Source organism: Haemaphysalis longicornis, unplaced genomic scaffold (assembly GCF_048455015.1).
Source record: "Haemaphysalis longicornis isolate Haplotype H1 unplaced genomic scaffold, Haemaphysalis longicornis Haplotype H1 scaffold_8, whole genome shotgun sequence".
In the NCBI taxonomy this organism is placed as follows: Eukaryota; Metazoa; Arthropoda; class Arachnida; order Ixodida; family Ixodidae; genus Haemaphysalis; species Haemaphysalis longicornis.
This window is the reverse complement of record NW_027526445.1, coordinates 54,366,074-54,438,162: the sequence shown is the minus strand read 5'-3', so window position 1 is coordinate 54,438,162 and position 72,089 is coordinate 54,366,074. Positions and strand designations below refer to the sequence as shown.

Genomic DNA, 72,089 nt, shown 5'->3' with positions numbered 1-72,089 from the left:
TCGCCTACGCGGCCCACGAGATGTAAACCCATGTTTACATTATGGCGTTCGACAGCGTGATGTTTAACGCAACTACTTCGACGGGCACTACCAAACCGAGACGTCGGCGCAGTTGGGGTTATCGTAATTATGCTATGTCCTCAAGACCACAATGCCATTATGACAAGCGTTACTGGCAACAAGTGATAGTATGAAATTTTTCGAACGAGTTTCTTGTTCTGCCACATTTCAAATTCCAGCCGTAGATATTTTTACATTGCGGAAGTCCCGATAATTTTTATCGTGAATCCGGGAACACATCCTCGTTTTCTAAGTGAGCCCTGTATAACTGAAGGGCTAACACTAACCACTCATTTCCACTATGGTTATTTATTGGCTGGCATGAAATCCAATGGTACCTTGGTAACTGTTGGACGTCACAATAGGAGGGGAGGTAAAATGAGACTTAAATCAGCAAATATCTTGCAGAAAAACAGACATTTAATTTTAAATCCGTTGCCTAGCTGTAAATTAGGCGTTTTTTTCCTCATTGCTTTTCTTATGCGAACGATCGATAGAGAAAGATGTTTTTTAAATTACTTGTAACCCTTTAAACACATTTTAAAATGCCAATTAACCCCATTGATTTCTTGCTAATGTTTGATATATATATTAGCTTCGATATTTTCACTTGTGGCCTTAAAATAGGCGGCATGTACTGCATGGCAGTTTTCGCAAAAGTACTGGCTTTGCCGCAAATGGAATGCAGGTTTTCTGAAAACGGGGGACTGCACCCTTTTTTCAAAACAACTTTGTCATTTGTGTTTTTGTGCCTATTAATTCGTGCGTAGCTAAACTTCTCGTTTTGTTCGCAGTGAAGTCCAGTCAGTCAGCGCCCGCCCTTGTCTGCTCCTTATTCTTTTGCCCTGCCCTCGCGCTGTTTTAGGTTCGAAGCCCCTTAGGGGCTGGGGCTGTTGGCGTATCCTGTCGTCGTCGTAATCGTCGTAGAGTTCACTATTCACCCCGATATCGAACACAGTCGGCACCTGGCGACAGCGGGACGAACCACTCCTAGTGTGGATGGCGCTCTCACATGGTCTGCTTGTTCACGTTACGCCCGGCGAAAGACGCGTGCTGCACCCGATAAAACAAGCAATATGTGTGCTTGTTTTGCAGTAAGCAATGACGCAGTTACCTCTACTTCCGCATTTCCTCTAGAGACGAAATAATCAGCGGCCGTTGCGAGTCAATGCGCAGGCTTAGTTCCACGAAACATCTTCGCCATGGTCACCGCTTGAGCGAGAAACATGTTTTAAACATTGCTTCGACAAATTGCACTTCTCGTGTTGATGAATGCAGTCGTCTGCCGTTTCGGGAACGTCAAAGTGTGTTTTTTGAACTTGGCGTGGTGGTTATTTATATATAAGAGTTTAATACACGCAACGGGTAACAAGAGACATGACCATGGTGCATCCCCTTGCATTTGCCACTTGCGCTGTGTCCTTCTAGAAAGGATAAAAAAAACAATAAACAATTTCAACGCACGCCACCCGTGCGCTAAGGCCAGACGTTAGAGCACTGCACGGGCCCGGGCCTGCCCAAAAGCCCGGGCCCGACCCGGCCCGCGGGCCGGGCCGGGCCGCCCGAAGTCGATTATCGGCGGGCCCGGGCCGGGCTTGGGCTCGACGCCACGGGCCCGGGCAAGGCTCGGGCATGAATTCATAGGCCCGGCCGTTAATAGTTCCGGCGTGAAGTGTAGAAAAGAGCATAAAATTGAATATTCTGAGTATACTTTAAAGTGCTTTTTGATGTTAGTTGTACACATTGTTTTAAAAACGTGTTTTGCTAGGTCTGATAGTCACTATACTGTAACTTTAATGAAATTTCATCTACTGCATCAAGATTTTATATTTTGGTGTATAAGATATCAAAGATACGGTTACAAGAAATGCCCTAGCGGGAAAGGAATTAATTAAGCCACCCTGGAGCTGTGCACCTATGTCTATGTACGTGTATTTTAGATGTCGAACCAATCTAAATGCGGCGGCCGTGTCTGGAAATCAAACTCGCGTGCTAGAGAAGCGCCACCGCTTAACAACCACTCCAGGAAAAATATATCAACGCACGCACATATTCGTGGATTCAAATGGAGAGCAAAAATTTTTATTAATACCAACTTGTGACCGAAACAACCACACGAAGTTGCCAAGAGTCTGGTCATCAAAGGTGATGGTGTCTCTCGTGTAAAAATACGAGCTATTATTACGCCCATGTGGCGTGAACTGCAGACCGTGTGAGCTGGGACCTGTGTCCTACAAATGAGGGCGTGCTTCTACAGACTAGATGCTCCGTCTCATTTTCCGATACGAAGACACTCGACCAAATATAATAAACAAATTTTCTTCGACGTCTGAGACCAGGCCTGGTCACACACATGCGGGACCTCCCTGGGCTCAAAAAAAAAAAGACCGTGCCCGGGCTGGGCGTGGGCTTGAGACGACGGGCCCGTGCCGGGCCTGGGATTGAGACGACGGGCCCGGGCCGGGCCCGGGCTAGGATCACTTATGAATGCCCGTGCCCGGGCCGGGCCCGGTCTCGGGCTTCGCAAAGCGGGCTTTGGTCGGGCTCGGGCCTTAAAATCAGGCCCGTGCAGTGCTCTACCAGACGTTACCGGGGACGTTTTTACGTCCGCAAGCGCCTGTGCGATTGAATTCTTCCCTTACCTGCTCGAAAATAAGTACATTATTGGACAGACGTTGGTTATACTGTGTTGGTAATTTTACATATTATTTAAGATAGGTTTCTGTGGACGCGCAACGGTATTTTGGGCGTGGGGGGATTTCTGGGTAAAATTAAGCAGTTGTGAGTTAAGCAGTTGTGAGTCAAAATTAAGCAGTTGTTATATATCCCATTTTCAAATCCCGACATGAATCATCTTGGCAAGAAATGGGTTGCGCTCAGCATAACTAACTGCTGATATGTTCACGTCTTAACTTCTTAAGGTGGACCTAAGTTTAAAGAAGCAGGATAAATTGCGCAATATAATGAAAGTTGTTGCCCACATGTGTGGAGTGTGCGTGCCATCACTCGCTGGATTTTTTTTTATTTTTCCTACAATGCTCGCTTTCAATACAATTTAAAAAAGGCGAACCACAATTCCTGGACAGTCTCGGCTAAAACGGGGGGTAAATCAGTTCTGAAACTGCTTTTCCACCCCAAAGGAACACGGCGCCTAGCGCACTTTCAATGCAAGTAATACTGATAACCAACGTTTGGCTTTCCTTATTACATGCGTTCTCTTCTTGCTTCCCCACCTTCCCCCCCACACCCCCCCCAAAAAAAAACTAAATGCACGGAAAACTTTTATGCGTGTCTTTTTTAACCAATACTCAAGAATTCATTGATTGTAGGGTTTAACGCTTCGATGCAACGCAGGCGATGAGGCGCGCCGTAGTAGAGGGCTCCGGAATAATTTTGACCCAGGGGATCTTTAACGTGCGCTGAAATCTCGTACGCACGGGTGTTTTTGCTTTCGCCTTCTTAAGAAAAGCGGCCGCTGCGAATCCTCAAGAATTAAATGCCAAGACAAAAGCGAGGAGCACTTTACGAAACAAAGTAGTTACCGGGAACCCGTTGCGCTGTTTCGTAACGAGAAATAAAAAGGAACGTTTTACTACATCTGCAACAGGGCAAATTCATTTGCTATCCTCATAGTTCATAAGCAATATTACGCGAGAATTCGAACATATCTCGCTGTTCTAGGCACCTGTTAGATTTTAAAGGAACACGAATGGTCAACAGTGCAGACGCGTAACAGAAAATCTGGGCACACTGTGACGTCCCAGAAGCTTGGTTTACACGCTGTCAACTTGCTTGTCACTTTGCAAGTCTTAGATAAACATGAGATTTTCATTCGCAAGGTCACTTCCGACGAAAGCATTAAATAAGTGATCCGACGCTGTTATTCATCAAAGCTATTTTTTAGAGTCACTCAAATTTTATTTAAATAGAGTTGCGCACAGAAGACCTAGGTGTTAGAACGGTTGCATTTTATCTCTGCGCTGGTTAAAATTCGGTAATTTTAAGTTGCCTTTTAGCTCTCAGAAAAACTGTCGGGGCAGTTAAGTGGCGTTACCATTTCAGGGCATCACACAAATGCAAGAATGCGTCATGCTACCTGCGAAAGAGCTAGGAACTGCTGTTTTAAACTGAATTCAAGAGATAGAGGCTGCCTGATCTGTTTCTATTTATGATTTTATTGAAGGCTCAAAGCCACAGTCTGCAAAGACCGAGCTTGCTACGAGCCACGGCGTACAGGTTCATTGTAATTATTGCAGCCGTTGTGATATTCCCGATGGGTTGCCGCATTTTTGGCGTTATATTAAAATATTATTGCCTCTTCCATGCTATAAATTGAACGCAGAGGAACTGAACTACAGCCTACCACTCTTGTCTGCGCCTTTAGTGCGCACGTACGGCGCGAAGAAGGCACGAAGCGTGCCCACAGTGTGCATTCTCCCGGGCCGCTCAGCGGAGCATCCAAACTTTAAACGCGACGCTGCCGCCACCTACATGTCGATCTCGCGCGAATAGCACCATGAACTTCCCAGCTGAAAATGGGACTTGACCCTGCAAAGTTGGTGAGTGAAGAGGGTGCGCCGAGAGTGCGCTGCGCGCGCAGGATGACGGACAAGTCAGTTGTGGCAACGGTGCACGGTGGCTGTAAGCTGATTTCCGGCGATGCACAGAAGGTGAGTGTAGGGGGACAACGGCCCTTTATTTATTTGTTTATTTATTTTTTAATAAAGAATGCATTAAATAGTTATTATTATTCAATTTGTGGAATGACGGAAGGCAGGACGTCCGTCAAGAGCTTGGTATATGCGTCGTGCTTATTGAGCCGTAATGTAGGTATGAATTCGTGTATGTATGTATACATGTATTTATTTGTGAATGTATACGTATTTAACACTATGACGCCCATTTAGAACAACGACCAGCGTTTTTATCCGTTGTCACTTACATCTTCTGGAATTACAGAAAATATAGCAAGGCACATGTGCTGCTGTCTTATAAAACCGAGTTTTTTTTCTCCTGAATATATATAGCCCCGGAGCTCACCGTTTACCCAGCACAGGGCACTATTCACCAGGCTAGCGTTTTGTTGATTTATTCACGCATTTTGAACAACACGAGTCGGTGTGCCCATATTGCAGCACCAGGAGTCTGATACGCGAAGGAAACAGGCTCTAATGATGGAGGAGCTGATGGAAAAGAAATGATTTCTGCGAATCTATAAAGGAGGCCGACAAGAGAGGAAAATAAAATTTCACCACATATATAAGAGTCGTGTGTTGCTCGTTGAGGCTAGGGCTGGATTCTTAAGAACTAGGACCTATATGAGTAAATTTCCCCAAAGACCACGAATGTGCGTGCTGTGGCAAGGATAAAGAAGCAATCAACCACGTACTAATGGAATGACAAACTATCCAGCCAGCCCTGATTGTGGAGAAAGCCGTGCTTCCTTAGCCACTGGGTTTCATGGCTGATGTAAGCGGTACCTGAATAAACATGGATCTTACTAAACCGTTATCAGAGGGCTCCTAGGAAAAAAGCAACGACGTTTTCAGTCAGGGGTCACCACACCTAGAGGTAACGGTGGAGGGAAACTATAGGGAAATAACAGTAGTTGTGAAATATATGACCAACTTCAAGGAGACGCCCCGTGTCGTCACCCCGATTCAAAGGGGAGGCCGTAGTCATTACCACAATAATCATAAACATCACCAACATGTTCACGGCTACGAACATCAAGCTAAGCCAGTCGTCCATGCAAGCTGGCAATGCGGTGCTTCTTTAAGCACTGAGCCGTCCGCGTCATCAAACTGTAGCTTGTGTGAAGAATGCGGATTAGCCACTAAACCTAGAAATACGGCGGATAAATTAGGGTAAGGGAGACCTCACGAACTTGTAATTTGTATTTAAAGGAGCACTGTTGTACCTGACTCTTTGGTGTGGTGATCTGTGTGATCTATAGCGCCACGCCGAATTTAAAGCAACGTTTTACGTTTTGTCAGATAAGGAGCAGCACGTCTTCTTGCTTTATTTCTGCGCCTTATTTTTGTGGAATTTAATCATCCTCATTGCCGAACGGGCCTCCGTTGGTGATCACAATGAAAAGCATTGTTCCTCGCTGTGAGGCACCCGAAGAATGCCACTTCGCTTCATGTTAACTATGCGGACATGTATAATATGTTCAGTAATTTCTTTAATGTAATTATACAGTAAAACACAAACCACACCGTGTCGCGTCGCTTGAATGTACGGCAGGGTGCCTGCGTAGTGCGTTTACTTGCCCGCTCGCACGCTCCGTATTTCGGATGATTGCAGTTTTTATTGTTCAATTGCGAGTGTGAATTGTGTTGTGTAGACTTCGACCGACTGAGGAATGTGCGTTTGGCCCGAACGTTTATGCTACCACGTCGAAAATAAGGAAGTATCGTTACTTTTTTAGGCATTGGCATGCTTCGTACGGATAAGCACCGCTGTACCCGGTTGCTTCGGTCTTGCGCGATCTGGAAAGCACCAAGTGTTTACAACTGGCTATAACTTGTCGAACATCTCGAAAGGCGTGTGCCTCTCGGGCATCCCAAGCCAATCACAAGTAACGTATTCTCCGGCTTTTCTTTTCATAAATAATATTAAAAAAGACGTTTCAGAAGTGCTTCACTCTAGCAGGCCTATTTTATTGTCGTGTATTTACGGTATTTTTTGCGGCCACTGCACATGCTCTTTTTGTTGCACGCAAAACGAAAAAAACCGTAGACTGTGAAAATAGCAGGGATTTTACAAAATCCGACATCAACTTGAGTGGGTAACATAGTCTCGTTTCACATTCGGCGGGTGAAAGTTCCAAACTGAAATAGGGGTAATTTAAAGCATTTTTTCGGTAAATTTTCATCTAAATAAAGTGTCATGTGCATATTACCCAGAGTATGGCTATATGTCATCTGGGAATATTCTACCTTTATCCAAAAAAACACTCTTATTTCAATGCCGTCTCATTAAAATTGAGAGTTTAAGAGTTGCACCGCTGTTTTCTGGGAACAACGTTTCTTACGGCAACCTAGCTCGACACTCGAGGCTCGGCGCTAGGATAGCTCCACTGAACACCACCACGGACTTGGCGTAGACGCTGCAAACAGCAAGGAACACACCAGAAACAGAAATCACTTACATCGATGTTTATTGCCCTGCAATAAGGACGTCGGGCTCGTCGCTCTGCAACGCCAAGCCCACCTTGGTCAGGACGAAGAAACAGGTGCGAGGGCGCTAAAGGAAGGCCAAAAATGAGCAGCACGTACCTACTGCTGCTCCAGACGATGACTGGTATCCAAAAAGAGCCTTCCTTTGTCTTCTTCCCACACCCTCTGTCCATGACTCCCGGGAAAAACCGGTCCCTTCAGGGAATCTGCAGCGCCATCGCCGTCATCCTCCCGCGGAGGGGAAACGCAAGGTCACACAGAGAGAGACACCTTACCCCTCTCGCCTCATCGGCGAGCTTAAAGAGATACGGAAAATGGCAGACCTCCGTAATTCCTACAGTTTACAGACCTTTGTGCACAGACCTCCTGCACGCCCGCCTCTACACAGAATTTCAGCGCAGTATCTTGTAAATTTTAAGATAGCAGATAAATAAAGCAGATAGCTTGTAAATTTCAAAAGAACTTTTAGCCATAAAAAGTTTGTTTTTGGGCTATCATTACCCTCATTTTTACCCTTTCTTAGCGGGGATTTGATAAGTATTGTCACTGTCCAACAATTTAACCATGATTTAACGAAACTTCTGCTTTACGAGAAAAAAGAAGCGGCATTTAAAATATTGAATCTTGATATTCCTGCACCTTGTTCTAGTTAGATAATCCAGGTTGCCTCCAGCTTAATGTTGTATTAGTTGATTGATTGATTGTGGGGTTTAACGCGCCGACGCAACGCAGGCGATGAGGCGCGCCGTAGTGGAGGGCTCCGGATTCATTTAGACCACCTGGGGATCTTTAACGGGCGCCGAAATCTCGTACACACGGGCGTTTTTGCTTTTCGCCTCCATCAGAAAAAATGTTGTATTAGTGAGTTTCATATTATTTCATAAAGAGGGCAAGACAACTTCGTGATTCATTTTATTCATCATGTGTGATGGAGCACATGATTAAAAACATGCCTGGGTCTTGCACGCTAACTGTGAATAACTTCAATCTTGCAGGACATTGACCAGTACAATTTGCATGTAGTATGAAGGAACGGTGGGACAACTTCCAAAGCCGTAGGCACATATGAAATGTGATCCCATTGAGCGCCTTTTGGTAAAAATTTGAAACAGCATTTATATTTTGCAGGGTTAAATAGCCAGAAAAATACGAACCACGATCAATTTCAGTATTATGAATTTGCTAAATTGAAAGATTGGTTTAAAAAGTGTTTGAACCCTAGCAGTGTTGAATCCTCTTGATAACTTTAAAGACAGGCAACGTTCCCAAATTAATTCTAGCCGTAACAATAAGAAGTCAAGTTTCCGAACTTACACCATCTTAGAGAGCATTTTATAAAGTGGTATTTATTTAGCCATATCGTTGCATCCGGATGCTGTGGTTTTTAAAAACGTTAACGGGACCCTGTCTGGCCTTCTGCTAAGGTGGCGGTGTCTAGGCATTTGTTTCCGAGTTTGACCTATCTTTGACTATATTTGAAAGCTTTTTGAGCATGTAAAACTGTTTGAGATATATAAAATGGAATATTGGTGATTTGATGTTTTTTAGGGATGTTCCAAGATAGAGAGGGATACCAAAACCGCAAATATAAGGCAACCGCATTTTTATAAACGTCAGGTGGACATAATGGGCAGGGTAATCAGAGAACATAACATAACAAAACTTTATTTCAGAAGGTGGACGCGTCGGTCAGCATGGGGAAGAAAGGATGGTGGGGGGGGGGGGATAGTTTAAATGTTACATTCTGTGGTCGACGCCTGAAGAGCGCGCGAACTCCCACAGAGAAAGCAGCGTCTGCCTTGCAGTGGCGGGTTGCAGCGGGGTTGTCCATTCCACAAGCCGCTGGACGCCGGGCGGAAGATACTGTAAACGGAGCGTTTGAAGGCCGGGACAGTCCCACAACATGTGGTGGACAGTGGGCGTGGCTCCTGTGGAGCAAGAGGTACAGGCAACTGTGGCCACAGATGGCGCAACCTCGACGGCACGGTGGTGACGTTTTGGCACATACGCACGCCACTTGGCCAACACATCATCGGTTAGCGCGGCACCAGCCCGTGCCTTGTGCAGAAGTACTTGTGCGCCACGGGGCAATCCAACGGGCAGGGGGGCGGGGTCTGGTGGAACCAAGTTCCGCAACGACTGTTTGGACGCGTGCCGTGCTGCCGCTTTTGCTTCTGAGGGGTCGGGGTCGTGTTGTGCAAATGGGACGGGCAACGCCGGGTTGGAGCGGAGTTCAAAGTGCTCGCTCGCGCACGCGTAAGCGGTCTCGCTGCCGATTCCGCCTGCGTGTCCCGGGACGCAGTCTACCCGAACGACTATATTGCGTGTGTCTCGCAGTCTGCGACAAATGGTCTTGATGAGGTCGCAGGTGGTTCCGACGTATGGGGTTTTGCCAAGTCGATCGAGGGCTTGGGGGCTGTCCGTAAATATTGTGAAGTGGTGGTTGTCACCGGCGCCGTAAGTTGCCTCAATGTGCTCCGCAGCGAGAAGAACTGCCGCAAGACGGGTCTGACATGGGCTTGGAGGGTGAAGAAATTGAATTGTGCGGGAAATGCGCATTTGGCCGTCAATACAGGAAAGTGAAGCGCGAGATGTTGTTTCATTTAGGACTGCTGTTGTAAAGATGGCGCCGGCTCGGATCAGATAATATTCAGATAATCAGATAATATTTAGCTTTCTTCGAAAAGGGGTGGAGGAGTTTAAAGGGACACTGAAGTGAATTTGTGAAGCGCCCGTTTTTGCTTGCACTGCGTAGACTGGCTCAAATTAGCACACTTTTCATCGTTTATCCGGTTGACAAATCGGTAAATATTTTACAAAGCGCGAAAGAAGAAAAACTGCCATGCGCGGTTTGCGGCGGTCGCACCAACTAAGCTGTGACGTTGGGAGAAGGGGGCACCGTGATTGGACGATGCCCAATATTAGCAATCAAAGAAGTTTCGGTTTCGGTTTCGGTTCTGTAAAACACAACCGGTTGCGTTGTCGGATGGGCATTCTCAATAACTCAGTAATCATCGTACCACGCTTCTTCCAGGTGGTCAGCTGTAAAAATGCATAAAGATAAGCCTCGCAGGACGGCTTAGAATCGTAGCATTCACTAGCCGAGACCTACGCAGTGCATGGACGCCCTCCGCGTACCCGCAGACCCCAAATGTCATGCGCTTTTCCCCTATATTTGGAGCTTGCCTCACTCATGCCTGTATCGTAAAAAGCGTGTTCGCACCAGGCCAAGGGTCTGTTGATTCTGGCCTGTGCCCACTGCCCGCAAGCAGTCGGTGCTTATGGCAACAGCACGCCAACGAGAACTCGCTAGCGCGCCAGTGCCAGCCTGCGCGTGTTCTGTGAACATGTTCGTGGAGCAATGAACGTTTCGGCCCAAAAAAAGGTGAAATCAGTATATAAAACATCGGCGGAAAACGAAACGGCCGGGATTCGAACTTGTGACTTGAAAAACACTTGCGCTGACATACCTAGCGCTCCAAGAAAGCCGGCCACGGGCGAGCGCCGCTGACCTTGGAAATATAAGGCATATAATGTATAACCAGTTTACACTTTTATTTAGTTCCAAGCAGCATTGCAAGCAGCTTAGGTGACTATTTGTTGTTTTGCGCTCGTGCAGTAAGCATCCCACAAGTTTCCACAATATCTCACGTCTAGCAATTGCATTTCTTAGACGGAAAAGCGTTCGCAGATGCGTAGTCGTGCTGCTGGCCGCTGTGCTTGTTCGTCCAGCGCAAAAAAGTGCTTCCCGCAACCTATTTTTACGCTGTACGGTAAAAATATCAGTTGATTTTATTTCCTTAGTACCTATATCGACTTCGCTGACTCTTCTCTCACCTTCAAGAGGCCTTATATTTTCGTACCGGCGTACCAGTCAGCGAAGCGTCGCATGTGCGGTTGTGCAGCGCTTGTGTGAAGCGACCTTGACTTGGAGCTAGATACAGTGAACAAACTAACCAAGTAAAGAAAGGCACATTCTTCCATTCACAAACGTGTCCTGGCTTCGTTTCAACTGAGCGAACGAATTGCGAGGACCCGTCGGCGACCGGCGGACGAAACGCTGTCCCGACTGACTCTGTTTAAAGGCCGGGGAGCCGTGGAGTAGCGCAGCCAATTGCGTGCCCGGCTCCTCCCGACGTCACACGAAAATTCCACAGAAAATGGGCGAGCGTAAAGGGAGGAGGACAGCATTTTCGAATTAATTTTTCTACTAAATAAAATCGCGTAAACGCGCCCAGAGAGGTCGAAACATTCCCTGGGGACTCCGGACTACAATTTGCGCTAGTAATCCGGCAATGTTTACATATCCCTTCAGTGTCCCTTTAAGGATAGCGGGAACTGGATGGCGCGGCCACAAGGCGGTCATGTAGCGAACAGGTTTGTAATAATTGTGGTGCTATAAGCACAAATACGGGTATCATGGTCGGTGTGGTAATTGTTGTGAGGTACAAAAAACAACATTTTGAAGACAATCTCAACATATTTGAAGGAAATGTGTACTTCTCGGTGCTTGGCGAGCGGCTGCAGCTCTCTTTGTTCTCTGCACTTTCTCCCCTCTTTTTTGACAGCTCGGATTGAGTTCGCATATGTCGAACCAGTGCCCACATAAATAGAAAAGCTTGCGAGGTAAGGGAAAATATGTTGAAAGCAGACCAACCTGCGAGCACATGGCTACCATGAGGGTGTACAGATTAAAAACCATAACGGTGCTTAGTCCACTACAGAGTAGTACTTGAGTGTGCACCCTTTCCAACCACTCTGAAGTAAAAGGAATGGGAAAATGGGGGGTTGATGATTGTATACCCCCGCACCTTTACCAAAGATGTCACGTTATAATTAAGATATAATGTCGGAAGAGGTGTATTTAGAAAGCAGACACCGTAGTCACTGGCACAAAGGCAGGTTGATGGCACGCGGCTTGTCCAGTTGGAACTCAGACTTCGTCTAGCTTCTCTTCATTCTATTGGAGATCAACCAGCGTCTTTGCACCTGTGTACATAAACCGATAGGGAGAGATTGGCCACATGGATATGCGGTTATGCTTAGTGTAAGGTTTTCGGGAAGCTGGGCAAAGTCTGGGACAATATGTTACTAATCATTCATTATCAGTTCGGATCTCATCACTGTTTTGTTGCACAGTGCAATCATTTCATATATTGGTACTGCTTGGCAAGTAATCACTCGTCCGATCGGTTTCTTCGGAACCCTCATGGGCTTTCAAAGAATTGCATTGTTTTATCCACATTTGCATTTGAGCGGCTACGGTATATTCAGCCTAATCCTCCTGTTTACCTGCTTTCATGCACTCGCAATGCCAGTGCGACCATTACCCGCTTCGCCTACTGCAAAAAAAAGATGTTTCTGAGGCTGTGGCGATCCGTATCCCTTTTTTCAGCTAGATATGAGCAGGTAAGCAGCATTCGTTTTCTCTATATTCCTCAGAATAATGAAGCTGATAAAGCCATTGAAAGGCAAGAGGTTAAACTACACTTTTAACCTCGGTAACACCTTTTTGTTCATAACTGCAGCTTTACACAGCACAGAACTGAAGAATAATGTTGGACACATAATGCTGTTTTCTTCCGAAACAATTGCTCCTCATTGTTCTACGGCAATAAGTTTTTGACAATCTGGAAATACTGTCGGGTATTACTAGTGTGAACCAGGGTGGTAGCTGTAGAACCTATCGTTTAAAACTTGATTGCACGCACCGTGGGCTGCCCACTAATTGGAGGTTTTGGGAAGCAAAACTGAAAAAAAGCGTCATGGCGAAACGTAGCTAAGAGAAGGGAGATGGGGAACGTAGTACCAGTAGCTACGAGCAGCTATGGAATGCCCGTGGGAGGCGGCGCTTATTGCAATTTTCTTGACACAAAATAAGTACCACCAATGTTTTGAGGTGGCTAACATGGTTATATCCAGTAAAAAGCGGACATACACACGAAGGCTTGTTTTCAATGAGAAGAATGACACTTGGTTCCTCAAGAACAAGATGCAATACGATCCGACAGGGTGAGAAAGCATTGTCTCTGCTAGTTCAAAAATAGTGGCTTGATAGACACTGTTGTTTGTTCTTAAGAGATGAAAAAGCAGGTTTCAGTAGTGTATGCTTCTGCTGTCGTTTCTTGTATGTCGAGGAAAAAAACTTAACACCTAAAGGAGCAACCCACAAGCTGCGATAAAAATGTCATACAAAAAAATAGCCTTGAAAATGTCCACTCGGAAATTTTAGCCTCGTTGGACATTCAGAATCAGGATACAAAATCGAATTAAAAGCCTACGTTAACTTGCAACGTTAGATGATGCCTGAACGTTCAGCGCGAAATAAGTATCCATTCTACCTTCGAACCCTGATGTTTATTACAGGAGACTCGCAGTACGACAAACACGGTTACGACGATTATGATTGTTAAGGCAAACATTTTTGCTCTTTTGTAATGTACCCAATTACAAAGGCCTGAGCTTCACGCAAATTTTCTATAATACGAACGAATTTCTACTACCACTTTACCTTAGTATTAGCGTAAGTTTGTTTTTGTATACACAACACGCCTGGAACATGTTCTTTGTACACTTAATATTTATATACGAGTTTTATTTTTTGAAAGCGGAATGAAACTTTTGTGGCAGTTAATACCTTTTGCTTCATGGAACAAACATGAAGCAGCTTGCTGTTTAGGATAGGGGAAGCTTGGTTTGCTCAACAAAAGGCGCATACTGGGCAATCTTTCCGGAAATTTTTTTATCTAGAGCATGCCTGAGCGTTTTCAATTTTAGAGTTGAAAACTCGCAATATTGTTTACACCAACTCAGAAGCAACATAGCTACGTCAACCAACTTTTGGACAAGTTTACAAGGTCTAACTGGTGATGGGGATATCTTGCGGAAAAAAAAACAAAAGGAAACAAACTTTGAGAACTAGATTGCAAATGATCAAGGCAAGGACTGAATAAAAGAGATTATCTAAATAAAAATTATCATCTTTATTCTTTTTTTTGCTACAGGTAAAACATAAATAGGATTGGTATCTGCAGGTGAGCATTTGATGCAACTTTAGATAATGTATAGTCTTTGGGTGGAGGAAAGTTTTGATAACTCTACCAGCATCGTAAGCATGCAGCAAGATTCTACTTTTGTAATCTACATTCCGTTTCAACAAAACAGAGGTTTTGCTACATTTCAAGTTATTGAAAAAAAGGACTTAAGAAAATGATCAATACAAATGGAGCAATAACAACATGCAAGCTCTTCCAAATCGGGTAGTTACGCAGGTACATTTGGGCTATCAAGAGCATGAAGTGGATGGTAAATGTTAAAGGCGTCTGGAAGACGTTCTGGAAAAATTGTTTCATGTATATCTAGCACTGCCGATTCTTGACACTTAAACTGAGGATGGCCGTATTCTTCTACGATATAGGCAAAGAGGTAAACAAATTAGTTATGGTTTTACCGAGGCTGTCCTCCTGAAGTTGTAAAGTGATGGATCGTATAAAACTCCAAACAATACTGAGTCTGTTGATTCGAGTTCTGCTACAATGGTTACCAGAAAACTCTAGCAATCGCATCGTCGCTCCGTGGATGGAAAACAGTTCATCGCAACCAAAAAAGAATGCATATTTTTAAAATATCTATTGTACAGCCTTACAAAAAAAAAGACAAAGGAGTAGCTTTTAACAATTCAAGGTTACTAACATGACTGCACTCCTCGTACGCTGACACCAACCAGTATCGCATGGTTACTTGAGATGCAGCTTACGACGACTATCTCAATGAATTCGATCAATTTGGAAAGCAACAAATGTAAAAACGTTTCTGGTTAATGTAATTTAAAAGTACAAAATAGGACACAGAAAACTGCCTTTTTCTCTTCACGACCACGGTCAGGTTCGAACAATAATAAACAATAAAGCTCTGGAAATGTGAATTCATGTTTATGTTACTCAAAACGCAAACAAATACACACAGCAAGAATAGAAAAACTGACAAAAAGTGAGAGCGTGCTAAGCCTCGAATAAACTGTCAAAAAGTTTAAATGGAATAAAAAGCCTTATTATGGGTCTTTCACATTCACAAAATTATTTGTACCGGTGGTAATACACGCACAGCATGACGGGATGGAAGCGATCGACGATGTCACATGCCGGGGTCTACGCTGGCAAGGCGCGCTCCGTGCTGTTGCTCGTTTCTTGAACGTCCTTCCTTATACGTGCCGCCTCCGGAGACCACCCGACGAGACGCCAGCGGACGTTTGAGAAGACGGCCTAGCGGTTTCTGTTTTGGGCGACCGCTGAGACAGGCCACAGGTCCAGGTACCCGACCGGCATACGTCTCGGTCGCAGTCCAACAGTGCCTATGTCCTCTTTTCATTCAGTGTTCTTTTCGGGTTCGCTTCTGCCGCCGGCCGCTGTTGCTGGCAGATCCCGATTCGCCGGTGGCAGGCGTAAGCTCGTGCTGTGGTTTCGAGAGCTCGGTGCCGTATCTGGTGTCAATGAACTCAGCGGAGCATTTCGAGCGTGTCACATGCTTCCTAGTTTCTTTCCTTCCTCTTCTTCAAACGGCGTTTGTTTTTTTTCCTTGCGATTTCTTCGGATGACACTCGTTAGGGTTAGGCCACATTGAGAACTTTACACCTGCTGGTTTAGTGCGTGCACATGCAGAGTGAACAAAAATTTACGTGGGATATGTCAACATTACAACAAAGAAAACCTCTGTTTCGATTTTGCTGTCGCATTTTTATTTTTTCATATCTGTTCTATGGGCTTCAAAGATTTGGCTAGTGGTCTCTGAAATCAGTGAAATCATTGTTGTTAGTGTAACTGTATATTTACCAACTTGTCTTGCGGTGTTAATACGTTGTTGATTAATAAAGGAAATCTGCAATTGTTATTTCGAGGTATTTCCCATTAGAAGTTCATCGCGTGTGCTCTCGTAGAACACTAAGGTAAGCAGTACTTTCTTGTAGTGTCTATCACACTTCGCCAGTAACCATCAAACAAACAATCCGTTGCTTCCACACTTTGTATCCGATGCGCTCCGAAGAAACGAATACTGTTTCTACGGACGGAGCATGATTTTTTAATACATTTTATTGCAAAAACCAAAACCTCGTTGCTCTTTATTCATTTATACATCGACCGTGATTGGTCTTGGCGGTGAAGCTCAGAAACCACAAACGGAGACTTCCTGGGTCCTGCAGTATGTGGGCTGTTCTCTACAGAAGTTTACTGGACAAATTTATCGTCTCAACTACTGGCGTGCGGAAAATAATTGTTTCAGTTATAATCCAGTAGGCACAACTCCACCTGCTAAAGACTGATTAGGCACTTGCTGTCATTGTGATGTTTTCGTATCGTCTTAGGGCTGTGCCATATTGATTTTTCTTTTCCTCACGTTTGCGGAAAGGAAATCATGTGTGCAGCTGGATTTAACCTGTTCCAATTGAACAAATACCCTTCCTGGTTTGTTTTAATTCGGTTAGTGTTTATGAATGTGTGCAAAATTGGCCACGGATTTACAATACTGGTCAGTGTCTTTAAACAAAAACTTGCAACACACATTTCAGAGAGCGGTAGATATTTTTGTGCACAGTTGGCCAAACCAACCTGCTAGATTAAGTTGGCCGTCCATTGCAACGCGAACAACTCGTAAGATTCAGTAATATGTAAACACACACACACACACACACATATATATATATATATATATATATATATATATATATATATATATATATATATATATATATATATATTGTGAGCGTTTATTGGTGCCTTGACTCAAGAAGAAGACTCATGGAATGAATTAATTGCCATTCGCTAGTGGGACCAATCTCTCACCTGTACATACCCATTATCATCATCATTTGTAGATTATCATCATCGTCTGGGCTTGTTCTGCCGAGTCACTGAGTTCCCTGCGGGCTGAGTAAAGAGACGTGCCTTGGAATTACCGTTCCCTTGTTCCAGCCTGCTTTCCTCTTACAAGTGGTGGAGGTTGCGTTCGACCCCGACCTCTACCCGAACCGGCCGCACCCCTGGAGCTTCGTTCAGGACGCCTTGTGCTACCCCAACCCGGCCGATGGAGCGAGAAGGAGCGCAGAATGCCGCCGCTCCTGCCCCGGCATGGATGGTGACCTGCCTCCAGCGCGAACCTCCTTTCTTCGCTGGCCTCCGCGGTGACGACGTCGAGGAGTGGCTTGAGCAGTACAACCGCGTCAGCCAATTTAATGGGTGGAACGACACTTTTAAGCTACAGACCGTCAGGTTCTACTTGACGAAGGTTGCCGAGACGTGGTACCAAAACAACCACGGTGGCATATCTGATTGGGCCGACTTCACTGAGAAGCTGCGTCGGATTTTCGGCACGCCATCTGCTCGCTCCGATGGAGCAAAGCGTGCGCTTGAAGCCCGCTGGCAGCGCTCTGATGAGACGTACGTATCGTACATTGAGGACGTGCTTGCCCTTTGCCATCGGGTCAGCCCAGACATGTCGGAGGCTGACAAGGTTCGCCATATCCTCAAGGGCATCACAGAGTCCGCATTCAATGCACTTGCACTGCAAAACCCATCCACCGTGAACGACATACGGACCACATGCCAGCGTCTTGATGAGCTTCAAGCAATGCGCCTCCAGCCAGCTCATGGACAAGCTCCTCTTCCTGTAGAACCAGACTTGCGTGTTTTAATACGCAGCATAATCCGAGAGGAACTCCAGCTACAAGCTTCGCCCTGTGCTCATGGAGACCGCTGCTCCCAGCCTGCGACTAACTTGCGGGAGATTATCAAGGATGAATTGGCGTCGATAACGGGAAATCCACGCCATAGGCCCCCAGGTATTTTCGACGTGCCGTCTTACGCGGAAGCAGCTTCCCGAACGCCGGTCTCGAGCATGGAAATTTCTGTGCCTCCGTCCGTGCTCGGTAGAGTCGCAGCCGTCTCCTCACCGCCTCCGGCTCAGACTGGCTACACAAACTGGCGGCCGCGTCTGGATCTTCGGCCTAATGACCACCCAGTGTGCTTCTACTGTGGTATTCGAGGCCATATCTCACGCTTCTGTCGACGGCGCCAGCGAGATGAGCAGCGAGGGTACGCTCCGTACGAACGCGACGTTCGCTACAACTACGGTCCTAGGGGACGTGCGTATCCACCTCGACAGCGCTCTCCGTCTCCTCAGGATTCGGGTGATCCTTCCCGCGGTTACCGTGATCAGACGAGATGCCGTTCGCCTACGCCTCCGCGCCGTTTTGTGTCACCTCTCCGCCCCGTTCTACGTGACCCTGGCAGCCAGTCGGTAAACTAGGTGCTGCAGTTTATGGAGGGGAAACTGCATCGGTCGAACTACTCACAACTCCTCCAGAGCGCCCATCAAATATTTTGCCAGTAGTAGTGGAAGGTGTGTCTGTGCAAGCTTTAGTAGACACCGGGGCCAGTCTTTCTGTGATGCATTTGGATTTGTGTTCACGTTTACGAAAAGTGCGAACCCCATACACTGGCCCGGCACTATACAGCGCGAATGGACATCTTATACAGCCTATTAGAACTTGTACAGCACGTGTTTTCATCGGAAATGATCGACACCATATTGAATTTGCGGTTCTACCAGAGTGTGCTCACGAACTAATTTTCGGTTGGGATTTTCTTTCGTCAGCTTCAGCCATTATCTCCTGTTCTCAACCAGCAATTCACATTACGAGCACCGAACCTTCTGCTCCTAGTCCGCGACATCAGTTCTTGACTTTGCATGCTGACCACGTTCTGGCGCCCGGTAGTGAAGAGGTCCTGATGGTTTTCTCAAGCAGCATTTCTGACGGGGATGTGGTGGCCTCGCCGTCAACCCGCTTGCTTCCTCGAGGAATTGCCATGTCGGCGTGCCTTCTCCGCTTTTCACGGGGACTTGCAGCTTCGGCCGTCATCAACACCACGGGTGAGCCCATTCTATTACCAAAGGGCATGACCATCGCTTCAGTGGTCGATGTCGCGCCCGCTTCTGTCGTCTCTAGCTCCCTAACGTCTTCAGGCATGTGCGGTCTCACTACTTCGGATGGTTTGTCAGCTCTTACAGCTACCATTAGCCCAGACCTGACAACCACACAGAAAGAAAAGTTGCTTCAGGTACTGAAGAAGCACATTGCATCTTTTGATGTGAATTCATCCACGCTAAAACGAACGTCTGTGGCCGCACACCGGATTGAGGTCGATGGCTCGGCGGTTGTGCGACGTCGCCCCTACCGTGTTTCTACGCATGAGCGGAATATCATAGAAGACCACGTGGCTGACATGCTCAAGCGTGATGTTATACGTCCATCATCGAGCCCGTGGTCATCGCCAGTCGTGCTAGTAGAGAAAAAGGACGGCTCAGTTAGCTTTTGTGTTGATTACCGTGCCCTCAATAAGATAACACGGAAAGACGTATATCCGATGCCACGCATCGATGACGCTCTCGACCGGCTTCAAGGAGCGGAGTACTTCTCCAGCCTTGATTTACGCTCCGGTTATTGGCAAATCCCCATGCACGAAGATGACAAAGAAAAGACGGCCTTCGCCACTCCTGATGGGCTTTACGAATTCAATGTTATGCCTTTCGGGCTATGTAATGCGCCCGCGACATTTGAACGCATGATTGATACCGTGCTCCGCGGCCTCAAATGGAAAACTTGCCTCTGCTACCTCGACGACATTGTTGTTTTTTCAACCACGTTTGAGCAACATCTCCAACGTCTCGACGAGGTACTGGCGTGTCTCTCAAATGCCGGACTCCAGATTAATACAAAAAAGTGCACATTCGCCAGTAAATCGATAAAGGTGTTAGGGCACATCGTGAGCAAAACCGGCATACAACCAGACCCTGCGAAGATTTCTGCAGTTCTGAATTTTCTGCGCCCGCTACAGCAAAAACACTTTCGCAGCTTCCTCGGACTAGCATCGTACTTCCGCCGCTTCATACGAAATTTTGCAACAGTTGCTTCTCCTCTCAATAACCTCTTGCGTTCTGGCACAGCTTTTGTTTGGAGTGAAGATTGCGAACGGGCTTTTCAAGCTCTGAAAAACGCACTCACGTCGAGCCCTGTGCTCTGCCACTTCGATGACGCTGCACCAACGGTTCTACACACGGACGCCAGTGGTCAAGGCATCGGTGCAGTCCTGTTGCAACTCGATTCGTGCAAGAGGGAGAGAGTGGTCGCCTATGCTAGCCGCACACTGACGTCGGCAGAACAAAACTACACAATCACGGAGCAGGAATGCCTTGCTGTTGTGTGGGCCATCCAGAAGTTCCGCCCTTACTTGTACGGTCGACATTTCAATGTCGTCACTGACCATCACGCATTATGTTGGTTGTCGACATTGAAGAACCTCTCCGGCCGCCTAGGCCGTTAGGTTCTCCGTCTACAGCAGTATCATTTTACCATCACGTATAAGTCCGGCAAAAAGCATTTAGATGCAGATGCCCTCTCACGCTGTCCCTTATCGCAATCGGCCGTCTGCTTCTCGCCGGCAAGCAGGCCTGCTTTACCCATGGCGCCCATTGCTTACTCCACGGTTGATGACATCAGTCTCCCGGCCAAACAGCGCGACGATACTTTTTGTCGCAGAATAATCGATCGGATAGACGGTTCCGCGCGACCTCCCAACAGCCGGTTACGTCGCCAACTCCAGAAGTTTCGGCTTGAAAACGGGGTTCTGCACCGTTACAGCCACCACCCTACAGGGGCCAGGTGGGTCCCTGTCCTACCTCGGGAGCTACGCGCAACTGTGTTAGAGGCATTTCACGATGATCCGACAGCAGGACATCTCGGGTTTGACAAAACCTGCGATCGCATTCGTTGTCGCTTCTTTTGGCCTGGGATGTCGACATGCGTGGCAAAGTACATTTCTTCATGCACCAAATGCCAGCACCGAAAACGCACTACGACTCCGCCATCCGGGTTGCTACAACCGGCACCTTGTCCTTCGGCGCCCTTCGAAGCTGTGGGCATTGACCTGTACGGCCCGCTTCCCAGCACACCAAACGGCTATCGCTGGATAGTGACTGCTGTCGACCATCTAACCAGGTACGCCGAGACGGCTCCTCTACGATCTGGCTGCGCCCAAGAAATCGCTGACTTTCTGCTGCAGAATATCATCTTGCGCCACGGTGCACCCCGCGTCCTTTTAAGCGACCGCGGCAAGGCCTTCTTGTCCCGAATTGTGGCTGAAGTGCTTCAAGCGCCAGATACGATTCATAAAACAACCAGCAGCTATCATCCTCAGACGAACGGCCTCACTGAACGCTTTCACCGGACTCTCTCTGATATGCTCTTTATGTATATCAAACCAGACCACATCAACTGGGACCAAATTCTTCCGTTTGTAACCTTTGCCTCCAACACAGCAATTCAGCGCACCACTAGCTACTCACCATTTTTCTTGGTTTTTGGCCGTTCCCCTTCCTTCTTTATTCATACCGCTTTCTTATCTGCACCGGTCTCTCCCGTTACCCCGTTTTCTGACCAGTTCATCTCCCGGGTTAACCACTGTCGACACCTAGCCCGCATCCACACTGAAGCAACGCAGCAGGAACGAAAAGCTCATTACGATGCCCAGCACCGCAACATCGAGTTTCATCCCGGTGAAAAGGTGCTTTTGTGGACCCCGATACGATCGCCGGGCCTGTGCGAGAAGTTTCTGAGCCGCTATATTGGTCCATACACCGTCATTGAACAAACTTCACCTGTCAACTATAGAGTGTCTCCTGCAGTTGCCTCCAACGACCGTCGCAGACGTGGAAGTGAAGTCGTCCATGTTTCTCGTATGAAGCGTTTTACCCAGCGTGCGCCTTAGCTACAAGCGTCCAGGCGGCCGCTTCCCAGCGAGGGGGGGAAAGTGTGAGCGTTTATTGGTGCCTTGACTCATGAAGAAGACTCATGGAATGAATTAATTGCCATTCGCTAGTAGGACCAATCTCTCACCTGTACATACCCATTATCATAATCATTTGTAGATTATCATCATCGTCTGGGCTTGTTCTGCCGAGTCACTGAGTTCCCTGCGGGCTGAGTAAAGAGACGTGCCTTGGAATTACCGTTCCCTTGTTCCAGCCTGCTTTCCTCTTACAATATATATATATATATATATATATATATATATATATATATATATATATATATATATATATATAGGAGAAGGGAGAAGGGGACCTTCTTTTCAACCCCCGGGGCGTGACGCGGACGTCTACAGCCTGTCATAAGCGGGTAACTGGTGGGAAACCCTCTTATGCTACCTTGGCATCAAGGCTGCCAGAACCGAGGCCCTCGCTAAGCTTCTCCCCGTGTAGTCTGAGTGGCGCTGGTTACCACCCTCAAGCGTCAGATACAGTTGTAGTATATATAAATACCCCAGAATGTGAAGCGCAACACAGTCGGCCAGATAGCCGAATTGGTAAGGCATTCGAGATCTAATCGAAAGGCGTGGGTTCGGTCCCCACTCTGGGCGCGTGTTTTAAGTGCGAATGCACTTTATAAGCGACCCCAAACCATCCACCGCCGCCTGCGGCGGCGTCCGCAGTGCTCCTCTATATTTAAAAAAGAAACAGCATCCGGCGCCAGGTTTCGATCCGAGGACTTTGCGGCCGCAGCGCGACGCTCTACCGACCAAGCCACGGACACGACGCTGATATCAGTGTTAGTGACGCGCCTTATATCTTTAATGCATTCAAACTACGTCGTCAGCGGCGTGCGTTGGCGACTCAGCGGCGTTATAGCGGCTTGATAAATGCGTGGTGTACACGTGATACTACAAACCCGATGGAAGAGATGGAAGAGAAGGTGACGAGGCGGTGGGCTGCGGGGGCGGAGCGCAAGCGCCGAAAGCGGGCCGACAACCGTGCATTCGCACTTTCACATTCTCCCCCTCGGGGAAATGCGGGGGAATTTTTTTCTTTCTTTCTTTCTCACGTAATTAATAATAATAAATAATAATGTAAGGTCAATAACGGTAAAAGATATTCTAACCATTCCCCTATGCCTTCTTTGGCGTTGTAGACTGCCGGCATTTCTTCCTGTATTTTCTAACGAGCCCCTCATTTACAAACCCTATTATCATGCGAAAGCTTAGCGAGGGCCTCGGTTCTGGCAGCCTTGATGCCAAGGTAGCATAAGAGGGTTTCCCGCCAGTTACCCGCTTATGACAGGCTGTAGACGTCCGCGTCACGCCCCGGGGGTTGAAAAGAAGGTCCCCTTCTCCCCGTGTAGTCTGATTGGCGCTTTCTACCACCCTCAAGCGTCAGATACAGTTGTAGTATATATAAATACCCCAGAAAGTGAAGCGGAACACAGTCGCCCAGATAGCCGAATTGGTAAGGCATTCGAGATCTAATCGAAAGGCGTGGGTTCGGTCCCCACTCTGGGCGCGTGTTTTTCTTTCTTTCTTTCTCACGTAATTAATAATAATAAATAATAATGTAAGGTCACTAACGGTAAAAAATATTCTAACCATTCCCCTATGCCTTCTTTGGCGTTGTAGACTGCCGGCATTTCTTCCTGTATTTTCTAACGAGCCCCTCATTTACAAACCCTATTATCATGCGAAAGCTTAGCGAGGGCCTCGGTTCTGGCAGCCTTGATGCCAAGGTAGCATAAGAGGGTTTCCCGCCAGTTACCCGCTTATGACAGGCTGTAGACGTCCGCGTCACGCCCCGGCGGTTGAAAAGAAGGTCCCCTACTCCCCGTGTAGTCTGAGTGGCGCTGGCTACCACCCTCAAGCGTCAGATACAGTTGTAGTATATATAAATACCCCAGAAAGTGAAGCGGAAAACAGTCGCCCAGATAGCCGAATTGGTAATGCATTCGAGATCTAATCGAAAGGCGTGGGTTCGGTCCCCACTCTGGGCGCGTGTTTTTCTTTCTTTCTTTCTCACGTAATTAATAATAATAAATAATAATGTAAGGTCACTAACGGTAAAAAATATTCTAACCATTCCCCTATGCCTTCCTTGTCCTTGTCGTTGTATATATATATATATATATATATATATATATATATATATATATATATATATATATATATATATATATATATATATACCTACCACATCCTCCCCTTTGCTTTCCAAGGTTTTCTTGACTGCCAAATCTTATTTGGGTTATTTTCAACGAGCCCCTCATTTCCTATTCTGATTCGCTACATGCATAGCGAGGGTCTCTGTTCTAGCAGTCTTGGTGCCATAAGAAGCTTAAGAGGGTTCAACGCTGGTCGACCACTATCGACATGTCGTAGACACTCGAGTCACGGCCCGGGGGTTAAAAAGAAGGTCCCCTCCACCCCAAATAGTCCGAGTTGCGCCGGCTACCACCCCCAAGCACAGGAAGCAAAATACCTAAACATAAATACCCCAGAAAGTGGAGGAGAAAATCGCCCCGCCGGTAGCATAGTGGTTATCGCACCAGACCGGTATTCTGGAGGTCGTGGGTTCGGATCCCACCTGGCGGGCATTTTTTCTCCACTTTCTTTCTTTCTTTCTAAATTCTTGATATGTTTCAATGACCTACCACATCCTCCCCTTTGCTTTCCAAGGTTTTCTTGGCTGCCAAAGCTTATTTCTGTGTTATTTTCAACGAGCCCCTCATTTCCTATGCTAATTCGCTATATATATATATATATATATAAATATATATATATATATATACCTATATATATATATATATATATTTATATAAATATATATATATATATATATATATATATATATATATATATATATATATATATATATATATATATATATATATATATATATATATATATATATACATACCTGTGGAACGACGTGGCTTTGATGATGGTCACCAGTTATAAATAATACTTTGGAGAAGGTAGCGGCCTCAGACCTCTGCCAACGTTTCGACAAGGGGACTTGTCTTTTTCAAGGGTTCGGATCCCACCCTACCGAAATCAAACAAAGCATCAAGTTAATTTGTTCAAATGTATCAGGGTAAAGCCAACGGCGCAGACGATTTTATTCATGAAAGAATTTATTCATGAGAGTAAAATCATTAGGGCACAGTCCTAAGCCTGGTACGACAACATCGAATGACTGCAAGTGTGCAATCACTCTTCAGCAGGCGGAGCTGTACCTGTCGGAGAATCACTGAAACAATTAGGTTCTCGAGCCCAGTTGATGAGACGACAAATTTGCACAGTAAACCTCTCTAGAGAACGGCCCACATAGTGCAGGACCCAGCAAGACTCGGATGGTAGTTTCTCAGCTTCACCACCAAGACGTGTAGTGGTAAGTATATAAATGCCTGAAGAGACACGAGGGGTTTTGGGTTTGCAAATAAATATATTAAATATTCATGATCCGTCGGTAGAAACTGTATTGTTTTCTTCGGAGCGCATCGGATACAAAGTAGGGAAGCACATGATTATTTGTTTGATCGTTTCTAGGACAACAAATAAACACGTTACTGGTGAAGTGTGCGCGAAACAGCAGAAAGGGTCTCCTTACCTTAAGGTTCCACGAGAGCACATGTGATGAACTGCTGATCGCAAATACCTAGAAATAACAATTGCACGTTTTCTTTAAATATCAACAACATGTAACACGGCAAGACAAGTTGGTAAATTTACAGTTACCCTAAGACCAATATTTGCACTGACTTTACAGACCCGGAGCCAAATCTTCAAGGGCCATAGAACTGATGTGAAAGAATAAAAAATGCGACGTCAAATCTACAGAGGTATCCCTTGCGGTATTGTCGTCACTTGCTTTCAAAGCGTTTGTTCACTATGGATGTGCGCGCGTTATAAAGCAGGTTTAAAGTTCTCAGTTTGGCCAAAACCTATGGTGGAGAAGTAGCAAGCACAAAAACAAAAGCCGTTTAAAGAAGATGAACAAAAGAAACTACAAAGCAGACGGCACACGCGAAATGCTCCGCCAAGTTCATTGACACCAGCTACGGCGCCGAGCACTCGAAACCTCTGCAGGAGCTTGCGCCGACCGCTGTCCAATCGGGAGCTGCCAGCAACAGCGGCCGGCGGCAAAGCGGACCCTGAAAAGAACACCGAGTGAAAAGTTGAGACAGGCCGTGTTGGAATGTGACCGAGACGTATGCCGGTCGGGCACCTGGACCCGTGGCCAGTCTCAGCGGTCACCCACTACGGAAACCGCTTGGCCGTCTTCTGAATTGTCTGCTGCCGTTTGTTCGAGCTGCGTCCCAAAGCGGCACGTCCAAGGAGCGACTTTCAAGACACCAACAGGAGCACGTAGAGCGCCTTCTCCACGTGGACCCCGACGTGGGACCCGGTCGATCGCTTCCATCACGCCATGACTGTCAGCGTATGATAACTGGTACAAATGACTTGTGAATGTGAAAGCCCCATACTGATGCTTTTTAATCCATTTAAACTTTCTTTCTGACAGTTTATTCGAGGCTTATCACACTTTTAGCGCCTTTCAGTATTTCTCAGCTGCCTGTGTGTATTTGTTTAGGTTTTGGTTACAATCAAAATGAAGTCTCGTTTCCAGAGTTATATTATTAATTATTGTCCGAACGGGACCATGGTCGTGAAGAGAAAAAGGTGCTTTTCTCGAGCCCCATTTTCTACGTTTTTAATTACGCAAATCGGAAAAGGTTTTCACCATTTGTTGCTTTCCAAATTTAGCCACTTCATTGAGATCGTCGTTTTGATTCGCATCTCAAGTAACCATGCGATATTCATGGTTGACGGCGCAACTAGGTGTGTAGTCATGTTAGGAACCCTGAATTGTTAAACGCTATTCGCTTGTCTTTTTTTTTGTAGGGCTGTACGTTGGATATGTCAAAATATCCATACCTTTTTGGTTGCCATCAACTGTTTTCCATCCAACGATTGCTAGAGTTGTCTGATAACCATTGTAGCAGAACTCCAATCAACACGCTGAATGTGCTTTGGGGTTTTAACACGCCTTCACTTCAAACTTCAGGAGGAAAGCCTCAGTGAAACCATCGCTACAATTTTTACCTCTTTGCCCATATCGTAGAAGAATACGGCAATCCTGAGTTTATATATCAACAATCGACAGTGCAAGAAATATATGACACAGCTTTTTCCAGAATATCCTCCCGACTCCTTTAACCTTTACTATCAACTTCACGCTCTTGATAGCACAAATGTACCTGCTAACTCCCCGAATTGGAAGAGCTTCGGTGTTGTTATTGCGCCAGTTGTATTCATCATTTTCTTAAGCCTCCTCTTTCAATAACTGCTAAGGTAGCAATATCTGTGTTCTTACTCGAAACCAATTTAGATTACAAAATTAAAATCTTGCTTCGTGCTTGCGATGCTGGTAAAGTTAGCAAAACTTCCCGGCACCCAAAGACAATACATTTGCTTAAGGAGAATGAAATGCTCACTTGCCAGTATCGTTCTCATTCTTTTTTTACCTGCAACTAGAAAGAGAATAAAGATAATAATTTTTATCTCGATAGTCTCCTTTATTCAGTTCTTCCCTTGATCATTTGCAATCTAGATATCAAAGTTTGTTTCCTTTTTTTTTTTGCAGATCTGCCCCATTGTCTCACACATTTTTTACACTTGCAAAAGTTAGTTGACGTGGCTGAAATGCTTCGGAGTCGGTATAAACATTGCGAATTTTCCGCTCTAAAATAGAAAATGCTCAGGCATGCTCTAGATAAAAAATATGTCCACAGAGGTTGACCGGTGCGCGGATATTGTTGAGCAAACCAAGCTGCCCCTATCCTAAACAGCAACCTGCTTTATGTTAGTTCCATCAAGCAAAAGGCGATTAACAGCCGCAAAAGTTTGATTCAGCTTTCACAAAAGAAAAACGGTATATAAAAATAATTGTACAATAGGCATATTGTGTATATAAAACAAACTTACGCTAATAAGAAGTAAAGGGATAATGTAACTTCATTCATATTATCAGAAATTCCCCTACTGCTGGGGACGTTTTTAATTGGGCTTGTTAATAGAGACAAATACTGTTTGTCTTCACAATGTAATTTTTCTTAACCGAGTTTGTTTGACATGGAGGCTCCTTTAATAAAAATGATTGTTAGACAGCAGAATGGCCACATATTTTGCGCTGAATGTTAGGGCATCATCTAACTGTGTAAGTTGACATAGACCCTTCTTCCCTTGATCATTTGCAATCTAGATATCAAAGTTTGTTTCCTTTTTTTTTGCAGATCTGCCCCATTGTCTCACACATTTTTTACTCTTGCAAAAGTTAGTTGACGTGGCTGAAATGCTTCGGAGGCGGTATAAACATTGCGAATTTTCCGCTCTAAAATAGAAAATGCTCAGGCATGCTCTAGATAAAAAATATGTCCACAGAGGTTGACCGGTGCGCGAATATTGTTGAGCAAACCAAGCTGCCCATATCCTAAACAGCAACCTGCTTTATGTTAGTTCCATCAAGCAAAAGGCGATTAACAGCCGCAAAAGTTTGATTCAGCTTTCACAAAAGAAAAACGGTATATAAAAATAATTGTACAATAGGCATATTGTGTCTATAAAACAAACTTACGCTAATAAGAAGTAAAGGGATAATGTAACTTCATTCATATTATCAGAAATTAATTTAATTCCATTGTGAATCCTGATTCTGAATGTGCAACAACGCTAAAATTTCCGAGTAGACCTTTTCGAGGCTTTTTCTTTGTAAGATATATTAATCACAGTTTGTGGGTTGCTGCCTTCTCACTCACACTTCTCACTCAAACCTTGCCTTTGTCAGTATGTCTTCTTTTTTCTGGATATAACTTTGCTATCCTCATCAAAATATTGGTGGTACAGTGGAACCCCGCTAACGACGGATAACTCCGGTTTGGGAAACTCCCCATAGAAACAATGCATTAACAACCCCGATGATATGACGCTCGGGTGCACGCGGTCCGCTCATACGAGGCACCCTGGCGTGGATATACCGGCGTATTTCCCATATTTACACCACTTTGCCGCATCGTCCCGACCTTTATTCTTAGCCTCGTTTGACGCTGCTTGATGTGCAAAGGTCCGCATGCAGGCGAGAACACTTGCTGGACAGACGCAAGCAGGCAGGACTGGTACTCGTGAGCGGGAGTTAACCTTCTCCTGGCAACGCGGCAGCAGTACGCCAACGCGCCAACCGCGAGAGTTCATAGTTCAGAGTTCAAGTGGCTGGCTGACCGTGAATTTGAATATTCCGTCGAGCCGCCGACAAAAGCGCAAACTGTACAATGCAACCCCATGGCGATCACTGAACACCCACCTTCCTCGCCCGTTCGTGCCAAGCTTTCTTCGCCCGCTCAATCCCACTCTCCCCTTTTTTTTCTGTTCTCTGCTTATAAGTGTCTTTCAAAGCGGCGTTGCCACTACGCTTCTTTCTTTGAGAGGGTGCATACATTCACTTGCGTCCGCCGCAAGGGTGGAGACATGTATACGTTGGCACCACCATTATGGGTCACCCGCTGGCCGCCACAGCAAGTCACTGTAGCAAGAACACGCTATAATTTTTGCCGCAACGTGGTTTAGTGGCGAAGTTCGAATCATCTTATCTATTTCACGCTTCTGGACCTTGTGGGAAACGAACACGCCTATGTAAGCACTTCGCACAACATCGACGGCACGGGACGTTCAAAGGGTCTCTCCACCCTATACGGCAATTTCGTTTTTGTTTTTATCTCCGCCTTGTACTATCGTTCGGTTCGCTTATCCTTCGCATTTTCACACTCACTTGTGCCCTCTCAATATGCTGGACCACGTCGCCCTTGTCTAGCGCGCGCAAGGCGCGGGGCTGGCGCGCTAGCTCGGAAACCGTGATTGTGAGGGGGCACAACATAGGTGTTTCTTTTTTTTAGTTGTTTTTTCAGACAAAGCTTCGCAAATTCCACGAGAACCAACAAAATATAGTAGTTTAAGTAGGTCCTTAGCTCACCTGTCGCGTGAGAGTAGTTTAAATAAGTTCTTAGGTCACATGTCACGTGGGATTGTCTAGTAAGCCGGTATTTACCCGCATCCCGTTCGTACAACCTCCCGTCATACGGCGCTTTCGCGCGGTCCTTCAACGTCGTATTATCGGGGTTCCAGTGTAGTTATTTCGTGTCAAGAAAATTGCAATACGCGCCGCCTCCCACGGGCATTCGAAAGCTGCTGGGAGCAGCTACTGGTACTAGCAGCCGCACTTCCATTCTCTCACCTACGCCACGCCATGTCGCTTTTTTTCAGTTTTGCTTCCCAAAAACTCAATTTAGTGGGCTGTCCGCGGTGCGTGCAGTCAAGTTTTAAACGATGGGTTTCGCAGTTAGCGCCCTTACTAGAACTAGTATTAGAACACAGTTTTTCCACATTATGAAAAATTTAGTGCCGTGGAAGAATAGGAGCAACTGTAGAACAAAAGGAGGAAGTAGTAATGTGTGTGGAAAATTCATCTTCATTACTGTGCCTGCGTAAAGCTACACTTACAAATTAAAAATATTCTGCCGAGATTTAAAGTGTAGTGTGCCTTCTGGCTTTCTATGGATTCATCAGCTTCATTATTCTGAAGGAATGTAGAGGAAACGAATGCTGCTTACCTGCCCATCTCCAGCTGCGAATGTTTTGACAGCTGGCTGTGGAAGGAAGGGAGATGAATCGTCATAGCCTCAGACACATCTTTTTTTTCAGCAGGCGAAGCTGGTATTCGTCGCGCTGGTATTGCGACTGCAAACAAGGAGGTAAAGATGATGATTAGGTTATTATAAGTATACCGTACCCACCCAAAAGAAAATATAGGAAAACAATGCAATGGTTTAAAAGGCAATGAAGGTTTCGAAGATAACCGATCGGCTGAGTGATTAGTTGCCTTTACCAAGCAGTACCAATACAGGAAATGATTGCGCTGTGCAACAAAACGCACGAGTGATAAGCTCCGAACTGGTAATGAATGATTAGCTTATCATACTGTAACACAATTTGAACAGCTTCCCTAGAAACACACGAAGCATAGCCGCATATTCATGTGCCCAATCTCTCCCCATCTAGGTATGTGCTCCGGTGGAAAGACGCCGGTCGATGACCAACGGGAAGAAGGGAATGCAGACGAAGTCTGAGTTCCCGCTGAAAAGGCTGCATGCCATCAACCTGCTTTGCGCCAGTGACTACGGTGTCTGCCTCCTAAATACATTCCTTCCGTCATTATATCTCTCCGTTCTTACGAGACATCTTTGGCAAAGCTGCGTGGGTATAAATTCCTGATTGCAGTGCAATAAACGTCGGTGTTGGCGATATCTGCTTCTTGTGCGTTCCTTGCTATTTGCTGCCACTACGCCAAGTTGGCGGTTCGTTGCGGCGTTCAATGGATCTAGCCTTGCTGCGAGCCTCGTGTGTCGAGCTAGGTCGCCGTAGGATCATTGGTCCCCTTAAACGTAGGTGCAACTCTTGCGCTTTGAAATTCTAGGAAGACAGCATCGGAATTAGGGTGTTTTTCGGATAAAGGTAGCATACTTCCTGGTAATATGTTGCCACTCTCTCGATAATATACACTTGCCATTTTATTTAGATGAAAATATGACAAAAAATTATTTAAATTACACCTATCTGAGTTTGGGTGTTCCACCGGTCGAATGCGAAAGTAGACTATGGGCACAGTCAAGTTGTCGCTCAGCTTTATTTAAACAATGTCTGGTTTTGTAAAATAACTGCTATTTTCATAGTCTGCTGTGTTTTTATTTTCATGTGCAACAGCAACAGCATGTGCAGCGGCCGCACAAAATTACCCTAAAAACGAAGCAACATAAAACAGGCATGCTCAAGTGAAGCACTTATGCAACGTCATTTTTCACATTAGTAATGAAAAGAAAGGCGTGCTCTTGGGGTATACGTTACTTGTGATTGGCTAGTGATGCCCGAGAGGCAGAAGCCTTTCGCATGGAGCATCAGAAGTCAAGTTATACACATTTGTAAACGCCTGGTGCTTTCCAGCTCGAACAAGACTGAAGCACTAGGATCAGCATTGCTTATCCGTTCGAAGCCCTCCAATGCCTAAAAAAGCAAGGATATTCGCGATTTGTTGACGTGGTCACATAAACGTTTGGGCCAAACAAACATTCCTTAGGCGGCCAAAACGTGCACAACACCATTCACACTCGCAATTGTACCTGAATCATCCGCAATGTGGAGCATGCGAGCGGGCAAGTAAACGCCCTACGCACGCACCCTGCGTCCAAGCCGTCCATTGTGGTCACCTGCGGAGGATCGTTAGGCTATGAGGATGATTAAATTTCACAAAACATACGGCGCAGGAATAAAACAAGAAGACGTGCTGCTACTTATTCGACGAAACGGGAAATGTGGCTTGTGAAATCTGTGCGGCGCTACAGATTACACACTACGTCAGCGCTAAGTGGGGGATACGACAACAGGGCTCCTTAAGTACAAAGGACAAGTTCATGAGGTCTCCCTTACCTTAGTTTCTCAGCCGTATTTCTCCGTTTAGTGGCTAATACGCATTCTTCATGCAACCTAAAGTTTAACGACGCGGACGGCGGAGCGCTTACAGATGCACCGCATAGCCAGCTTGCAAGGCGGACTGGCTTAGCTTCATGCTACGCCGTGAACCCGTTGGCGATGATGATGATAATAATACTGATTGGTACGGCCTCCCTTTAAGGCGATGATGATGATAATAATACTGATTGGTACGGCCTCCCTTTAAATCGGGGTGACGCCACGGGGCGTCTTTTGCAAGTTGGTCATATATTTCACATCTTGCTGTTATTTCCCCATAGTTTTCCTCCGCCGTAATTTCTAGGTGTGATGACCCTTGACCGAAAACTTTGTTGCTTCTTTCCCAGGAGCGCTCTGATACCTCTTTAGTAAGACCCATTCCTATTCAGCTATCGCTTTAATCAGCGGTAAAACCTATTGGCTGAGGAAGCGCGATTTTCCCTATAATTATGGCTGGCTGGATAGTTTATCATTCCTGTATTACGCTGTTGATTGTTTCTTTATCCTTGCCACAGCCCACACATTCCTAGTCCTTGGGGTGATTTGCTCATATACGTCCTCTTTCTTAAGACACCAGCCCTTGCCTCAACAGCAACACGGCTCTTATATTTGTGGTAAAAGTTTTATTTTCCTATCTCTTCTATGACGCCTTTATAGATTTCCAAAAATAGTTTCCTTTCCATCGGCTCCGCCCTCATTAGAGTCTGTTTCCTTCGCGTATCAGCCCCCTCTAGGCTGCAAACTGAGCACACAGTCGCGTGCTGTTCAAAATGCGTGAAAAAAATCAATCAAACTTTCGCCTGTTAATTTGTGCCTATGTTATGGGTAAACAGTGAGATCTGGTGCTGTTTATATTCAGCAGGAGAAAAGTGGTTTTTATGAGCCAGCAGTACATGTGCCACGCGCTATTTTCTGTAGTTGCAGAATATGTGTTTACCAATGGATAGAAACGACGGTGGTTGTCCTAAATGAGGCTTCCTAGTGTTGAAAACGTATACATTCATAAATACATACACGCATACAGACATTCATGAATACGTAAATACATCACTGCTCAATACCCACTACGCAGATGCCCTGCTCTTGACTGAAGTCCTCCGCTCTGCGTTACCAGAAATATTTTAATAAATATATAAATAAATAAAAAATCAAAACAAACAAATAAAAAATAAAGTGCCTGTGTCCCACCTACACCGATCTTCTGAGCACCTCAAGAGCTCACCTTACCGCCACCGTGCGCCCTTGCTACAACTGACTTTGTCCGTCATCCTGCGCGCAGAGCATTCTTTCGTCGAACCTTCTTCACTGCCCATGTTTGCAGCGTCAAGTTTCATTTTCCAGCTGCGACGTTCATGGCGCTATAGCCAAATCTAGCTACACACGAATTAAGAAGCACAAAAAAGCAATGTTGCTTTTAAAAAAGGGTGCAGCCTTCAGCTTCTGCAAAAAAAAACCATTCCTTCTGCTGCAAAGCCGGCCTTTGTGGGAAAAGTTCCAAGCGATACATGCCGCCTATTTTAAGAGCAGAAGCAAAAATATCGACGCTAAATTAAATTATTTGCAACAAAGCCAATTGGGGTTTTAATATTTGAAAATGTGTTTAAACTGTTGTAAAAAATTTAAAACAAATTCTTTTTACATCAACATTTCTTATAAAACAAGAATGCGTAGTATCTGCTTTATTTACAGTTCGGTTACAGTTTTAAAAAAGGAAAGCCGAGGTTTTTTATAAATTACTTTCTGCTTTAACGTTACGTATAGCTCTTTTCTTCTACATTATTTAAATGTCGGACTGTGTTCGTGGATAGTTAGTTAACTTTCGTGGCGTCAAGAACACACAGAAAATGGTGAAAGGGAGGGTATGAGTTATGCATGGCAAGTTCAGAAAACCGAGATGTATACTCTGATTCATGCTCAAAGTTGTCGGGTTTTCCGCCATGTAAAAATATCCTACAGCTAGAATTTCAAATGTTGCAGCAAAAGAAAATCGTTCGAAACATTTTGTACCATCACTTGTCGGTAATGGTGGTCCCAATGGCTTTGTGCTCTTGATGATATAGCCTTATTACCATAAACACAACTGCACCCACGTTTTAAATGCCGAGCACTTCAGTAACTCACGATGTCACCCGCGTTGACGTCCGTAGTCGTAGTCCGCACCCCTCCTCCTACACTATGTAAAAAAAATACTATCCGGCGCCTGGTTTCGATCCCTCGACCCTGCGGGCGGAACGCAATGTACATGGTGCTCTACCCACTGCGCCACAAATCCGACACAGAATGGGAGGCTACGAACGCGCCTTATATCCTTTGCTCATTCAAACTACGTCAAGAAGCTGCTGATACAACGCATGAAATGCCGAGCATTTCAGTAACTCACGATGTCAGCCGCGTTGACGTCCGTAGTCGTAGTCCGCACCCCTCCCCCTACACTATATAAAAAAATACTATCCGGCGCCTGGTTTCGATCCCTCGACCCTGCGGGCGGAAAGCAACGTACATAGTGCTCTACCCACTGCGCCACAAAGCCGACACAGAACGGGAGGCTACGAACGCGCCTTATATCCTTGACTCATTCAAACTACGTCAAGAAGCTGCTGATACAACGCATTCACTACCACCAACTCCCCAAACACTAACCGTTAACGCAATACACCCACCCCCTATGCGACGCATTTACTCGAGTCCCCCTCGCGGGGAGATGGGCCCAATTTTTTGTTTTTATGTGCACGTTGACGTAGTTGCCTTAAACATCACGAGGTCGACGCCATAATGTACACATGCGTTTACATCTTGTGGGACCCGCCGCGGTGGCTCAGTGGCTAAGGCGTTGCGCTTCTGAGCACGAGGTCGCGGGTTCGATTCCCGGCCGCGTCGGCCGCTTTTCTGATGGAGGCGAAAAGCAAAAACGCCCGTGTGTACGAGATTTCGGCGCACGGTAAAGATCCCCAGGTGGTCAAAATTAATCCGGAGTCCTCCACTACGGCGCGCCTCATCGCCTGCGTTGCGTCGGCGCGTTAAACCCTTCAATCAATCAAATCACATCTTGTGGGCCACGTAGGCGACGAATAAATGAGAACGGAATAATGTCAGACGGCGTTGAAATGACAAGTAGCGTTCTAGCAAACGCAAAGCACCGAGCCGTGAAAAGACATAGCATACGTGCACTCATAATATGCCATAATGCTTAATATACTTGCACAAACTGCAAAATTGACTACGTATCGAGTCACTACGCCGCAAATATATTCGACGACGTTTGTCATCTGCACCGTCCAACCTTCCCTGCAACCTAACTACCTGGCTTCTCTCCCTTTGCCAACCGCCACCCTATTTGCGTTCTGTGTACTTTTTTCATCGATTAACAGGGGAGATGTTTGATCAAGTATAAGAAATTTTTTACCGTTCTGCTCCTCGCTATTCATCTATTGGTACTTTTGTCCTCTGTTAGACTGAAAGCGTTTGGGGGTGACGTGGGATTCCGTGCTTTGGGTGCCGCGACGCGATCTCGGCCAGGCCCTGGGGTGTTTTGTATTTACGGGTAAATATGTTGTCTTCAGAAAACTACATATTTTATTTCCTATTGCACACTCATGCTCACCATTCATTTTCAAACGAACACTCCCTAGTAGGATTACCCAATGACTAATAGCTCCTTGTACTCAACAAAATTGTAGCACAAGTAGTGGTTTATAAAGATTTTTTTCCTTCTAAATGTCTCATTAACTATTTCTTTTATTGTTTGGCCACATGGCTGACCTATACAATCTGTCAAATACACAAACAATACGTGTTTTATGCGCTCTGTATTGCGTCACAAGGAATGCAAGTGACAACAAATGGCAGCGAAGGTGTGTGTGCTGAATCGCGCACCATAATGTCACATGTAATGAAAATGTTTTCGGAGCATTTTAGCACTAATCTATTTCATGACTTCCCGCCATGCACGCCAGTAGGCACGCAAACATCCCGCTCAAGTGTGGACGTGCAGGTATATCGCTCGCTAAGTTTCCGAATTCTGAACAAGCAAGTACGAAGTTCCGGGCGAATAACAAACAGCGCAAGAGCGTAGTCGATGACTGAGTGCTTTTTTTCGTATTTTAATGACCATTTTTACCGCTCGCGCTTTTATATTGGCAAGCTGCGCTAATATAATCAAGCAAAAATATGCAGCAGCCCAAATGCAAGACATAACTCAAAGCAATTATTCACGCGATTGTTGGGCTGGGTAATTTTCAAAGTCAAGAGAGCCACTACTACCAAGAACAGCCCCTTTGCCCACTCCAGCTACCACCACATTTTCTAAGTACTGTGAGCTTCAAAAACCTTCCCCGGCAATGTTTTCAATATTGGCTACCGTGCCCCCGAAATGTTCGAGAGTTTCCGCTTGCTTTTCCCACACGATCTATGTTGGGAATGCGATGGGAGTACGTGCCCCCATATTATGACGTAAAACAAATATACCACTGGGCACAAACACAATCAAATAGAGAGTGAGCACTTCTCTGGTCACATTGCAAGAAATGCCATCAAATATATTCTCCTGCCCGCCCGCTGCACAAATTACAACTTCTCTAGCCTACTTACCTCTCACACTTTTGCCATCCTATATCGTTCCTCACACAACAAATATCGTAGAGTTTTATTCAAAAGTGTCGAGAACTGGGCCAGTTGTGTACAGATTCATTGGGGTAAAACAGCGCGCAAAAACCAGGACAAAAACAAGGGGACAGCAACAAGAACGCTCGTGTTGTTGTGCACTTCTATCTGTCCTCGTTTGTCGGTGCTGTTTCACCGCAATGGAGGTTTATTCAAGTCAGTTTAGTTTCTAGAGTTCCGTTGCTCTCATGTCATTTCTGCAATCATTTTGTTGATTTTATACTTCGACAACGCGGAAGAGATATGCTGTCGGCCACGTATGTAATAATTCAACGAAAATAAGCGTTATCGTCCAAGCTATTTTTTGCCCTTCGCAGCAAAATATTGCTTTCAGCCCGTATTTCTCAATAGCTATAGCACACATCAACTGAATATTTACTCTTAAATGTCATACATTGTCAAGTACCAGTTATGTTATATTGGTTTGCTTAAATACACTTAATTATTACCTTTTAGTTAGCATCGTTGACAAGTAATGTACCACAGAAAGTGATTCCAGTCCCCATGCCTGGCGACATGTCTGAATCTAGGGGAAGAAAAACATACATACAAACTGTACACTAACAAGAAATACAGTACAACTATACAATAATTTAGGTGGTGTTCAAAAAGTGTTTCGCTTGAAGATAAATCACTTTTCTTGTTGATCCAATATTATCTTATACTGCTTTTAGTAACAAAGCACATGTGTGATTTGATTGTTGCTCTCCCTATGAACGCACTCCCTCTATCCACGATGTAAACATTCAAAACCTGAAGCCATTTCAAACGGGCCGTCTACAGGACAATGCTTAAAACGTGTTAGCATAATATTTCCAGTAGGACAACTTCACCGGTTATTTCCCAAAATGAATGAAATCCAACAATATGTCAACATATTGCCGTAATATGTCAACATATTGCCATCCGGATTTGCCGAAATGAACAGACGTGTACCGGAAGCGATGGAAGATCAAGATCATGTCTTCGGCGATCAAGCGGCAAGGAGTTGCGACGAAGGTAAACTAAACACATTTCTGCTCGAAAATTGTTTCATATGATGGCGCAAATTCAAGCTATTGAGTAATTTCCACAGGGCGGGAACCTGGTGAAGATCATCATGAGCGGATCCCCCGTACAATAGAAGTGAGGAAGAAGGAGCCTTGCCTCATGGAGCGTCCAACAATCACCCTCCAGCCTTTTCTGCTATTCCTTTCTCCTTAAAACCACTCATTGGAAATGTACTGTGGTCTGTTGTTATTAGATCCTCCAATAAAGGTTCGAATCAATCCAAGCAAATGACGGCTAAGCGACAGAGCAGAAGTTTCAGTCGTAGCTGAAGAGCATTGGGCGTATTTTGGACAACTGTGTGGCTTGCGGAAATGAATTTGTCTGCAGTCTCCGTATTTACTTCAGGTGGGGCGGTGGGTATCGTCTTCTTCATAGCCTGTAGTGCTCTAATATGACTGTGCTACACTTATGGATGGTAGGGTTGTTGTCGGCAGAGTGGTTAGTGCCTAAGAGGGTTGACGCCCGGTGTGAGTGGCCTCGAGCTGCGGTATCTTCTGCTTCATTACCCTTTAAGGACTCGTGACCTGGTGCCAAAATTATATAAATGTCCAAAGTAGTTTTCCGGTGTTTTGAAGCCTCATGTAGTAGATCATGCGCCATCGCTTAGATACTGCACTTTTGAAAATTACGGCAGGCCGCTTTCGAGTCGGTGATGACGGTTACCCGGCCTTGAGTATCTGGTACTGTGGTGGTGGCAAGCACCACGGCTGTCTCATCCGTAGAGTTGGTATGATTTGTATTGACCGTTGCTGAATAGAACTCTGCTTCTTTACTGCTTGTCACACTAACCGCGTACGCCCATTTGGTTCGTGCCGAGTACCTCGCAGCGTCGAGGTATCTTGTTGAGCTGTCCTACCTGTACGCTTTTCGCAAGTCCTTGAACCTGGCTTCCCTTTACCCCTTGTGTTAAACCGGGTTCATGTTGAGTGGGACGTTTTCAATCATGATGTAATCCCTCAACACATGGGCGATGCGTCCTTTTGGGTTTTGAGGTCCCACACTTGGCTCGTATCAGTGGCGGCCAAAACTAACTCGGCTGGCCTGGGTGAGCTTGAGTCGCTACATATGGCTTGCTTTAGCACCTCGGTGAGTTCTTGATATGTCTTATGAATTCCTAACTAAAACTATTTTCTCTGGATTTCTTGGCTGACAGTCCTAGTGCTAATTTGTAGATTAGATAAATTAAAATGTCGAGTTTTTTTATTTCCCCTTTTTGAGCCCAAAGAAAGGTGACTCTGCTAACTAACAGGGTCTCTACCTTCTGATTATGTCCTCCTCTTTCAACCCGTGTTTTTCGCTTGTTACTCGCCTGATAGAATAGGTTAACAGGCTAAAAGTGTTTTCTAGTTTCTTGAGGGTGGCAGCCCCTGCTCCGTCTTTTTGAAACGTCATACCCAATGCTCGGAATGTACCGACCTTTGGGGTGGTTACGCCTTCAAGCGTCACTTCTGGGATCGGGGGTCTCGGTGGCAGCCTACCTCTTGTTCCATTCTTGAGTATGAGAATTTAAGATTTTTCCCATGTAATAGAGAGCCCACTGTTTCAGATAGGTTTCCGTACAGTAACGACGTCCTGCAGGGCGTCCTGTTGTGTGCCTGCTGGACCTATGGTAGTCTAAAAGGTCAGGTCGTCGGCGTAGATGGCATGCCTGATACCTGGGATGGCATTTAGCTGGTCAAGTAGGTGCATCATAGATACATTGAATAGTAATGGTGAGATGACGGAGCCCTGCGATGTGCTCTTTGCGGTGACGTGGAATTTGTCGCTCTGTAATTTGACAAGTCCCATGGTTGCCGTTCGACGCGAGAGGAAATCCCCGATGTAATATAGGCTTTCACTTGGCAATGAGTAGTCTTCAGGGTTTCAAGTATGGCAGCGTGCGACACGTTGTCAAAAGCCCCTTTGATGTCCAAGGCGAGGGTGGCGCTTGTTTGTGAGGTGCTTAGGTTGTCGATAACCTCTTTTATTTGTAAGAGCATGTCCTGAGTGGACAAGGTGGGGCGGAACCTATACATGGTGTGAGGGAATCCTTTTCGTCCTTCTGCTGGCTCCCCCATGTGAGATGTAAGCCTCTCTAGCACCATGTGTTCCATTATTTTGCCCGCGCACGAAGTGAGAGATATCGGCCTAAGGTTGGATATGCACAATGGTTTCTTGGCTTTTGGAAGCATGGTGACATCTGCGTGTTTCCACATGGCCGAAAATCGTCCGCTCTCCCAAATCAGGTTTATTTTACCCAAGAGATACACCTTCATCTCTTCGCTGGTATTGCGTAGATCTTGTTTGTTATTCTGTCTTTTCCGGGGGAGGAGTTTCCCGTGAGCTTTTCTAGTGCATCGTCAAGTTCTGCCCTCTTGAATGGGTGATCAAGTTCTGGGTTACTGTTTCCACCGTAGTCCGGGTGGTTGACGGCTGTTTACGAGATTTCCCCAAAAAATTTCTTCTTTGCTGGTTTAAGGATGTCTTTCTCTGTGTCGGGAAAATTGGGAATAAGTCGTTTCACGTTTTTTTTCTGGTCTTGGACTTTGACTCCGAATTGTATGAAATCAGCGACCTCAAAATGTCGCATGTTCCTCACAGTGCTCAGGATTCCTTGTTTTTTATCATGCAGTTTATTCCAATTTTGCTTTTTCAACTGATTGGCGTGCTCTGCTTCTTCTTTTGTTAATAGGGTGATGCGACGTTGCAAGTTCTTGTTGCATTTTTGTTTCTTCCACCTTCGGGTAAGGCTTCGTTACGCCTCCCAAAGGTGTAAGAGGTGGGGATCCGCGTTAGGATTATCTGTCGTAAGTTCAATTTTTTTGTGTGTTTGTTGGCCTTTTCCACCAATCCTCTGTTCCATTCTTCGAGATGAAATACCTACTCTTCTTCTTCTTCTACCTCCCCTTTTTATTTGAAGGTATTTCCAAGTCGTGATTCGTGTCTCCCCCACCATCGTAAGTGTCCGGGTATAGTGGTGGTCAATGGTTACTTGGATAACATATTTATCACTCCCCAGTGTTTTATCCAACCTCGTCCACTCTATGTAGGGTATTCCCATCGAAAATGTCAGGCTGGAGTAGTGACTCTAGTCACACTGTTGCCGATTCTGGTCGGGCCCTAGAAATCATTTCTTAGGGTCAGGTGGTGCTGCTGGGAAAAGTTATGAACTTTGTCTCGGTTCTTTTGTGTTCTACAATAGGCCCACGCTACGGGAGGAGCGTTAAAATCGCCCAGAACAACAATTCTATGCCATTTGGTCACTTTGTGGACCGTACGGAATATACCATCGAAGTCTCCCAAGTTGTCAGCGAGTGGACTGTATATGTTGAGTAGAAAGAGGCTCTGGATATTTTTCTTCGCTGGTATTAATTCAACGAGCGTGTGTTCGATCCTGTTTTGGATTAGGTGCTGTTGCTTTGTTAGGCTCTTTGAGGTAAGGATGGCAGTGCAGGTGTTGCCTTCGGCAATGTGGCTATCGTAACCTCTCAAGTTAAGGGTTTCCATTTGTGTTTCCCACATGGCCAGAATGTCCAGTTTCTCTTTTTCGCTGAATTGCAACATATTTTGTCGCTTCTGTTTAATGGTCCTGCAATTCAATTGGAAAATTTTCAGTCTATGCTCCTGATTTGCTTTGTTTCTCTTTTTCTGGGAGTTCTTACTCATCACTTTCGAGCACCTCTTCCATCCTTGCTTCTCGGGTTGGGTAGTTCGTAGGCCTCTTGCGAACTTTGCGGCCCTCCTCGGTAGCGGCGACTCGTTTTCCCAGCTCCGATATCTTCGTCTTTACTGCTGCCATTGTTTCCAGTATTTTCTGCAGCGTTTCATTGGTTTGCTTCAGAGAATCGTTTATGCCCTCGATCTGCATTTCGATATTTTGGAAAGTTTGTAAGGCCACTTGTTGAAATTCGGCGTGGCATTGCTTCGTTCGGGCCTCATCTTGTTTGATGTGTGCAATTTCTTTATAGGGTAGGGCTTGTTCTATTTCGATTTATTGAATATCTTCCATTTTCCGCTGTATTTCTTCCTCGTAACGTTTTCCTTCATCAATTCTTTGGTTGTTCGCGTGTTCTCTTCCATAGTACGTCGGAGGGCTTCAAGAGGGACTAGCCAGTCAGGAGTGTCTTTCCCTCCTTTAATTTAATTTGCAGTGCAGGATGTAGCAGAGGATAGAGGCGGGATATGTTTCTCGCGAACACAACTTTGTTAGCGTTCTACTCGTAACCTCTACTGCAGTCCCTTCGTAAAATCGACCGCTACCTGGACCTTGAGTTTCTTCTGGTCCCCCACCTTGAAAGTGATCATGATATGCCCCCCGAGGTTAAGGAAGCAGGTGAGCCATTAGTGGTTGCCTTTAGAATGCTCAAAGGCAACGACTGCTCTTTGAACTGGTAATGCTGCGGTCTGACGAGGGTGTCCAACACGGCGCATTGTCACTCTTCTGTTCCCAAGCCTGTCTGACGTGCAACAGGGGTGGAGCCGGTTTAAGGTGCTTCTTGCACTCTTACTGGTCGTCTCGTGAGCTAGATTGCATAGCTCACATTTCAGGTAGCACGTAAGATGTGCAGGGGCTGTTCTAGTGCTACATTTGGTACATACGTAAGGTTCGAGTGATAGACCATACATCCAGTCTGTGGCCGATATCGCCGAACGACTTGCAGTACTGAATGGATTTGCGGTACGGGCGGCAACGGGCTGTAGTACCCAATACTTTTACATAAAGGGGTACGTGCGGTCCTTTTAAATATATTACCGCGGCCGTCGAGTTTCCCTGGCGTCTTGCTGGTATGATTTAGTGACGTTCCACCGCAATGTATTCTGTAATATTTTAATTACTCAGCCAATCGGCGATTCCTACTACTACTCCCGCACTCGTGTCTGGCAATGGTTTCAGATATGAAGGGACATTGTGAACGTTCGGGCCCACGTGTAGTTGGCAGATTGAGGTGAGTTGGTTTATAGGCTCCTCATGGGCTGTGTTGGCCACACGCAGGTTCTGGGTCCAGTGTACTTGGACAGTGATCTTCTTCACAAAGTCCCGTATGGGCATGTTCATTGCTTGCGACATGGCAAGAGCAGCGCCGAGTCTTTCCATTTTCTAGGTGTAACCCGTTTTGGGGCCGATAGACGATCTTGAAATCTGTCTCCGGCGCCGCCGGTGACTTACGGTCCGTGGGTTTCCTCTTTTTTGTTGGTTGCGCCTTCATGTTGTTGTTGCCAGGTGCAGTGCTTCCCTCTGGAAGTTTCTTGCCCTGGGTAGCAACAGCGGCCATTCCCTCCAGTTCTTTTTTCTTCTTGGCAGCGCTTCTTCTGTTAACTTCCTTCGTCCACAATGAATGATTTATTGTTCTTCCACTGTCTGCGTTATAGCTTACATGGGCGGTGTTCTTCCCGCTTTGTATCATAGTCTCCGCGGCTTCTTCTCGCTTCCCCTATTGTTCTCCAGTATGCGCGTCTTGGACGACCTGGGTGTTGGTGTTCGCAGTTTAAACTGCTATCTCCTAAGTGTATTGTTCCATCTCGTGCTCTCTGTTTCCGGTCATAGTCCTCTCGCTGACCACCAGTAAGTGCACAATCGGGCGAGACGTAGAGATGTGCGCCTTGCACAGAGCGCAGCAGCTTGGGGGTATGTTTCAATGAACTACCACATCCTCCCCTTTGCTTTCCGAGGTTTTCTAGACTGCCAACTCCTATTTCTGTCCTATTCTCAACGAGCCCCTCATTCTGATTCGCTACATGCATAGCGAGGGGCTCTGTTCGGGCAGTAAGGTGCCGTAGGAAGCTTAAGAGGGTTCAATGCTGGTCGACCACTCTTGACATGTCAAGACACTCGAGTCATGGCCCGGGGGTTAAAAAGAAGGTCCCGTTCGAACCGAGTAGTCTGAGTGGCGCTGGCTACCACCCCCAAGCACAGGAACAAAAATACCTTAACATAAATACCCCAGAAAGTGGAGGGGAAAATCGCCCCGCCGGTAGCGTAGTGGTTATCGCACCAGACAGGTATTCTCAAGGTCGTGGGTTTGGATCCCACCTGGCGGGCATTTTTTCGCCACTTTTTTTCTTTCCAAATTCTTTATCTGTTTCAATGAACTACCGCATCTTCCCCTTTGCTTTCCAACGTTTTCTTGACTGCTAACTCTTATTCCTGTCCTATATATATATATATATATATGCAGAAAGATAGGTCAGCAGTCTACAACGCCAAAGGAGGCATAGGGGTGTGGTTAGGCTCTTTTCATTTTTACAACGGTTAATGAACTACACACTTTTTTTTTAAATATACAGAAGAAAGAAATAAAAACACGCGCCCAGAGTGGGGACCGAACCCACGCCTTTCGATTACATGTCGAATGCCTTACCAATTCGGCTATCTGGGCGACTGCGTTCTCCTTCACTTTCTGGGCTATTTATATCTACTAGAAGTGTATCTGACACTTGAGGGTGGTAGCCAGCGCCACTCTGACTACACGGAGAGAAGGGGTCCTTCTTTTCAACCAGCGGGGCGTGACGCGAACGTCTACAGCCTGTCATAAGCGGGCAACTGGCGGGAAACCCTCTTATGCTACCTTGGCATCAAGGCTGCCAGAACTGAGGCCCTCGCTAAGCTTTCGCACGATAATAGGGTTTAGAAATGAGGGGCTCGTTAGGAAATACAGAAAGAAATGCCGGCAGTCTACAACGCCAAAGAAGGCATAGGGACTATTTGTTACCGTTTGTGACGTTACATTATTATTATTATTATTTTATTAATTACGTGATAAAGAAAGAAAGAAAAACACGCGCCCAGAGTGGGGACCGAACCCACGCCTTTCGATTAGATCTCGAATGCCTTACCAACTCGGCAATCTGGGCGACTGTGTTCTGTAGACGTTGTAGACGTTCTGTAGGCGGCTGTAGACGTTCGTGTCACGCCCCTGGGGTTGAAAAGAAGGACCCCTTCTCCCCGTGTAGTCTGAGTGGCGCTGGCTACCACCCTCAAGCGTCAGATACAGTTGTAGTAAATATAAATAACCCAGAAAGCGAAGGAGAACACAGTCGCCCAGATAGCCGATTTGGTAAGGCATTCGAGATCTAATCGAAAGGCGTGGTTTCGGTCCCCACTCTGGGCGCGTGTTTTTCTTTCTTTCTTTATCACGTAATTAATAAAATAATAATAATAATAATAATGTAACGTCCCAAACGGTAACAAATAGTCCAACCATTCCCCTATGCCTTCTTTGGCGTTGTAGACTGCCGGCATTTCTTTCTGTATTTCCTAACGAGCCCCTCATTTCTAAACCCTATTATCGTGCGAAAGCTTAGCGAGGGCCTCGGTTCTGGCAGCCTTGATGCCAAGGTAGCATAAGAGGGTTTCCCGCCAGTTGCCCGCTTATGACAGGCTGTAGACGTTCGCGTCACGCCCCGGGGGTTGAAAAGAAGGACCCCTTCTCCCCGTGTAGTCTGAGTGGCGCTGGCTACCACCCTCAAGCGTCAGATACAGTTGTAGTAAATATAAATAACCCAGAAAGCGAAGGAGAACACAGTCGCCCAGATAGCCGAGTTGGTAAGGCATTCGAGATCTAATCGAAAGGCGTGGGTTCGGTCCCCACTCTGGGCGCGTGTTTTTCTTTTTTTCTTTATCACGTAATTCATAAAATAATAATAATAATAATAATGTAACGTCCCAAACGGTAACAAATAGTCCAACCATTCCCCTATGCCTTCTTTGGCATTGTAGACTGCCGGCATTTCTTTCTGTATTTCCTAACGAACCCCTCATTTCTAAACCCTATTATCGTGTGAAAGCTTAGCGAGGGCCTCGGTTCTGGCAGCCTTGATGCCAAGGTAGCATAAGAGGGTTTCCCGCCAGTTGCCCGCTTATGACAGGCTGTAGACGTTCGCGTCACGCCTCGGGGGTTGAAAAGAAGGACCCCTTCTCCCCGTGTAGTCTGAGTGGCGCTGACTACCTCCCTCAAGCGTCAGATACAGTTGTAGTAAATATAAATAACCCAGAAAGCGAAGGAGAACACAGTCGCCCAGATAGCCGAGTTGGTAAGGCATTCGAGGTCTAATCGAAAGGCGTGGGTTCGGTTCCCACTCTGGGCGCGTGTTTTTCTTTGTTTCTTTATCACGTAATTAATAAAATAATAATAATAATAATGTAACGTCACAAACGGTAACAAATAGTCCAACCATTCCCCTATGCCTTCTTTGGCGTTGTAGACTGCCGGCATTTCTTTCCGTATATATATATATATATATATATATATATATATATATATATATATATATATATATTACACACTAATTGGCGGCACAGACCATGTCCACTACGTCACAACGAAAGCATTAAACAACCTATTTTTATCAAAAGTGCACTTTATTTTTCCACACACGAAACCAAACTTCTCGCATACATCACGTTCATACGGCCTTTTTTGGAATATGCAACGGTTGTCGGGTTCCCTCGCACCGCGTCTAACATTTCAGTTCTGGAGAGGGTTCAACACGAAGCAGCGCGCTTTATCTAAAACTGATAAGGACGCACCGACTCGCCAACTGAACTATTACGTCGGGCAGGGCTACCCACCCTTTCCAGCCGCGCACATCTTGTTCGACTAAAGTTTCTGTATCAGATAATCCACAAATCACTGAAAATAAAACCAGACTCCTTCTTGACCTTTCGCGACGTTCGACCAACCAGGCAACGCCATTCTTGGGAATTCGAAGAGTATTATTTTAATAACAACACTTTCAGCTATTCTGTTTTTCCACGTACCATTCGGGAATGGAATGCATTAGGCCCTGTTATAACTCAACAACCAACCATTAAAATAGTGTTGGAACTTGCTGAAAAAGTGTGCTAGGTTTTGCATCTTGATGAATGGTGTGCATACATAATTTGTATGCAATTGGTGTGCGTCATTATTATGTGAATTTTCTGAATACCTTGAATACCTTGAAACCTACGTAACGTGATGCTTGTATGCATCTTGGTGCGTGCATTGTTTAAGTATGCATACTTGTTTTCTTTTTACTGTAACATTTTGATTGTGCCTACTGTAAATGTGCACTCTAGTACTGCAATTATCCTGGTGATTTGCCTGCGCAAATGGCGCATCTTTTCTGTAACTTTGAATCTGTATGCTTACTCCTGTAATAATCCCCCTTGGGGATTGATAATATTGTGTAAAAAATAAATAATATATATATAAAGAATATATATATAAATATATATGTATATATAGATATATAGATATATATATAATTATATTCATTTATTTATTTATGGATGAGGAGGCTAACTTTATCTAGAAGGCTGGTTTGGCCAACTATGCTCAAAAATATCCACGGTTCTCTCAAATTTCTGTTTCAAATTTTAGCCTAAAGACACTGACCAGTATTTCAAATCTCTGCCAAGTATTGCACACATTCATAAGCACTAACCGAAATAAAACACAGCAGCAAGTTATTTTGTCCACCTGTAACAGAATAAAGCCAACTGCACAGATAATGTTCTTTTCGCAAACTTGAAGAAAAGAAGTTATTCACGCGAGTAAAATCAATAAGGCACAGTCCTAAGCATCGTACGACAACATCACAATGACAGCAAGTGTGCAATCAGTCTTTAGCAGGCAGGGTTGTACCTGTCGGGTAATGACTGAAACAATAAGATTCCGCCAGCCAGTTGATGAGACGAAACATTTGTCCAAAAAACATCTCTAGAGAACAGCCCACCTAATGCAGGCCCTAGGAAGTCTCCGATTGTATTTTCTCGGCTTCACCGGCAAGAAATATCACGGTAAGTGTACAAATGCCTGAAGAGCAATGAGGGATTTTGTTTTTTGCAAAGAATTGTATTAAATACTTATGATCCATCGGTAGAAACAATTTTTTTTTCTTTGGACCGCATCGGATACGAATTGGGGAAGCACAGGATTGTTTGTTTAATTGTTTCTACAACAACATATTGACACGGTACTGGCGAAGTGCGAGCGACACTCCACAAAGATACTCCTTAAAAGAAGGTTCCATGAGAGCACATGCGATGAACTGCTGATGAGAAATACCTAGAAATAACACTTGAACATTTTCTTCAAATATCAGCAACATATTAGCAACGCAACACAAGTTGCTAAATTTACAGTTACACTAAGAAAAATGTTTTCACTGCCTTTAAACACCCGGAGACAAATTTTCAAAGCCAATAGAACAGATGTGAAAGAATAAAAAATGCTACGCCACATCAAAACAGAGGTATCCCTTGTGGTAATGTTGACGTTTGCTTGCAAAACGTTTGTTCACTACTGATATGCACGTGTTATTATACCACGTTTAAAGTTATCAATGTGGCCTAAACCTTTGGCGAAGATATTCCAAGGACAAAAACAAACGCTTTTATAGAAGATAAACAAAGCAACTACGAAGCAGACGACACACGCGGAACGCTCCGCCAAGTTCAATGACACCAGCGATGGCACCGAGCATTTGAAAGCACTGCACGAGCTTCCGCCGACCGCTGTCCAATCGGAAGCTGCCAGCAACAGTGGCCGGCGGCAAAGTGAACCGGGAAAAGAACACCGAGTGAAAAGACGAGAGAGGCCGTGCTGGAAAGTGCCGAGACGTATGCCGGTCGGGCACCTGGACCCGTGGCCAGTCCTAGCGGTCACCCACAACGGAAACCGCGAGGCCACCTTCTGAAACGTCTCGTGCAGTCTGGTCGAGCGGTCTCCAAAAACGGTGCGTCCAAGGAGCGACTTTCAAGACCCGAACAACAGCCCGGAACGCGCCTTCCCCGCGTGGACCCCAACATGTGACCCGGTCGATCGCTTCTATCACGTCATGACTGTGCGCATATGCCCACCGGTACAATAAATTGTGAAACTGAAAGACTCATGCTGATGCTTTTTAATCCATTTGCACTTTTTGACAGTTTATTCGAGGCTTAGCACGCTCTTACCGTTTGTCGGTTTTTCTCTGCTTGCTGTGTGTATTTCTTTTGGTTTTGGGGTACATTAACAAAGTATCGTTTGCAGAGTTATATTACTTAATATTGTGCAAACCTCACAGTGGTCGTGAAAGTAAAAATGCACTTTTTGTGGCATTTTTGTACTTTTTAATGACATAAACCAGAAATGATTTCAACATCTGTTGCTTTCCAAATTTAGCGAATTCATTGAGATAGTCGTTTTGAGCCACATGTCAAGTAACCATGCGATATTGATGGTTGAGAGCGCAACTAGGAGTGACATGATTTTAAGAAACTTGAATGGTTAAACGCTATTCATTCGTGTTATTTTTGTTAGGCTGTACACTCGACATTTTATCAATATGCATTCTTTTTTGGTTGCCATCAACTGTTTTTCATCCACGCGACCGACGGAACGATTGCTAGAGTTCTCTGGTAACCATTGTATACAGACCTCGAATCAACACGCTCAGTCTGTATTGGAGTTTTAATGCGCCATCACTTTACAACTTCAGGAGGAAAGCCTAGGTGAAACCATAACTACATTTTTTCCTATTTGACGATATTGTAGAAAAATAAGGCTATCCGTAGTTTATATATAAAAACATTTATATATACATGAAACAATTTTTCCAGAATATCTTCGCTACTCCTTTAGGCATTACCATCTACTCCACTCTCTTGATAGCCAAAATGTACCTGCGTAACTACTCGATTTGGAATAGCTTCGATGTATTCAACATTTTATTAATTCTCCTTTGTCAAGTGCAGCAAAGGTAGCAATATATCTGTTTTGTTGAAACGCAATATACAGTGCAAAATTAGAATCGTGCTGCATGCTTACGATGCTGTTAGACTTGGCAAAACTTTCCTGACCAAATAACAATATTAATTAACAATAGCATTAGATGCTCACTTGCCAGTACCATTCTCATTCATGTTTTACCTGTACACAAGAAAAGAATGAAAAGGATAATGTTTAGTTCGATAATCTCTTGTATTCAATCCTTGCCTTGATCATGTGCAGTCTAGATTTCAATTTGTTTCCTTTCAGTTTTTTTCTGCCAGATCTCCCCATGGCCACTTACACCTTTTGGACTTTGCCAAGGGTTAGTTGACGTGGCTAAATGGCTTTTTAGTCGGTATGAACATTATTTGGAGTTTTCCACTGTAAAATTGAAAACGCTCGGGCATGCTCTAAATAAAATATATTTTCACCAAGATTTGCCGGTACGCGTATTTTGTGGAGCAAATCAAGCCGCCCCTATCCTAAACAGAAAGCTTCTTCACTTTAGTTCCATCAAACAAAAAGCGATTAACTGCCGCAAAAGTTTGATTCAGCTTTCATAAAATAAAAATGGTATATAGAAATACAGTGTACAAAGAACGTGTTCCAGGCGTATTGTGTATATAAACACTCACCCTAATACGAAGTTAAAGTGACAGTGGAAACTTGTTCGTATTATAAGAAATTCGCGTGATTCTGAGGACTTCTTTATGGTACATGTTACAAGAGAGCAAAAATGTTTGTCTTTACAATACGATTCATCTTAACCCTGTTTTTCTTACTGCGAGTCTCCTATAATAAATATGGGGGTTCGAAGGTAAAATGGCTACTTATATTGCGCTAACTGTTAGGGCACCCTATTGCTTTACTTATATTGCGCTAAATGTTAGGGCACCCTATTGCTTTATAAGTTAACACAGGCCTTTTATTCGATTTGGTACCTTCATTCTGAATGTGCAACGAGGTTAAAATATCCGAGTAGAAATTTTCAAGGGTATTGCTTTGTAAGACTTTTTTATCGCAGTTTCTAAGTACGTGCTTGAAGTGTCAAGTTCGTTCCTCTACATAAAAAAAAAACGACAGCAAAAGCATACGGTACTAAAACCTGCTTTTTCATCTCTGAAGAAAAAACAGCCGTGTGTATCCAGCCACTATTTTTCAACCAGAACACATGGCTTTCTCACCCTGTCGGATCGCCACTGCGTCTTGTTTTGGAAGGACCGAATGCAACACTGTTCACTCAAAAAATGCATTTTATGTATGTCCCCTTTTCACTGGATAAAACTATGTTGGCCACCTCAAAATATCAGTGGTAGTTATTTTGTCTCAAGTAAGTTGCAATAAGCACAGCCTCCTACGGGCATTGGACAGCAGCTGGAATCGGCTACTGGTACTAGCTTCCCCACTTTCATTCTCTTACCTACGTCTCGCCATGTCGCTTTTTTTAAGTTTTGCTTCCCAAAACCTCAATATACTGGGCTACCCAAGGTGCGTGCAGTCCAGTTTTAAGCGATAGGTTGTACAGCTACCGCCCTTATTAACACAGGTATCAGACGACAGTATTTTTACATTGTCAAAACTTTCGTGCTGTAGAACAATAGGAGCAAATATTTTTGAAGAAAACAGTATTGCATGTCGGACTTTATTATTCAGTACTCTGCCATTGTAAATCTGCAGTTTTAAATCAAAAATATGCTCCCGAGAATAAAAGTGTAGTGTGCCTCCTGAGTTTCTAATGCTTCAAGAGCATCATTATTCTGAAAAGATATAAAGGAAACGAATGCTGCTTACCTGCCAATCTCCTGCTGCAAATTTTTTTAAAGCTGGCTCTGGAAGGAAGGGAGATGGAGCCGCACAGCCTCATAAACATCCTTTTTTTTTCACCATGAGAAGCTGGTATTGGTCGCACTGGCATTGCGACTACAAAAAGCAGGTAAAGATGACCGTAGCCACACAAATTAAAATTTAGAGAAAACCATGCAATGCTTTGAAAGCCCATGAAGGTTCCGACGAAACCGATCGGCCGAGTGAGTAGTTGCCTTTGTGCTTAGCAGTACTAATATAGGAAATGATTACACTGTTCAACAAAATGGAGCAGTGGTGAGCTCCAACTGATAATGAATGATTCATATAAATTGTCACAGACGTTTGCCAGCTTCGCCAGAACCTTACACGAAGTATTACCGCATATACATGTGGCTAATCTCTCCCTATCTCGACTGAGAGCATAATGAAATCTCACTTCAGCAACTTTCCAACAGAGCAGACAGAAGCCTGTCAAAATGTTCAGCTTCAAGTCTCCCTATCTGGCTATGCGCTCCGGTGGAAAGACGCTGCTTGATGTCCAACGCAATGAAGAGAAGGATGACGAAGTCTGAGTCCCCACTGGACAGGCCGCGTCTCATCAACCTGCCTTTGTGCCAGTGTCAATGGTGTCTGCTTTCTAAATACAGCCCTCCCGACATTATATCTCTTAGTTGCCACGTGACATCTTTGGTTAGGTGCAGGGGTATACAGTCACAATCCCCCCTATCTACTATTCCTTTTACTTCACAGTCGTTGGCAAAAGGTGCACATTCAAGTACTACCGTACTCTGTAGTGGACCTAGCACCGTTATGGTTCTTCTTCTGTACAGCTTCATGGTGGCCATGTGCTCGCAGCTTGGCCTGCTTTGAACATATTTGCCCTTACCTCGCAAGCTTTTCTATTTATGTAAGTAGTGGGTCGGCATGCACGAACTCAATCCGAGCTGTCAAAAAAGACGGGAGAAAATGCGGAGAACAAGAGAGCTGCAGCCGCTCGCCAAGCACCCAGATAACAAAGTGTATAATTGTTTATATTGCCTAAGACGCCCGACATGACTGATGGGCAGATAACTTGGGGAGATTTTAACTGGAGAAGGTGCCGTACAAAAACAAACTACGGGGAACCATCTCATGATATTTTTTCCTTTTTCAACTTTCCGCAATGATCACTTTACTTCACACCACTTTGGGACCTCTGTCTGCAGGAAGACAAACATGTTTTGTGAAGGCGTACACGGCCAAAGTAGTGTAGGCAGTTGCCATGGATACTTTCAAAACAAAGTAGTGCCTTTCGACAAAAAAAACGTACCGTGGCCCAGATGCCCGCCACAGTGCTTATTCTCTCATACGCCAAATTTTACTTGCGGCACTCGATAATTAGTTTCCCTGTGGCAAGACCTAATCTGTTCTTTATAGTTCGTAGGCGCCAGTGACTCATGTGTGGAAAATTTTTGAAGTACCCAATTTTTTCAGGTATTTTGACATGGTCTTTATAATTTTATTTTTTGTACCTCACAACAATCACCACGACGACCGTGAAACACCAATTTGCGCTTACAGCAGCCCAATGATTACAAACTGGTTCGCTACGTGAACACCTATTAGCCACGCCATTCAGTCGCTGCTATCCTTAACTTACACCCCTGCCCCACCCCCACCCCCTGCCATATTATTACCCTGCCCCATTATGTTCACCGGACGTTTATAAAAATGCCGTTGCCTGAGATTTGCGTTTACGGTATCCCTTTGTATCTTGCAATATCTCTATACAACACCATAATCATCCGCCCTTATGCGTCTCAAAGAGTTTTACATGCTCAAAAAGCTTTCAAATGTGGCCAAACATAGGTCAGATCCGGAAAACAATAAGTAGACACCGTCACCCTAGCGGAAAGCCAACACCGAGTCCCGTTATCTTTAATTACGGAGTAAAGCAACTGTATGCAACGATATGGTGAAGCAAATACCACTTTTCAAAATGCTAGCTAAGTTGGTGCCATTTTGGAAATTGACTTCTTATTGTTACCGCGACAACTGAGTTGGGAACTTTACCTGTGTTTAACGTTATCAAGAGGATAGAACACTGCTAAGGTCAAAACACTTTTTAAACCAATCTTTCAACTTAAATAGGCAAATTCATATTACTGAAATTGACCTGTGGCCATAATTATTATGACTATATAACACTGCAAAATATAACTGTGGTTGCCCATTTTTAGCAAAAGACAATCACTGAGATCCCATCTGATATCTGTCCACAGCTTTGGAAGCAGTCTTGCCGTTCCTTCATCGAACATGCAAATTGTACCGGTCAATGGCCTGCAAGATGCAAGTTTTTCACAGCTAGCGTGCAAGACGCACGCAGGTTTTTAACCATGTGCTCCATCACACATGCTGAATCAGAGGCTGAACCAAGTTGTCTTGCCCGCTTTATAAAATATTATGAAACTCACTTGAATGCAATATTAGGCTGGAGGCAAACTGGAGTATCTAACTACAAGAAGGTCGCAAGAATATCAGGATTCAATATATTATATGCCGCTTCTTTTTTTCTGACAGCAGAACTTTCGTTAAATCCGAGTGAAGGTGTTGGAGAGTGACAATACTTATCAAATCCCTGCTAAGAAGAGTAAAACTACAGGTAATGTTAGCCAAAAAATAAAATTCGAAGGCCAAAGGTTCTTTTTAAATTTACCAGCGATCTGCTTTTAGAAGCTACTGCACTGAAATTCCGTGTGGAGGTAGGCGCGGAGGTTGTCTGTGCACAAAAGTCCTGTAAACTGTGGGAATTACAGAGCTCCGCCATTTTCCCTGTCTCTCGGAGCGCAGCGGAGACGTGAGAGGGAATGTCCCTGTCCCTTCCGGCGACCGTGCGTTTCCCCGCCGCGGGAGGATGACTGCGGGAGCACTGCAGGCTCCCTGAAGGTACCTTGGTTTTTATCCCGATGGGTATGCGCCAGTAATCATCAGCATCATCTTGTAGATTTCCCGTGCGAGTAAAGTTATCATCCACGCTAAGCGCAGCCATGGGCCAGGTCTCGATTGCATCGTTCTTCTGTAATTTGTTTTGGTGCCGAAAAACCCGGGAAGACGACCGCACGCGACGAAGGAGACCACCGTTGTTCCCTCCGGCTTGAGGCTCACAGAACCACGCTCTTTTGACAGTTTTTTACGCTGCTGAGCCCCGCCCTCAGCCGGAGGTCAGAATGGCTGGCCCTGACCACCTACCGACAACCGACCGAATGCGTGCGATGGATAAGCTGTGGCCGCAGCAACGCATCCTTCGCGCCTCTACTGCGAGACTTATGAAGACAACGACGAATATTCTGGGTGCGACCTCAACGTCTCTGCCCCACCTGGAAAATGCCATTGACCAGCTGGAGAACAAGTACACCGCACTTCATGAGATAGATCAAAAAATCATCGATCTTCTTGAGAGTGATAAAGTTGATTGTGACTAATTCGAAGCATTGACGTACCAAGGAAGGATGTGTCATGCCATAAAACACCTGCGGTCTCAAATGAAGTCTACGAAGGCTGTCAGCCTGAAACATCAGAGCGACGTCACTTTCGCCCATGCAGATGATTCCCTTCAACGCGGCTCAGGCACGTCGACCTCGGCAGTTGTCTTTCCGAAGCTGCAGGTTTCTACTTCTGAAGGTGAGCCAGTGGGTCCACGTGTATTGGGGCCCATGGGAAATGACGACCGACAGTCACCCGTACCGTCCCGATATCGTCAACGTGAGCACTGCGAACCGTTTGGAGCTCTACTTGCCTTAGCAGCAGACAGATGTCTTCACGTTCATGTCCCTGAAGGGTAGCGAGAGAGACAAAGGCGGATGCGACCACTTTGCGATAACCGTGACGTCTGCAACTATGACTCCAGATACCGTGAGGCCAGAAACTTTTCTTGCGAACTTCTGCTCAATGATGGCGGTGCAAGAACCCGTTCCGCACAACGCAGAGAAGGGCTGCCACCTCAAACTGGCTGCCTGCCTCAAACCGCACAAGATCAGGCTATCGAGAACGGTTTGTCTGGTAACGTTCCGCAAGTCCTTGTACAGGACCAAGCCGTCGTTGCAGCGCAAGATTGGGCTGAACCCAATACCTTCCAAAAGGGAGCCTTCTGCAAGGTAGCATCGAGCGTCCCAACACAAGACGGGTGTGAAGAACGTGAAGCTGCACCTGCCGCAGACAAAGACGAAAGGGATGCTTTCGCCCAAGCAGGCGAGGAAACACGTGAGGCACAGGACGTGAAAGAAAACGTAGAAGCCACATCGTACGTGTCCGAATACATCGTCGTTACAGAACTCCTGAACTGCGAGTCCTTACTTGAATTTTTGGAAACCCTCCGTAGGCACAAGACGGGCCTCGCAGCTCCGCTACACTCGCTGTGCAAGGGCTACCACAAACTCCAAATTTCGAGAGCTGCACAGAATCATCTTCAGCAAAATATGTGCATCAGCGAAGGACTGGAGATGTTTCAAAGACCTTGTAGCGCAGTTTTGTTGGCGACCGCTTCAGGTTGGCGCCCCTTGGCTATCCTGAAAATGGCGAGACGGCGCAGGCGCCGCTGGAAACGGAAGACGAGACAAAGTTTTCCAACAGCTTTCCTGGTTTTGATCGGCATCAAAAAGCAACTTTTAGGACTGTGAACATATTGTTCGTCTTCGCCCTGATTCTCACGTGGGCGCGAGGGAGATATGTGGTTAGTCGTTGAAGCAGTGTAACCTAAGATTTCGGTGCCCGTGTCTGCTGAAACAAAAGCAGGCATTCTTCTCTAACTGTCGTTCTGTATTCGCAAGACACCTACGCAGAGGCATCAGTTGGTCGAGAAAAGGAATGACGTTGCAATTCGGTCAAGAAAAGTGACCCACATTGTTACGACGTGCAGTAATCACGCGCTGAAGATGGAACGGCGACTCAGCATCGGCTAGAATCAACCCAACCGGAGCGGCTCATCCCGTAACGCAACGAGGAGGCCAAGCTATCGCTCAGGCGCTCGAATGACCCAGGAGGCTCTTTGCGCAAGCATCATCCCATTAAGAACGTGTTACACGACACCAGAAGGGAACAGTTTGTGCTGCAACGACTGTGCCAGGAAATTGAAGGACGGCGCTTGTAACCTTTATTAGCAGATGTGAACATTGCGCGGGCGTGGTGTGTTGAATCTCCCGATGTGTATGCGTCAGTAATCATCAATATCATAGTGTAGATTTCCCGTGCGAGTAAAATTATCATCCCCGCTAAGGGCAGCCATGGCCCAGGTCTCGATTGCGTCGTTCTTCCGTAATACACCTGTTTTGACCGGGAGCCATTGGTGGTTAGGCCTGGGACGACAAAGGAAGGCCCTCTTAGGATTACAGCCATTGTCGGGAGCAGCCGTAGGTGCGTGTTGCTCCTTTTAGGCCTTCCTTTGTGCGCCCTCGCACTTGTTTCTCCGTCCTGACCAAGGTTGACTTGCCGCTGGTAGAGCGACGCTTCCGAGGTCCTTATTGCAGTGCAATAAACGTCGGTGTTGGCGATTTCTGTTTCTTGTGTGTTCCTTGCTGTTTGCTGCTGCTACGACAATTTGGCGGTCCGTGGTGGTGTTCAGTGGAGGTAGCCTGGCTGCCAAAAATGCTGTAAATCACCCCTATTTTAGTTTGGGAGTTTCACCCGCCGAATGTGAAAGCGGACTACTGGAAGCACCCAAGTTGATGCTCAGCTGTATCTAGACCGTAATGGGTTTTGTAAAATCCCCGCTATTTTCACAGTGTACTGTTTTTTTTTTTCTTTTGCGTACAACAGAAAGAGCATCTGCAGTGGCAGGAAACAATTACCGTAAGTCCAGGACAGTAAAACAGGCCAGCTCAAGTGGAGCGCTTCTGCAACGTTGTTTTTCATATTAGTAATGAAAACAAAGGCGGGCCTCACGGAGAATATATTATTTGTGATTGGCTAGGGATGCCCGAGAGGCACACGCCTTTCGAATAGAGCATAAGAATGCAAAGTTATAGCCAGTTGTAAGCGCTTGGTGCTTTCCAGCTCGCGCAAGGCGGAAGCACCCGAGTTACAGCGGTTCTTATATGTCCGAAGCATGCCAATACCAAGAAACGTAATGATACTTGCGTTTTTTTTTCGACGTGGTCGCATAACTGTTCTGGCCAAACGCACATTGTTGAGGTTGCAAAATATCTACTACACCATTCACACTCACAATTGAATAATAGAAACATGAAGCATCCTCACTACGGAGCCTGTGGGCGGGCAAGTACACGCACTAGGCAGGCACTCTGCCCTAGATTCAAGTCATGCAACACTGGTTTTTTTCTTGTATAATTGCAGTGAAGAAACTACTGAACTCATTATACATGTACGCATTCTAAATAACATGAAGCGAAGTGGTATTCTTCGAGTGGCTCACAGCAAGGAACAAGGACCTCCAATGTGGTCACCAGCGAAGGCCCGTGCGGCTAGGAGGATGATTAAATACTTACCTGAAAAAACGGAAAACGTGGCTTGTGAAATCAGTGCGGCGCTACAGATCACACACATGGCCACACCTAAGTGGCAGGTACAACAGGGCTCCTTTATATACAAAAGAGAAGTTCATGAGGTCTCCCTTACCTTAATTTCTCAGCCGTATTTCTCCATTTAGTGGGTAATCCACATTCTCCAGACAACCTAAAGTTTGAGAGCTAACAGAAGCGCCGCATTGCTTGCTTGCATGAAGGACTGGCTTAGCTTCATGCTCGTAGACGTGAACACGTTGGTGATGATGATGATAATTGTGGTAATGACTAGTGCCTCCCTTTTGAATCTGGGTGACGCCACTGGGCGTCTTCACCAACTTGGCCATATATTTCACAACCCAAGATCCCCAAGATCCCCAGGTGGTCAAAATTAATCCGGAGCCCTCCACTACGGCGCGCCTCATCGCCTGCGTTGCGTCGGCGCGTTAAACCCTACAATCAATCAATCAGGTGTGATGACCCCTGACCAAAAACTTCGTTGATTTCTTCCCAGGAGCCCTCTGGTAACTGTTTAGTAAATTTCATGTCTATTCAGGTACCTTTGACATCAGCCATAAAACGGAGTCGTTAAGAAGGCACAGCTTTTACCAAAATTATGGCTAGTTCGATAGTTTGTCATTTAAATTGTACGTGGTTGATTGTTTATCCTTGCCACAGCCCACACATTCGTAGTCTTGGGAGAAACTCACTCATTTAGGCCCTAGTTCCTAAGAAACCAGCCCTAGCCTCAACGAGCAACACACGGCTCTTACATTTGTGGTGAAAGTTTTATTTCCCTGTCTGGTCTGCCTTATTTATAGATTCCCCAAAATAATTTCTTTTCCATCGGATGCAACCTCAATGGAGCCTGTTTCCTTCGCGTATCAGCCAACTGTAGCTGCAATCGGAGAACCCAGAAGCGTGCTGTTCAAAATGCGTGAAGAAATCAATAAAATTCTAGCCTGGTGAATGGAGCCTTCTTCTGGGTAAACGGTGAGCTCCGGGGCTATATATATTCAGGAGAAGAAAAGTCGGTTAAATAAGCCAGCCGTACAATTGCCTTGCGCTATATTTTTAGTTCTAAAAGATGTAAGCGCCGGTGTCCCACCTACACTCACCTTCTGTGCACCACCGGAGCTCAGCTTACAGCCTCCGTGCGCCGTTGCCACAACTGACTTGTCCATCATACTGCGCGCGCAGCGCACTTTCGGCGCACTATCTTCACTATTCATTTTTGCAGCGTCAAGTCTCATTTTCCAGCTTGGAAGTTCATGGTGCTATAGCCACCTCTCTCCACGCACGAAATAATGGGCACAAGAACACCAGTGACAAAGTTGCTTAGAAAAATGGTGCAGTCCTCAGCTTTCGGAAAGACACCATTTCTTTTGCTACAAAGCCGGCACTTGTGGAAAAAATACCATGCGATACATGCCGCCTACTTAAAGAGGCACTGACACAAAAACTTTGCATCTTGTTGTTTTTTTTTTGTTAGGATAAGTAGCTAGTTACCTACTTATAACCTGCAGAAACCTCATTTGCTTCAGCGTGCCACGGTTGTTTAATTAGAGGCATTTTCAATGCGGCCAGTCCCAGTTTTGGTTTCAGCAGGTGCCGCGAAACGATGGATTTTGTGTGAACAAAACTGACCACGTGACCGTCGGAGGGATATCACAGAGCAGAGCTGCCATAGCACTGTCGAATCCGCATCGCCGGCATTTTCTGCGAATGCCCCCACGTAATGATCTCGTGAGCGGCTTGATTAAAAAGCGACCGCGGACGTGACGCAGGCGCTGTGAGTGCAAATGCTACCGCGTGGCTAGACGCGCGACGCTCGAGACAGTGTGTGGCAAGACGCGCGCTCGGAGCACCCGGCCCGTCTGCCTATAGGTCCGCCTACAGATGTGTTCGTCTTAGCACTGCGGCGGATGTTCGATTGCCGCTCTCGTAAGTGGTACAGATGACAATTTTTAATGCAACCCGCCATCGCATCACTACCTGCTTTCTCATACAAGCTGCAATGGTTGGGACTTGGCAGCGGTTACAAGCTATCACTCGAGCTACCTGCGCCGGCTTGGCCCCTTCGCGGCCGCGGATGCGTCCTGCACAGCGACCGTCCGGCTCGCTCAGTGGGCTTTTCGTGTCTCCGGCGCGTTTTCGCATCCAATGTAAATAACAAGTAATAGAAACACAGCGCCTGGAATCGCTGTAGAACTTTGGTCGCGGCCAGCTGCGCGATGAGCAGGCGAAATCACGGCGCCTCCGCCGCCAACGATCGGGTCGTTCGTTCTCGAGAGCAAAAGCTCCTCCCCCCGGCCCTCCGATTGGAGCGGAGAGCCGGGCGAGCCGGCGAAAAACGGTGGCAGTGCGAAAGCGGCAAACAGAAACTTGTGACGTTTTGGATGTGGTTTATTTACACAATATCAGAGTCCTTCAATGCTTTACTGGTCACGAAACTTCGGCGCTCGCTTCATATAGGGACCGCACGCGCCGCTACAGGCGCCACCGCCGCACGAAGGTCATCCAGCCGCCGCGCGTGCGGCGTATTGGCCAGCTCTTGGAGTGCAAAAGCTCGCTGCTTTTGGTGTCTGCGCGCTGATTAAGTGTGTTTTTTTTTCGTAGTACTTAGCGATGAATAGTCCAATTATTGGGTTTATCACCTGACTTCAATGGGGCTTTATTTTTCGAAGTATGTTACCGTAGACTTCGGCCGCGAACGGTAACGGCTTCTGTGTGCTCTGGCACAAGCGCTGCGCCGTCGTGTTTACGGATTTTAAATCTATACTGCTTCTTTACTTAAAGCAAAGTTGTAAATACCACACATACGGTAGCTGTGTAGTCACGGACTGCTGCGGGCCTATCGATAATACAATAAAAAAAAAACTGAAAGAAACCAAGTACGCGTCGTTCAGACTACTCTTAATGAATCCGTTGATGGCTCTGGAATGCACAGAACGCTAAAAGAGATAGCCCAATAGTATTGTCGTTTCGATGAGTGGGTACATACTTGTGAACATCTAAAAATACTGCAGAAACGCGAAGGATCGAAAACGAAGAGATATATGTTGCACCTCGTGTCTTTCTGCTTCGACGCTTTGCAATCCTTGCAAAAACAGGAAGCGAAACAATGAAACTGATTTTATCCCACGCAACAAAAAATTTCAATGTTACGAAGGGAGACAAAAGAGCGTGGTCCAGCGTACAAAAATTTATTTTTTCGTCCAGCACACGGAGGAAACAGAATATTGCCACGTAGCCAAGAACGACGCAAAACTTTTCTGAACGCAGCGAGCTAGCGATCTCCTGCACTACAAAAGACTAGAATGAAACACAAACGTCGAAGAAGCAGCCCGCAGTGTGAAGTGAACAGATGAACGTCGGAGCTCCGAGGTTTCGGACCAGGTGCTAGTCACCCCCCGAGCGAGGCCTCTGCAGGTCGCTGCGGCCTTGTGGGCAGCCGCCACCGCCCCATAAGGGCGAGCTCTTTCAATAAATGATATCTCTCTCTCTCTCTCTCTCTCTCTCTCTCTCTCTCTCTCTCTCTCTCTCTTTCTCTCTCTCTCTCTCTCTCTCTCTCTCTCTCTCTCTCTCTCTCTCTCTCTCTCTCTCTCTCAATAAAGTGAGTTGCGTTTGCTATGCATGCATTACTCTTGGAACGTTATTAATTTCAGATCCATAGAAATAGGATCGAGAACATTGCCGAAGAAACAAAATATCAAGTTAGCGACAAGGTGGCACCCTTTCCATATCGAACAATATCGCCCGACGGGACGTACGACAAAAAGAGCAAACGGGCACTAAGGTTGAAACATCAGATAAGAAACCGGAATCGGCCACGCGCGGTTACAAAACAAACAAAACGAACCCTAAGGGATAATTCGCGGAAATATGAAAAGTAAAAGCACAAGGACGTCCCAAAGCTTTTTTTATACGCGAGCCTGAGCGCAAGGTAATACAAGTTTGCAAACAGGTAATGAAGCACCGCTACTACCTGACTGGCCTGACAAAAATCCGGCTTTAAGTTAGCCTTGTACAACTCTAGGTCCACGATGCTCTCAAAAGGGTACATTGATTTTAAGTGCAATGCACTTCTTAAGCGACCCTGAACCTGCGTCCACCGGCGATGTCCGCGCACGTGGAGATGGACGCGCGCAGCCTGGCCGCTGACATGGCACATACCCACGTGGGGGATTGGCCAGGAATCTCCTCGTCTTCCTTGGCAACGGGGGGAGATGGGCGCGCGCTGCCTGGCCGCTGACATGGCACATACCCACGTGGGGGATTGGCCAAGAATCGGGCGTGAGAAGGGCTAATGGAGTACTGACACGAAATTTCAAAGGTGAGATCCGCTCTAGCAATCAAGTTCAACGACAACACAAATAGGTGTCTGTGAATAAATGCATCTTTCTTTCCTTGTAGTTGTGTGTGTGTGTGTGATCTCTCTTTCGCGAACATTACCGAACCGCGCAAATTCAACTCGTGCATTCGCACTTTCACATTCTTCCCCTCGGGGAAATGCGGGGAATTTTTTTCCATTCTCGCACACAATGCATTTCCACACACAGTCGTACACTTATAATCGAAGCTGAAATCTCCCGTTGCTTGGCTTGGAATTACGCCCCTCCATTTCTCACACATCTGCCCGTCGCTCGGTCAACAGAACAAGGAAACATTTTCTGTAGTATCGTTGTACAAGGAACGACATCCCGGGACGCAACACATGTTCGGCATCGTCGTTGCACTACTTAAGTCGCATCACAAGAGCGCGATAGGCACGTTACATTTTTTTCCCGCACAAAACAAACACAACTCGCCGCGGCTCCGCCGTTCGAGCCAGCGCAACGCCGCCCGAGGAGTGACCTCAGTGAGAGGGTGGCGCCACCGCGCGGCGGCCAAACGCAGCATATGAAGCTCTCCCATTGAGTTACGCAGGAGTTTCGTGACCAGTAAAGCATTGAAGGACTCTGACAATATCCACGGGAGGTCGACTGCGCGCGGTCCTCTGCTGGCTGCTCGTTTGGGCTTCGCACACTTTGAAATTCAATTTAAATATGTTCTAGGCTGTCTTCGCCGCTGATATTTTGCAGAATATGTATATGTGTTCACACCGATCTATCTCCGAAGTTACCTCGCCTTCAAAATTTTGTGTCAGTACCCCTGTAAGAGGAGAACCGAACATATCGAAGCTAAATTAGGGTATATATGATGTAGAAATTCGCAATAAAGCCAAATGGGTTTTCAAAAGTTTAAAAAGTGTTTGAACGATTACCAAGATATTAAACAAGGTCTTTTTGTAGGCCGTTCTCATTAAACAATGATGCGCCGGTGAACGCTTAATTTACAATTTGGCTACGGATTTTAGCTAAACAAAAATCAGCGTTTTTCTAGAAAGTACTTTCTGCTCTAACGTAATTGGATCTCTTCTCTTGTAAAATTTTGAAATGTCGAACGGTTATTTCTGACATCAATATTCTCTGTCGATCCGTACACGTATAATATTGTCGACGTCTCTCGCAGACAACAAGGATTCCCTGATTCGTGCTAAAAGTGATTGGGGCTTCCGCAATGTCAAAATACCCTACAGCTGAAATTTGAAATGTTGCAGGAAAGAAACTTGTTCGAAACATTTCATACTATCACTTGTTGCCAGTAACGCTTGTCACAATGGCATTGTCGTCTTATGATATAGCATGATTACCATAGCCACAACTGCACCCACCCTTTTCTTTTTGAGTGCGCGTTGATGTAGTTGCGTTAAACATCACTATCTCAAACGCCATAATGTAAACATGCGTTTACATCTTATGGGCTGCCTAGGCGAGGAATAAATTAGACGGAAATTATGGTCGCACGACATTGAAATCACAAGTAACGTTTTTGTAAACGCAAAGCACCGAGAAGTGCAAAGACCTTGCATACGTGCCCTCGTAATATGCCATAATGTTTGATATATTTCCACAACCTGAAAAATTGACTGCGTATCGGGTCACTTCGCTGCAAATGTACTCGACGACAGTTATCTTCTGCGCCCTCGGACCTCCCCTGCCACATAACTTGGATTATCTTCCCTTGCCAACCCTCACAGTATTCACATTCTGTGTACTTTCTCCATCGATAAACACGGGAGAGGTTTGATCAAGCCGAAGAAATTTTCTAGCGTTCCGCTCCTTGCGATCCGTTCATTGAAACGTTTGGCAGCTGCTATACTGAACGCGTTTTGGGGTGACATGGGATTCCGTGCTTTGGATGGCGCTCCAATAATTAGGCCAAGGCCTGGAGGGTTTTGTATTTAATAGCAAATATGTTGTTTTCAACTCATATTGTATTTGGTTTTGCACACTTACGCTGAATATTAGTTTTCAAACGAAGTAACACTGCCTAGCAGGATCACCTAATGCCTAATAGCTCATTTGTAATCAACAAAGCTTCTCCAATATAAAGTATTGTACAACCAGTGATGGTTTATAAAGATTTTTTCTTCTAAATGTCTCATTACCGAGTTTTTCATCTCTTGTCTAGGCGGCTGACTTACACAGTCTGTTTATACAAGCAAATACGTGTACCATGCGCTATGTCAGGGCGTCGCAAGGGATGGAAGTGACAACAAAGTAAGCGAAGGCGTGTGTGAGCTAAATCGGGCTTCATATTGTCACGTGTTATGAAAATATTTTCGGAGCAATCCGTCTTATCTTCCCTCTAATATATATTATCCCGCCATGCACCCCGGTAGGCACGCAAACAGCCCGCTCAAGTCTAGACGTGCAGCTATATCGCTCGCTAAGCTTCCGTATTCTGAACGTGACAGAACGAAATTCGGGACGAATAACAAACAGCGTAACAGCGTAAGAGCGTATTTACTGCGGTTTACTGTATTTACTCGTCGAGATTTTATATTGGTGAGCTTCACTATATACAAGCAAGCAAAAATCCGCGGCAGCCAAAATACAAGACATAACTCAACACAATTATTCACACCATTGTTCGGCTGGGTAATTTTCAAAACCAAAACAGCCACAACTACCAAGAACAGCCCCTTTGCCCACCCCACCTACCACCACATTCACTAAGTAGTGGGAGCTTCTAAACCCTTTCCCGGCCATGTTTCCAATATTGGCTACCGTGCCACCGAAATGTTTGAGAGTTTCCGCCTGATTTTCCCCACATGATCCATGTTGGGACGTGCAATCGGAGTACATGCCCCCATGTACCACGGAATGCTAATATATACAAACAGACACAAACACAAACAAATAGAGAGGGACCACATCTCTGGCCTTATCGCAGCAAATGCCGTCGACGAAGATAGCCTTCTGCCACCTCCGCCGCACAGATAATGGCTTCTCTACCCTACCTACCACTCACACTTTTGCCATCCTGTCTAGTTCCTCACATAAAAAAACTGTGGAAGTTTATTCAAAACTGACGAGAACTGGGCCAGTTGGTACAGATTTATTGCGGTGAAACAACACTCAAAAAGCAGGACAGAATCAAGAGAACGACAACATCAGCGCTCGCATTGTTGTCCTCTTCTTTCTTACCGGGTTTTTGCACGCTGTTTCATGGCAATGGAGGTTTATTCAAGTCAATTTAGTTTCTAGTGTTCCGCTGCTCGCGCACTATTTCTTGGATCATTTCGTAGATATCATTATGGAACACGCGGAGGAGAGATGCTGTAGCCCACCAGTGTAACACTGCCACGCAATGTGCGCCAGTGTCCGAGCTCATTTCTTGCCCTTTCGTATCAAAATGTAGCTTTCAGCCCAATTTGTTAATTGCTATAGTACACATCAACTGGACATTTATTCTTATTTTTAATGCATTGTGAAATACTAGCTATGTAATATTTTTTTCACTAAATATACTTATATTTTTAAGCTAACATCGTTGACAAGTAATGTACCACAGAAAGTGGTTCGAGTTTTTTTTTTCCTAAGGAACGTCTCGTTTCCAGTTCCTATGACTGGCGGCATGTCTGAATGTAGGGGCAGAAAAACATACATACAAACTGCACACTAACAGGGCATACAATGCAACTGTACAATAATTTAGGTGGTATGGAAAAAATGTTTTTTTCTTGAAGATAAATCACTTTTCTTGTTGATGTAATATTAGCTTCCACTGCCTGTCAGTACAAAGCACCTGCGTCCATAGATTGTTACTTGCCCTATGAAGGCCACCCTCTATTCATGATGTAAACACTGGAAAAGTGAGACCTCTGAACCGGGCCGTCCACACGACAATGCTTACAGCGTGTTATCATAATGTTTGGAGAAGGACAACTGCACTGGTTATTTCTGAAAAAATATCCAAATCCAAAAACCGTCAAAATGAGTCAAAAGCATCAGCTCACATCCGGATAATCCGTAATGAACGGACGTAAACCGGTGGCGATGAAAGATTAAGATCACGTCTTCTGCGATCAAGCGCCAAGGCGTTGCTGCGAAAGTTAACTAAACACATAAATCTGCTTGAGAACTGTTTCAAATGAGGCCGCAAATTCAAGCGATTGAGTAATTTCTGGAGGGCGGGAACCTGGAGAAGATCATCATCAGCGGAACCCCGTACAATAGACGGGCAGAAGACGAAGCCTTGCCTCGTGGAACGTACAACAATCAACATCCAGCCGTTTCTGCTATTCCTTTCTCCTTAAATGTACTCATTAGAAATGTCCTGTGGTCTCTCGTTGCTAGATCCTCCAGTAACGGTTTTAATCAATCCAAGCAAATGACCGCTAAACGACATACAGCGATAGAAATTCGCACTTTTCAGACCCAAAAAATGAATGCAACTTGTTAATATGTTTATCTCTTTCGTCTCACAGAGAAACAATAACAAACAGTATGGAGCTAAAATTAACCACACTGGAAACAGTTTGCACCAAGGTAAACCTTTGTGTCAGTAAGTAAATTTTCTTCTTAGCACTTTTTTTTCTTTTCAAAATCATTCATTCAAGGGATGAAACATAAATGAACGACTATATAATAAAAGGACTATACTGTTAACCGCCGATGTTAGTAATCATGATACAAACAGCTCAAATATAAGGAACTATTTTTCGTAACAGCGGAGAGCAAAGTAGCGGCCAGACAGCGCTTGTGGGCGAAGGTTCTGCTAGGCCTTTACCCTGTCGTCAACTACAGTCAGCAAGTTTGTTACAAGACTTGGTTTAACGAAAATAGATGAGTAATATTTTTAAACGGTTAAAAAATTGGGCTCGATGAACAAGTACTGCATTGGTTATGCCACCAGTTATACTACATTATTCTTTAGGCGCAGCGGCTAATATGTGGGTGATTTTCGTTTGCAGGATTTGCGAAATTATTGAATAAATTACAAAACAACTTTCTATATTTCGCATGTACGATGTCTTTAACTGTTTCGTCAAAATTAAAGTTTTAATAATGCACAAAACAAAGAGACGCTGGCCTAAAATGGTAGCCTCTGCCACACTATTATGCGGAAGTTTGGTTGTTGAAATGTACTTTTGAAACTTCCACTAGCGGCGATCAATCACATAGAAAAGATGATATGAAAGAATGACCTTTCTTCGAAAATTTGTTTCTCCTCTGGTGATGTGGAAGTATATTATGATATACATAATCAAATGCTTCTGAGAATTTGATTAATATACCTAAAACTACACTACTGTTTTCTAAACTGATCAGTATAATCTCGTTTTCATTAGGCTGTGCGAAGTCAGTTGATTTATTTTCCAAAATCCCTATTCAGCGTGAGGAATGATGCTAAAATGAACAAAATAAGATAATATGCGCTTCCCAGCTTTTTTTTATACCACGTAGAAAAATCCGGCAAAAGAAGGGGAAGCCGGAGAATACTGAAATTGTTACGATCGCCCTTATTAAAGATGGCCCCGCACGCAACCGTACGCATTACCTGGGGAAACAGTTACGGCAATTTTCATAAAAGCCAGCTGGCCTAACATCTTCTCAATAATGTTGCCTCCCAATTTTAGCTAACATAACCTTATGTCACCGAACCTAACCTGAAGTACCCTAGCCTATGCTATCCCATGTATTCTACACTACCAATCTTATCATAGCCCACCCATATCCAGCCCAACTGCAACGAACCCGGCCTAACCCAGCCAAAAGACAAGAACACAACCTATATTGAACCTTAGCGAAACCGTTCTATAAGTCCTGCGCATCTACCGCATGTTATAGTAATGGGAAGAGTAAAAAAAGCATTAACGAAGTCACGATCAGCGAAAACTACAAAAATTTCGAAAGCTAAAAAAACGCTTCCCCTTGCTAGAATGTACCTGAACCTTTTTTTTTTCTGCTTCAAGAAAGGACTTTACCACAGCACCACTAAAGAAGCTGTAGCAACTGGTATTCAGGGAATATTTTTCGCAGAAATCCCCGGGTGACCTCCTTAGCTAATGGAAGCTACTGGCATGAGAAGTTTTTGACGGTAATTCTCGCTGTTGCCGTGATAACACACACTACGTTTATATTGCTACAACATCGTGGACTACATATTTTGTGGCAGAACTCCAGTTGAAAAACACTAAAAAAAGGTGTGTTAGACAATAGGAATCTTTTGTAGTGCCGAACTTTACGGACTTTAGCTAAAGACCATTCAAGTCAGAAGAATTACTGATGCCTAAAGAAATCCACGTCGCGATGACTTTATTCTCCGGAATGAGATCAAGAAGAATAATGTTGTGTATAAGGCACTTTAAAGGGACAGACAACCGATTTTTGTCGCGTATATGTTTTCTAGCTCATATGAAAGCCAGCGTTTTATATAGCCCGATAACCACAAGCAATTTCTAACAAACTGGCGGAAATAATTTTAATTTGGCAGCAAACTTCCTGAAATCGGAAAGGTGGCGGTTCGTAGTGTCGAAACTTGACACTACAATATGTGTCCCTGTCACGTGACCTGAAAACCTAGCAGCTAGTGTAACTGAAGAAACGTTTATTTGCGTATTGAAAACCTTTTAACACAAGTATTCGTAGAAGGTTAAATTGTACATGTATTTCTAAACATTATTCTGAAATTTTTAAAGACACGCCGCCTGCCGTCGCTGGGTGCCTCCCAGCAAGCCTCTCAGTGTGGCTAACTGAGCCTCCATGACCAGAATCAACGGCCGCGTTCAGTAAACAGACCCAGCGAAGGAGCTTTCACGATTCTGCCTGAGTCCGCGGCGTTTGTTCTGCCAAAATATTTGATTTCAGTTTCCAAATACGCCAACGGCAGCTTTAAAAAAAAAAAAAAACGTCGCGCCCGGCAGAATCGAACTTCCCGCCTCCACAACGTGAAGCCAGATTCTACCTATCGTCTATCCCAACAGATGGCGCATTCGTTCAAAATAGACCGGTACATTAAGGAACAGGAAAGCCTGCGATTCAAACTTTTTTTAGCTGGGAACAAGTTTTTAAATATCGTTTTTTATTTCTCATACAGACAAAAGTATGTTGCCGAGCTACTCTATGTCATGGTTGCCAGCATTAGTTTTGGGAGGGACACATACGGCTCGTAGATCAAAAAATTCGATTTAAAAAGTTCTAGGGCGTTATCAGCAAAACCGTTCCTCGTCAAGGTGCTTTAAGTGATGCCCTTTCATTTGGGATAGAGAATATATACTCGACAAAAATCGGTTGTCAGTCCCTTTAAGCATCTTTAACTTCGGGTGTTTATTGGAGCAGTAGGAATTTAAAAAAAAACATTGAATGCTTTGGGTAAAGCTTCTCGTTGTAATATTTCACCATTCTTTAATGTGTTTCAGGAGAACCATGCGATCTCCAAACATTGAATTTATTTTTTTAGACATCTAAGTGAGTCTATTACAAGAACTGAAGAATATAAAATGACAGTGTTTTTTTTCAGCGCGTAGCTCTTAATGATGTAATGTCCGAGAGTTTAAAAAACTATAAGGATGTCAGCATCCATACTTTCCAAAAAATAAAATATAGATTATTTGGTTTTCATTAGGTGATTAAGGTCCTGCGTTCCCCAGGGTTTACGGGCTGTTATTACTGGGGCATACATTGTGCAAGGAAAATTACAATTAGAGGCATAAATGAATGAATTTAAACCAGAAACGTGTCATATGTACCATCAGAGCTGCTCTCTCTTAAGACATAGTTTCACTTAGTTCGTGGCATGCATTCTCAAAATATAGTTAAAGAACAGGGATCGACATTCCGGCAAATAGTGGGTTATACGCACAAGTTTTTCTAGCAACAGCCTGGCGTTTCACAAAGAATAAAAGAGGAAGGTTGTCACTGGGACCAAAGTGTAGATCTCGATAACTTAAGCAAGCTTATGATTGTTTTGACTAACAGAGTACCTAAAGTAGCTGTGAGTCGTGTAGCGGAGTTAGTGAGGTTAGGGAGTGAGTATTATGCTGAGTTCCACAATTTTGCTATATTATACTATCACAGCGGGGAGTAAAAAACGTTTATTGCTTCTATTGAACGCTAGGAAAGTAGAGCGGGATGGTTGTCGGTCATCCATGGTTGGTGGCGTCTATAGTCCGGGTTGCCATGACCAGCTGCAACTCGAATGGTCCTGCTCACCAAACCACTCTGTTTTTCAGGGATATCGCTTGTCAGCAGGACCTCCTACTGCTCCTGGTTCGGTGGGATGCCTTCAAGTAGTTCGGTAACGCCTTTACATTCCCACACCATGTGGTACATGGTGTTGGGTGTCTGTCATGAGTCGAGGTCAACCCCGCAATGACACCCCAGAGAAAAAGGTGGAAGAAGAGGAGGAAAAAGAGATCCAGGTGGGAGCGGAAGAAGACATCGGGCTCCCGAAGAGCGAAGCCTGGGGTGACGCTACCCAGGGCACCGACGTCGCCACACAAGTTTGGGCGGGAGCGGGCCGACGGCGCTTCGGCTCCGGTCTCCCGACGCTGCGCCAAACCACGCCTTGGCGGCTCCAGCGGTGACGGGCGCGTGCATTCGGGAAGCGGCATCGCACTGTCGTCCTACGACACGACGGTCCCCACAACGGCGACGCCGACACAAGACCACGAGGGCAACGTTCTAGGAATCGAGTCACACATTACGACGACAACACAGAGTTATTGCCTACAACGGCAAACTTCACGAACCGGGTCGCACGTACGTCGGTAGCATAACATCGCTACGACAGCAAGGGGGCAACAGCGCTTTACTGCAATACTTTGACTCTCACGTAAGCGCCAATGACATAGGTACGCCTCGTGCCTAATGAACCCTCATATCAAAACATCCAGATATTGAAGGTATATCTGTCTTGACATTGTAGATAATTTATTGTGGAGTGTTCGGTAGTTTATTAGTTCGTGTGGAACTGTTTGCTGTGCTTCGGGTGTATAGGTGTGTGCTAGCGATAAATGTTTGTTTTGCAAAGCCTGCCTCGCTTTCCCATGTCCTTCTTCTTTGCCGGTCAGGACGCGTGACAAAATATTTGGCGAGCCTGCCAGGATACTGGCGCAATACCTGCCAGGACTGGCCCAGTCACGCGTCTTGGCTGCTCGGAAGAATGGATTGGGGAAAATTTCTAACATTAGTTCAAACGCACGGTTTGAACAAGGAGCAGGCGTTTAAGATAGTCGAGAAAGAGAGTCGCAGAGAGCAGCAAGCGTTTGAGGCAGAAAGGAGAATATTGCAAGAAGATATACAACGGCTAGAGTCGATGCTGCGCCTCGTCCAAGAAAGTTAC

General features: G+C 45.3%; 3 non-coding genes across 3 annotated transcripts; 2 read left to right on the top strand and 1 right to left on the bottom strand.

The window, feature by feature from the left end:
* Nucleotides 1-44,682: 44,682 nt before the first annotated feature.
* Nucleotides 44,683-44,754, bottom strand: Trnat-ugu (transfer RNA threonine (anticodon UGU)). Its single transcript has one exon. It is a non-coding gene; the product is annotated as a tRNA-Thr (tRNA).
* A 1,148-nt stretch (nt 44,755-45,902) lies between these two features.
* Nucleotides 45,903-45,974, top strand: Trnar-ucu (transfer RNA arginine (anticodon UCU)). The gene has a single exon. It is a non-coding gene; the product is annotated as a tRNA-Arg (tRNA).
* Nucleotides 45,975-46,390: 416 nt separating this feature from the next.
* On the top strand, nt 46,391-46,462 carry Trnar-ucu (transfer RNA arginine (anticodon UCU)). Its single transcript has one exon. It is a non-coding gene; the product is annotated as a tRNA-Arg (tRNA).
* The last annotated feature ends 25,627 nt before the right edge of the window (nt 46,463-72,089 follow it).